The sequence below is a fragment of the Drosophila miranda genome, chromosome 5 (assembly GCF_003369915.1).
Source record: "Drosophila miranda strain MSH22 chromosome 5, D.miranda_PacBio2.1, whole genome shotgun sequence".
NCBI classification, from domain to species: domain Eukaryota; kingdom Metazoa; phylum Arthropoda; class Insecta; order Diptera; family Drosophilidae; genus Drosophila; species Drosophila miranda.
In genome coordinates, this window is record NC_046678.1 from 541,602 (window position 1) to 603,009 (window position 61,408).

General features: G+C 46.1%; 3 protein-coding genes and 1 long non-coding RNA gene across 8 annotated transcripts; 1 reads left to right on the top strand and 3 right to left on the bottom strand.

Annotated features, from left to right (window-relative positions):
- Positions 1–296: 296 nt before the first annotated feature.
- Positions 297–9,484, top strand: LOC117189244. Its single transcript, XM_033394399.1, has 2 exons — positions 297–502; positions 8,565–9,484. The coding sequence occupies exon 2, from the start codon at positions 8,579–8,581 to the stop codon at positions 9,446–9,448; it is 870 nt and encodes a 289-aa protein (XP_033250290.1). The 5' UTR covers positions 297–502; positions 8,565–8,578; the 3' UTR covers positions 9,449–9,484.
- Positions 9,485–20,968: 11,484 nt separating this feature from the next.
- On the bottom strand, positions 20,969–47,408 carry LOC117189229 (cilia- and flagella-associated protein 58). Of its 5 annotated transcripts, XM_033394357.1 has the most exons (8): positions 47,092–47,324; positions 46,686–47,035; positions 35,141–35,764; positions 34,770–35,086; positions 29,047–29,225; positions 28,325–28,968; positions 28,117–28,255; positions 20,969–21,310 (listed from the first exon to the last, which is right to left on the bottom strand). In XM_033394357.1, exons 1-8 carry the CDS (start codon positions 47,245–47,247, stop codon positions 21,062–21,064), a joined length of 2,658 nt encoding a protein of 885 aa, XP_033250248.1. In that variant the 5' UTR covers positions 47,248–47,324; the 3' UTR covers positions 20,969–21,061. The 5 variants fall into 5 exon arrangements, with proteins under 5 accessions (XP_033250248.1, XP_033250249.1, XP_033250250.1 ...); XM_033394358.1 differs by lacking the exon at positions 35,141–35,764 and having other exon boundaries at positions 47,092–47,322; XM_033394359.1 differs by lacking the exons at positions 20,969–21,310; positions 28,117–28,255; positions 28,325–28,968; positions 29,047–29,225 and adding an exon at positions 31,843–31,928 and having other exon boundaries at positions 47,092–47,397.
- On the bottom strand, positions 36,726–41,510 carry LOC117189228. Its single transcript, XM_033394356.1, has 2 exons — positions 39,109–41,510; positions 36,726–39,036 (listed from the first exon to the last, which is right to left on the bottom strand). The coding sequence occupies exons 1-2, from the start codon at positions 39,990–39,992 to the stop codon at positions 37,203–37,205; spliced, it is 2,718 nt and encodes a 905-aa protein (XP_033250247.1). The 5' UTR covers positions 39,993–41,510; the 3' UTR covers positions 36,726–37,202.
- LOC117189230 lies at positions 44,876–45,885 on the bottom strand. Its single transcript, XR_004473306.1, has 2 exons — positions 45,307–45,885; positions 44,876–45,251 (listed from the first exon to the last, which is right to left on the bottom strand). It is a non-coding gene; the product is annotated as an uncharacterized LOC117189230 (long non-coding RNA).
- Positions 47,409–61,408: the final 14,000 nt, after the last annotated feature.

The window sequence follows — 61,408 nt, forward strand, 5'->3', positions numbered from 1 at the left end:
CGAGAAGCGCCGAAAAGATAAGCCGCCAGCGTCGACGCAGCAACGAAGCGCTGGAACAGTAAGCCCACAGCAGCAACGGCAGAAGAGAGACGCGGAAAGCTAAAGCGAAGTAACGACGCGCCAGCAGCGAGACAGAGAGACGAAAGTCACCGGCGCAGCGTAGACGCCGAACGACGGCGCCAGCCCTCTGCCGCCACGGAAGATGACGACGCCAGCCGCCCACGCTGACGCTGGATCGGAGAGCCAGCAGAACGCCGGCTCTGAGCTGGGAAAACGTGGAAGGAAGAAAAGTCGTTTGGAAGCAGTCGTAGGAGTCGGACGTGTTTGCGGATAAAATTCGAGTGGCGTACGAAAAGTAAGACACGTGGCGGACCAGATCCACTCCAACGCGATCAGTGACACAGAGGAGACCCTGCATCGATACTACACTTAGATCCTGCATCTACGCTGCACCCACGGGGAAGAAGAGGCTTTCGACGAGTACAAGCGTGGGAGTTCAGGGGTAAGCTAGTCTCTAGACGTGTATACGGGCTGCTGAGCGGTGCGATAGGTAGGGAACCAAGAAAGAATAAAGTGAAATGTAACAACAATCTATACACTAGGGAACCTGGAGGCCCGGGGCTTCATCTTCTCTGCCTTTCCTCCCGCCTCTTGCCCGAGTCTGTGTGATTCCATCCAGTAGTTCGTAGCCCGACAGGATCCTGAGGCCGCTGTCCGGCGATTGCCTAGGCGTTCTCGGTGATACCTGTCGTTGTTCCCTCCGCATGATTCCCTCCAGTAGTTTGTGACCCCGCAGGGTCCCGAGGCCGCTATCCGACGATCGTCTAAGCGCCCCCCGGTGTCTCCTGTTGGTGTCTCGCCTGATCCCCGTATTTCCCTGGGTCCCGAAGGGGCTGTCCGGCGATTGCCTAAGCCCTCTCGGCGATACCTGCCCTGTATGATAAAGATTTTCGCAGTAATGTTTAGCCCGATAGTGTCCCGTGAGTGCTATCCGGCGATTGCCTAAGCGCTCTCGGCGATACGCGTCGGTATTCTCGTACTCGTAGTAATTCTTAGTTCGGCGGTGTCCCGTAAGTGCTATCCGGCGACTGCCTAGGCACTCTCGGCGATGCTTGCCGGTATCCCCGACCCTCGTAGTAATTCTTAGTTCGACAGCGTCCCGTAAGTGCTATCCGGCGATTGCCTAGGCATTCTCGGCGATGCCTGTCGATATCCCCGACTCCCCTAGTAATTCTTAGTTCGGCGGTGTCCCGTAAGTGCTATCCGGCGATTGCCTAGGCACTCTCGGCGATGCCTGTCGATATCCCTGACCCCCGTAGTAATTCTTAGTTCGACAGTGTCCCGTAAGTGCTATCCGGCGATTGCCTAGGCACTCTCGGTGATGCTCGTCGATATCCCTGACCCTCGTAGTAATTCTTAGGCCGACAGGGTCCCGTAAGTACCGTCCGGCGATAGCCTAGGTACTCTCGGCGATGCTTGTCGGTATTCCCGCATAGCAAAGTTCCCCTTTCCGCGTCGTAGTAATTCTTAGGCCGACAGGGTCCCGTGAGTACCGTCCGGCGATAGCCTAGGTACTCTCGGCGATACTTGCCGGTATTTCCGCATAGCAAAGTCCCCCTTCCGCGTCGTAGTAATTCTTAGGCCGACAGGGTCCCGTAAGTACCGTCCGGCGATAGCCTAGGTACTCTCGGCGATACTTGTCGGTATTCCCGCATAGCATAGTCCACCTTTCCGCTTCGTAGTAACTCTCAGGCCGGCGGGGTCCCGTAAGTACTGTCCGGCGATAGCCTAGGTACTCTCGGCGACACCTGTCGGTATTATCGCATAAAAAAGACCTCCGTATTGATTCTGAGTTCGGTGGGGCCCTGAAGGCGCTATTCGGCGATAACCGGAGTGTTCTCGGTGAAACCAACTGCCCCGTCCCACGCTACGATCGCTCCCGTCCGCGGGACTGCGGCCCCGTCCCCCATCGTCGGTCCGAAATACGGAGTACCGGCAAATTATAAATATTGCTGTAATTTCGGCCCTGGAGTAGACTGAGATATGTACCCCAGCCCAGGATCGCTTCTTTCGGATGGCGCCCGTTATGTTTTGGGGCGCTAAGTGGAACAGTCGATCAGAAAACGTGTAGCAGGGGGAATCGGGACTGTACTATGCGCAAGCACGGCCAGTCGGAATCATTAAGACAAGAATAGCTGTATATCTCTGAAAAACCGCACGTGAGGCCGCCCATCATTCACGTACAGCCGAGGCTGGCTTCCCTAACCTCCCTAGCAATAGCGTCAGCACGTGGCCGCTGCGCCCACATGAGGAGGAGAGCGCCGCGGCAAGGCGGCAGAGAAAGAGAACCGAGCCGAAGCTGGGCAGAAATCGCTAGAGAGAGAGCGACACGTACGCGGCGAGCAGCGAGTCGTGAGCGGTAGAGGCCGGAATCCTCCCGAAGACCAACCAGCCCGGCTATATATTTCGTACTCAGACCCAGAAGAGGATAGTCAACGCCCGGCCCTCAGCGAGAAGAGTCGATGCCCCACCCTCAGCGCGAGCAGTCAACGCCCGGTCTTCAGAGCAGTCATTCAATGCACGGTCTTCAGCGTGATCATTCAAAGCCCAGCCTACAAAACTATAGCCGAAAGTAAACGCCCGGCCTTCGAAGTGATCAGTCAGCGTTCAGCCATCAACACGGGACGAGATCCAACGCTTAAATCAACAAACCCAGCACGACCAGGACCACAAGGACAATCCCCAGGACAACGACAGCAAGGACTATCGACCGGCCTAGCCAGGATCAACAGTCAGGACAGTTCTAAGGACAACGATAGCAAGGACTATAGACCAGGACCCCAAGCAGCAAGGACGCCAAGGACGCCTCCACTGGACAATCGTGTTAACCGTGCATACGCCGCGCTTCCGTGACTAGCCCCAAGGACTCCGGTATTCAGTGCGTTACCTAAGAAAAGATTCTACCGGAGGGTCAATACGTGATACTACCGTCGGAAACGCGAAAGACCTCGAAGTGCCAGTTCGACCACCGTGCTTCGACATCGGGGTACAGTGGATTTCGTATCGGCGCAAGGACGAATTGCAGGCCATCGCCGCCGAATTCGGCCTCGGTGAAACCGGGACAGCGGACGAACTGCGCAGCCGGATCTCGGCCTTTATTTCGCGCGGTGAGCATCCGACTGCCATTGAAAAACGGATCAAAGAGCTCGGAATGGTCTTCGACAGCGCGCCCAGCCCGAGAAGCCCGAGGAACACGTCCCCGTCGCCGGGACCGAGTCAGCGAGAGCGGAAGGAAGGGATCTGTGCGGAGCAGCCTCTATCTATCATAATTCCAGAGTTCCCGCGTGCAGCTCACGGCGACTCTGGCCGGCTTGAAACCACGACTGACCGGCGACATGGTGACAATCACCACCAGCACCGCTTCCCCGAGGAAGCCGGAACTTCGCGACCCGGAAGGGAAGAAATTTCCTTCGCCGCCCTGGCCGATAAACTGCGCAATTGGGGTCTGAAGTTCGACGGACACTCGGATGCGCTGGCTTTCATCGAACGGTTGGAAGAAAGGGTCGACTCATATGGCGGAAGCCCAGCACAACTGCCGCGAGCCATCTCCGGGCTACTAACTGGCAAGGAAGAAGGATGGTTTAGGACGTTCCAGATGCAAGGAAAGCCATGGACCGAGTTCTTGGAGTTCTTCCTACCCCCGCGATCGACCTCCGACTCATGATGCAACGAGCTCAGTATACTCCAGACAGGGAGCTGGACAGGATCTACGAGAACCTTCGGCCGGAATACCAACTGTTCACCCGTAGACATGAGTTCGAGACGTTGCGAGAACTGACCCAATTGATAGTAGCGTACGAGACAACGCGGGACCGCGAACAAACCCACCCAGCTAACGACCGCCCAAATACGAAAGCCAGAACGCCATCATACCAAGGACCCGGTTTATCCACCCACAGCATGCTCCTCCAGACGACACCGGGCCCTCCCGGAGCGCCGAGACGGCAAGCCGCGTAGTGACCCAGGATGGAGACCGGCCGGTGAACACACGCCGGGCCTGCCGTAATTGCGGGGAGGAAGGTCATTTCAGCAGTTCATGGAGGAATCGGCGAGTGCTATTCTGTTGGGAGTGTGGCCGCCGCGGCATCCGGACGATCGACTGCTGTAGGCTATCCGAGTCGGGAAACGGGCCGAGTCTCCGCTCGTCAGGGAACCGATCTGAGACATACCTCCAGGGCCCCCAGGAGTATCTCATCCCTTAAGTTTGGACGGAGGCAGGATCGCCGCGCTAGTAACCATCGAAGGAGTACCGCTCACAGCTACCCTCGACACGGGAGCAACGCGGTCGCTCGTCAGTCAACGCATCGCTCATGAAGTAAGTACCGGAGGGAACGCACGGAATATAAGGACTACCGTCCGCCTGGCGGATGGTACAGCAAAGGAGGTGACGCAAGCAGTTTCGGTCAAGGTGCGTCTGGATCAACAGGAAACGCGGGTGATTCTATTAGTCCTACCCATGGTAGTGGACGACATCATACTGGGGCTCGATTTCCTTTGCGGCGTCCAGGCCATAATACAATGCGGACGAGCGTACTTGCAGTTGACCCAGCGGGCGATCCGGGAAACCAACCCGATCCCCACATCATCATCGAATCGGCCCCGCATGGTTACTTTTAGTGACGAAAGTCCCGCGACTGCATCCGCTGCCCCTACCCGCTCGACCAATCCAACAGCGACCCCCCGGACGAAGCCGACGCACCAGAATCCCGACCACGCCAGACCCAGCAATGTACCAGTGACAACGCACCAGAATCCCAACCACGCCAGACCCATCAACGTAACCATGACAACGCACCAGAATCTCGACCACGCCAGACCCAGCAACGTAACCATGACAACGCCCCAGGATCTCGAACACGCCAGACCCAGCAACGCCACCCGAACCCGACCCACAATTCGATACGACCACGCCAGAACCATCAACGAAGATTCGACGGAGACGACTGCGACACCGCTGGACACACCCAGGGCCAGTCCGTCCGCCTCGAAGAACACCCAGAGCAACGAGGATTCGACGGAGACGACTGCGACACCGCTGGACGCACCCAGGGCCAGTCCGTTTGCCTCGAAAACCACCCAGAGTATCCCTACCAAGACAACGGAGCTAAGCCACGACCACGCCAGAACCAGCAGTAACATCAGGACAACGTTACTAAGTTTCGACCACGCCAGACTCAGCAGTAATATCAGGAAAACGCTTCTAAGCCCCGACCACGCCAGACCCAGCCGCAATACAAGGACAACGCATCGAAGCTTCGACCACGCCAGACCCAGCAGTAATACAAGGACAACGCATCTAAGCCCCGACCGAGCCGGACCCGGCGGCGCTAAGAATACAACACGATTGACGCGAGCCAAATCAGAAGTGCCCAGCAGTGCGGCTCAATCAGGGCGAACGACCCCACGGGAAACCAGCATCGTTCTACACCACGACCCGCTACGCCAGGAAGACCACGGCCCCGAAGGACGGGAGCGGGTCAAGGTAGACCAACTCGCACCTATAACCCCAACGGATTATCAACTCGCCCCTTTAGCCGATGCCGCGGCCGGTCGACAACGCAACCCTTTTCGAAGATCAGACTCGACTGACCCTATCACCGTGAACCTCGCCATCATAACATGTGCCCTGCTCGAAAAAATCTCGCCACAGACAGCCCCCACCACCGAACCACCCCTCCCGCCGTGGGTAGCCGAGTTTTTGAAGCAAGAATTGGCCAAGTTTGAGGGATTGGAGGGCGTGTCTCACATAGCCGAGCATACCATCACTCTGAAGGACGACAAGCCGATAAAGCAGAGGTACTTCCCCAAAAATCCGGCCATGCAGAAAATCATCAATGCTCAGGTCGACGGGTTGCTGCAAGACGGGCGAATCGAAGCTTTAAAAAGCCCACCCAGCGCTCCCATCGTACTGGTGGGAAAGAAGACAGGCGAGATGCGGATGTGCGTAGACTACCGACAACTCAACGCGCAATCAATACCCATCATCGAGAGGCTCCGTAACGCACGTTACATCTCGACTTTGGACCTCAAGAACGGGTATTGGCAGATCCCTATGGCCGAGGGGAGCCGAGAGTGTACCGCCTTCACCGTTCCGGGCAGAGGACTCTTCCATTGGAAGGTGATGCCGTTCGGACTGCACTCAGCATCGGCCACGTTCCAGCGAGCCTTGGACAGGTTCATCGGACCACAGATGGAACCCAACGCATTCGCTTACCTTGATGACATTATTGTCATCGGAGCGGCGTTGGAGGAACACGTCGACCATCTGCGAGAGGTGTTCCGGAGACTACGGGAAGCAAATCTAAGATTGAACCAAAAGAAATGCAGCTTCTTCCAGAAAAGCATCGTATACCTGGGACATGTCATTAGTGAGCAGGGTATACACACCGACCCAGATAAGATCGTCGCCGTCCGGAAGTTGGCCCCACCCAGTTCAATAAAGGAGCTTCGACGCTGCCTAGGAATGGCATCGTGGTACCGGAGGTTTGTCCCAAACTTCGCGATGATTGTACAACCAATGACTAGCCTCCTGAAGAAGGAGAAAAGGTGGATCTGAAGTGACGAACAGCAGGCCGCTTTCGAGGAGTTGAAGGAGAAGTTAACCCAAGCACCCGTCTTAGCCTGCCCGGATTTCGCGGAGAGGTTCGCTCTGACGCAACAGATCAGCGGAGAGGAGAGGGTCATAGCCTACGCCAGTCGAAGGCTCTTAAAAGCAGAAGAGAACTACTCAGCCACGGAAAAGGAGTGCTTAGCCATCGTCTGGGCCATCAGGAAATTACGATGCTACCTGGAGGGCTACCACTTCGACGTCATCACCGACCATCTCGCCTTGAAGTGGTTAAACTCGATCAATAATCCAACCGGTCGCATCGCCCGTTGGGCTCTGGAACTCCAACAGTATCGCTTTGACGTGCTTTACCGACGCGGAAGCCAAAACATCGTAGCAGACGCTCTTTCCCGGCAACCTATCGACACCATACAGCGAACCCTAGAAGACCTGCCCACCTGCCCCTGGATACAGAGGTTGCTCAAACGTATCCAGTCACGACCTGAGGAATGCAGAGAATTTATAATCGAGAACGGACAGATCTATCGGCAGCCTGGACACCGACCAATCGAGGAAGAATCTCACCAGTGGAAGTTATGCGTCACCAGTGGCCATCGTAGACGAGTGTTAGAAGAATGCCACGATCACCCGACCGCCGGACACCTAGGAATACGGAAGACTACCACTCGGGTAACTCAACGATATTACTGGCCAGGACTCTACAGAGACGTGGCCCGATACGTGAAACATTGCGAAAGCTGACAAAAATTTAAGGTGAGCCAGAACAAACCCGCAGGTCACATGTATACGCGACAGGCGAAGGGCCCGTTCGACATCCTTTGCGCGGACTTCGTAGGCCCCCTACCCCGCTCAACGCACGGCAACACGATGCTCCTCGTGTTCTTCGACTCATTCTGCAAATGGGTAGAACTTGTGCCACTCCGGAAAGCCACAACCGCCCACTTGGAGAAGGCGTTCCGAGAGAGGATACTCTGCCGATTCGGGGTCCCGTGGAAGTTTGTGTGCGACAACGGAACACAATTCACCAGTCGGTCCTTCCGGAAATTTTGGCGAGGTGGCGGGAATGGAACTCGAGCACACCGCGCCGCGCCGTATACCCCTCAGCAAAACCCGACGGAGAGGGCAAACCGGACCATCAAGACAATGATTGCACAATACGTCGACGGGGACCAACGGACCTGGGACGATCTCCTCCCCGAGTTAAGCTTGGCCATAAACAGCAGCCCGTCGGACACCACGGGCTTCAGCCCGGCCTTTTTGGTACTCGGACGAGAACCAAGGCTACCAGGAGCCTTGTACGACGAAGTGACCCCAGGATTAGGAAACGAACCAGAGCCTGCCCACGAGAAGGCGACACGACTGCAGGAAATGTTCAAGGTCGTACAGGAGAACACCCAACGGGCATCCCAAGAGCAGAAGAGAACATACGACCTCCGACGGCGCGAGTGGCGACCCGAACTAGGAACCCTAGTCCTCCTTCGGCAGCATCACTTATCCAAAGCCGCCGACGGTTTCGCGGCAAAATTGGCCCCTAAGTACGACGGGCCGTACAAGGTAACCCAATTCTTATCTCCCAACGTAGTTCGACTACAGATTCAACAAGGCAAACGAAGGAAAACAGCGAGTTTAGCTGACTTAAAGGCGTTCCACGGAGTGGACCACCCCGAGGAGAACCCGACGACGCTGGAGAGACCCGAATGACCTGCCGACTTCGCAAGGGCCACTTGCGGTAGCGCGCTACCGTAACGTCCTCGCCCCGTAAGGGGCGCGACCCACGAAACCGTAAGCTACGTATACATCCCCTTATGGGATAAGATAAGTACTACACCCAATGTAAACATCTTCTTACTCGCACCGCTCAAGCACGATAGGGGGAGGGTATTAATACTTCTAGTTAAGACAGGCAGGTTCTAACCGACAGGCATTTTCTCCCTAGAATCGACTGAAGACATGAAGCGTCTAAGAGACGGAAGGCAAGCTCGGCCCCTAGGGGCAAATGGTGATACGACGGGACACCATAGCGGAGACCAGCTGCCTGAAGTCCCGGCACCTGCCAACGAACCAACGACAAGCCGGGCTCGCGGCTGGATCGTCGACCCCAATGGGCCATCCGCCTCCCGTCAAGCCCAGCTGAGGCGGGTCGGAGAGGCGCCACTTCGACAACAGGACAGGATGCCATGGGGACAGCAAGCGGCAGCCATCCAAGGGTGGATCGACCAACAAACCCAGGACCCGGGGACCGACGCCGAAGAGAAAGTAGAGCCCGATGGCCGCTTCGCAACTGCAGGTGTCCGCTCGGCGCCCAATCACGACGTCGCCGCCCTGAATCGCCGTTGGTTCGGGAGTTATGGGGCTGCCATCGAGGACGACAACGCGACAACGGACACCGATGAGCACGAGACGATAATACGCGACGCTCAAAGCCTGGCGTCCACGCTGCAGGACGAAGGGAACAGACACCCACTGGCTCGCGGAAACGAATGGGACTCGCCCCTTTGGGCCGAGTGGAACCTGGCCGATCAAGGTCGGGCAGCCACCCCTCCAGCAGTACACCACGAGGACGAATTCGGGGACGGTGCTGGACCACACTACTCCGACGTGTCCCACGCAAGCGATACAGGGGGGGAAGTAGGACCCCAACGCGACGACGGAGGGTCCGATTCCGGGTCCCTCATGAGCCTGGGCTTCGCGCCCCAGGCGAACCAGCATCATCCGTTTGGAAGCAGTCGTAGGAGTCGGACGTGTTTGCGGATAAAATTCGAGTGGCGTACGAAAAGTAAGATACGTGGCGGACCAGATCCACGCCAACGCGATCAGTGACACAGAGGAGACCCTGCATCGATACTACACTTAGATCCTGCATCTACGCTGCACCCACGGGGAAGAAGAGGCTTTCGACGAGTACAAGCGTGGGAGTTCAGGGGTAAGCTAGTCTCTAGACGTGTATACGGGCTGCTGAGCGGTGCGATAGGTAGGGAACCAAGAAAGAATAAAGTGAAATGTAACGAATATAACAGAAACATAGCACGACCTCCAACAATCTATACACTAGGGAACCTGGAGGCCCGGGGCTTCATCTTCTCTGCCTTTCCTCCCGCCTCTTGCCCGAGTCTGTGTGATTCCATCCAGTAGTTCGTAGCCCGACAGGATCCTGAGGCCGCTGTCCGGCGATTGCCTAGGCGTTCTCGGTGATACCTGTCGTTGTTCCCTCCGCATGATTCCCTCCAGTAGTTTGTGACCCCGCAGGGTCCCGAGGCCGCTATCCGACGATCGTCTAAGCGCCCCCCGGTGACTCCTGTTGGTGTCTCGCCTGATCCCCGTAGTTCCCTGGGTCCCAAAGGGGCTGTCCGGCGATTGCCTAAGCCCTCTCGGCGATACCTGCCCTGTATAATAAAGATTTTCGCAGTAATGTTTAGCCCGATAGTGTCCCGTGAGTGCTATCCGGCGATTTCCTAAGCGCTCTCGGCGATACGCGTCGGTATTCTCGTACTCGTAGTAATTCTTAGTTCGGCGGTGTCCCGTAAGTGCTATCCGGCGACTGCCTAGGCACTCTCGGCGATGCTTGCCGGTATCCCCGACCCTCGTAGTAATTCTTAGGCCGACAGGGTCCCGTAAGTACCGTCCGGCGATAGCCTAGGTACTCTCGGCGATGCTTGTCGGTATTCCCGCATAGCAAAGTTCCCCTTTCCGCGTCGTAGTAATTCTTAGGCCGACAGGGTCCCGTGAGTACCGTCCGGCGATAGCCTAGGTACTCTCGGCGATACTTGCCGGTATTTCCGCATAGCAAAGTCCCCCTTCCGCGTCGTAGTAATTCTTAGGCCGACAGGGTCCCGTAAGTACCGTCCGGCGATAGCCTAGGTACTCTCGGCGATACTTGTCGGTATTCCCGCATAGCATAGTCCACCTTTCCGCTTCGTAGTAACTCTCAGGCCGGCGGGGTCCCGTAAGTACTGTCCGGCGATAGCCTAGGTACTCTCGGCGACACCTGTCGGTATTATAGCATAAAAAAGACCTCCGTATTGATTCTGAGTTCGGTGGGGCCCTGAAGGCGCTATTCGGCGATAACCGGAGTGTTCTCGGTGAAACCAACTGCCCCGTCCCACGCTACGATCGCTCCCGTCCGCGGGACTGCGGCCCCGTCCCCCATCGTCGGTCCGAAATACGGAGTCCCGGCAAATTATAAATATTGCTGTAATTTCGACCCTGGAGTAGACTGAGATATGTACCCCAGCCCAGGATCGCTTCCTTACAGCACATAGTGGATAATGGCTTCTGAGCTAACTCCAAATCTACCAAAATTCCCTGAAAATTCAGAATCGTGGTCGTGAAAAAAAATTTATTACGTAGATCATGTGGAAAACATTTCTTGGAGTAGCCAGGTAGTGAAAGCTACTGGTAAAACATATAGTCTACTAAGACAACTCGCACCAGCACAAAAATTCTTACCAGATATACTCAAACTAATGATAGCTAAGACATATTTGACACCCACCTTATTCTATTGGATTGAGATATTTGGAAATTGTGACGCTCAATCTTAAAAAAAGGTAACATATGTTAAATAACAACATTGCCCGATACATATATAATAAAAGACTAATCGATCATATATCAATCTTAGCAAGACAAATATGGATTTAAGGACATCGATCGGGTACAGAACAATTATTTTTCTACATCGAATAATCTATACCAGACAGCAGAACTACTTATAAGATAAATTATATAATTATATGATATATGAATTATATGATAAATTTACCTTTGCTTCATCGAATAGAACGTTGAATCTTGTTAGCATAAGGTACAAACTTTCCAAGTCAGGAAAATAATTTTAAAAAAATGCTATTCGGGAATGGAACGAGTTACCTTTCAACATTAACAGTATTAGTAGAGCAACGAAATTTAGAGAGAAAGTAGAAAAACACTTGATAAACTCTTAAAAAAATAAAAAATAAAAAAATATTAAAAAAATAATAAAAACTAAAACAATTTCATTTTCTCTCGCTCTGTCTTTCTCTAACATCATCTCATCTCTCTAACATCATCTAACATCTCTCTCTAGATCTCAGAGACTATAAAAGCTAGAGCAACCAAATTTGGTATCCACACTCCTGTGATATCGGACCTTGGCAAGTTAGTTTCAAAATTTCGACACACCCCCTTCCGCCCCCGCAAAGGACGAAAATCTGGGATATCCACAAATCTCAGAGACTATTAACGCTAGAGTAACCAAATTTGGTATCCGTATTCTGTTAGATCTCACTATAAAACGTATACCTCAAAATTTCGCCCCACCTCCTTCCGCCTCCACAAAGGACGAAAATCTGTTGCATCCACAATATTGCAGATTCGAGAAAACTAAAAACGCAGAGTCATAGATAATGGCCATATCTATCCAGTTGCTGAATCTGGATCAGATCGGATAATTTGTATAGCCAAAAGCAAGTGAAAATTACATGTTGACATTAGCATACCGTGAAGGGTGTGTGCCTTACCACCATATTAATCGTTAAATACTTACAAGCAATGTATACATAATGTATATAATGTACTTGAACTAACATAATTTCTTGGCACGTGAACCCCAATCAGTGAATAGCAGTTCAGATGTAAGATTTTAAAAATATCGAACCATTTCTGTATTGAAAATTGTTTGACAGGTCGCGTCTAAGGGTGACCCAACATATCCATATATAAACGTGTATATATGTATGTTATATATAACAAATCATATGATTTGTACCGTTGTTTCATTTTGTTACTAAAAATATAAAATACTAATATGGGTTTTTGAAAAACAAAAGCCAAGTATTAGGTATATTCAAAATTTGATAAAAACATCCTTTCATTAATGAATATAAATAAAAATGCTGCATAGAGACACAGGATAAAATAAGAACATGTGTAAACAAAATATGACTCATGTGCTAATTAGTCCCGGTACTCTTTTTCCGACACTCATGAATATATGTACATATATAATATATAAATTTTTTCTCAAACATCGAGTTGATAAAGCCATACAGCGGATAGAGTCTATCACATATGCATATTAATTTTATATCAAACTAAAAGAGTATGTTGGCCGTCAGCCATCGGGTGCTACAGGGGGACAAACGGATGACGGGTCGGCTCGCACAACTGTGAACTCGGAACTGAGGCGCAGCCGCTCCGGTTAGTAATAGCCGGTGAGGCCTGCGTCCCACACCACCTAGAACACAGAGGGTTGCGAGCGAACCGTCACCCGCCGTAACTGTACACACCGGTGGAAGTGCGACTACACTCTCCCCGTGAGGGCGGTTGGAAACAGGTCCTGGCACGGTCATGTCTCTGCCAGGATGCTGGCGAATGGTAGTCGGGCGGAGAGAAGAAAACTCTCAGTGAAATTACCCCAATCCAAGGTGACACTGTTATATGCATGGCCAGGGGGGTTCCCGGTCACTAATATGCGGACTCTGGATACCTGCCGACCTCCAGTTTAAATTAGGCCTCCCGGGGCAAGCGGGCTATGCCTCGGGTGACCAACCCCTTCCCGCCTACTCGTGGGAACAAAAATGCCAAACATATCAAAAATACCAAATAAAAACACCGCAAAGGAGCTCGGTACTCCTCTTCAAATACCGGAGGGACAAGCCAATCCTTCTGTACCAGCGCCTGGGAAACCAGGTCCAAAGAAGACGGGGGGGATACTGATTCGGTCCACCGTCTTCAGGCAGCGGCCGCAGCGAGGGGGGGCCCGAAAAGCCAATCGGATCCAAGTCGGGTGGCTCCAAGGGCGAATCGGAGACCGGGGTGGCTGCCAAGCAGAGCGTAATCGCGGCTGGTAAGCGCACCGGGACCGAGGAACCCATGGGGGCCCCGGCGAGCAGCGTCTCTGCACCACGGGGAGGAAAGCCGTCGTACCAGGACAGGAGACGAGCGGCTTTCATCCTGTCCAACGAGGACCCGAACTTTAGGGCGTCGGCAGAAGGAAAGGAGCAGAGGCTGTGGGCCTCCTCAATCCTGCCACTCTTCCAGCCAGCCAAAGCCGGAAAGGGCGCAGCCAAGGCCCCCAACAAGCGGCAACGCTCAGCGGAAGACTCCGCTAACCAGCCAGGCCAAGCCCAGCAAGCTGTGCGGCCCTCTACATGAAGGCGGTGGCTGCTCTGAAAGAGGTCTACCCAGGGGTAACAGGCGAAACTGGAGGCCGTGAGATGGGAGGATGTTCCCAGCCGCCCGAGAGCCAGAACATGGGTATCGGCAAAACCTGCAGAACCTGAGAAAATCCTCAGGCCACTGCAGGTCTGCAACCCCCACCTTCCCACAGCCGATTGGAAGGTGGCCAAGGTAGAGGACATCCAGGGGCAGAGGTGCCAGATTATCCTCGTCCTAAATAAGGAGTCGCTAGAGCGCCTCGCCAAAACGGACGGTGTGGTCGACTACGGATACAAAAAGGTCACCATTACCACCTATAAGTCGGATCGCAAGGGCAGGCAAGCGGAGGTCGAGCCAGACCCGGAGCTGCCGAAGATCCCGAAAGAGAGGGCCTCGTGCGAGGAAGACAACCCGGCGTCGGATGCGGCGTCCATGATGTCGGACGACATCCTGGACGACTACGCGTTCGACGAGAGCGACCTAGGCAGAGGTCTCAGCCATATCGCTGTCGGGGAGGAGCCAGATTCCCCCGACAGCGATCTAGAAGCAACAATGGTGGAGGTGAGACTCAGGAATGTCACTGACGATCCTGCAGATAAACCTCCACCATTGTAAGGCAGCATGCGCTGCTCTACTGCTCCACCTGGCCAAGGGTGGAGCCGACATAGTCCTCATTCAGGAGCCCTGGATCCTCGGAAACAGGGTCTCCGGTCTGAGGACTTCTGACTACAAGCTATACGTAGCTGAAACCGCAGGTAAAAGTCGTACCTGCATTCTTGCAAAAAGAGTTTCACTTATTTTTGCTCCCAAATTTTAGCAATGAAGACCACACCGCAGTGAGCCTCGAAGGCCAGGAGCGCTCACTGAGGATCTGCTCCGCATACATGGGGCATGATCAACCAGACCCCCCTCCACACGCGCCTCTTCGGGCTCTAATCGCAGAATGTTCGGCCAAAGACATCGGCCTAATTGTGGGGTGCGACGCCAATGCACATCACTGTCAGTGGGGAACCACTGACACAAACGAAAGGGGTGAGTACCTTTTCAGTTACTTACTGACCACTCAGGTGGTTATTAAACCGGGGTAGTGATCCCACCTTTATTATTAAAAACCGCAAGGAGGTCCTGGACCTCACGCTTGCCTCTCATGAGATACAGAGTAACATTGTATCCTGGAGGGTCCTGGAAGATCACTCCTTCTCGGACCACAGGTACGTGGAAACTGTTTTCTCCTTCTCAGTACCGAAGCCAGTTCGTTTCCGGAACATCAGGCGGACAAACTGGACTCGATACTCTGATCACCTCTGTCGTGTTCTCCCCGAGCCCCCATCTGAGGAGGAGCTCTCCACGGAGGCCACGACCCGTCCTTTTAAGATCTTTACCGACGCCTGCAATAAGGCGCTCGACAAAGCATGCCCCTCTGGCAAGAACAGAGGCCGGAGGAAACCTGAATGGTGGAATCCGAAACTGGATGAACTCCGGAAAGCCTCCCGGAGACTCTTCAATAAAGCTAAGGCTGAGAACGTTGAGCAAAACTGAGCCGAATACAAGGCCAGTCTGTCAATCTACAACAAAGAACTTAGAAGAGCCAAACGCGCCTCCTGGCGTAAGTTCTGCAGTGAAATGGAGAGTAACTCAGAAGCCTCGCGCTTGCGCAGAGTTCTCTCGAAGACAACACCCACCCTGGGCTTCTTGAAGAACACCGACCAGTCGTGGACTACGTCCAGCGATGAATCGCTAAATCTTCTCCTAAATACTCACTTCCCTGGCTGCGATGAAAACAGACCCAACTACTTCGCGCGTCCCTCTGTCGTCTCAAATGCCCTCCTGAGCCTGCTAAGCCGGGATAACATCTCTTGGGCGATCAGAAGTTTTAAACCTTACAAATCCGCGGGCCCAGACGGCATTTTCCCTGCCCAACTGATTCACGCGGGACTTAAAGCCATTAACTGGCTCAAAATAATTTACGAGGGAATTTTTTCCCACGGGTGCATTCCTGACACCTGGCTTCAGACCAAAGTCGTATTCATACCCAAGGCAGGCAAGCCCTCGCACACTGCCCCAAAAGATTTCAGGCCCATTAGTCTATCGTCTTTTCTTCTTTTCTCACAGCGTGTATTCCGTTCAGGCTGATCTCAGACTCCCAGCATGCCTATCGGAAGGGAAGATCCACCGAAACGGCCCTACACTCGATCACATCGATCATCGAAGCGTCCCTTAACTTTAAGGAGTACACCCTCGTAGCCTTCCTCGACATAGAAGGCGCTTTTAACAACATCCTTCCGACCGCCATCACGGGTGCACTGACGGATCTGGGGGTTGACTCCAGGACGGTGAGCCTGATCGATCAGATGCTGCAATGCAGGACGGTTGAGGCATCACTGGGACATCAACATGCACCAGATTTGTCTGCAGAGGCACACCGCAGGGCGGAGTCCTCTCGCCCCTCCTATGGAACGTGGCAGTGAACACACTGCTGCGGGAGATAGAGGGGGGTGGCTGCCGTGTGGTGGCGTATGCGGACGATGTTGCTATAGCACTCTCCGGAAAATTTCCGCAGACGTTGTGTGAGTGCATGACAAGTACTCTCACGAAAATGTCGAAATGGGCAGACAAATGCGGGTTAGGCGTCAACCCGTCTAAAACGGAACTGGTGCTTTTCACTAGGAAGTACAAGGTTCCGGTACTGACTCCCCCTAGACTATGCGGGGAAGCGCTAGTTTTCAGCAGCAACGCCAAGTATCTTGGCCTAATCCTCGACAGAAAGCTCGACTGGAAATTGAGCATTGAGGACAGAGTAAAGAAAGCCACAGGACTAGCAGGAAAGCCATCGGACTAAAATGGGGAATGACCCCCTATATAGTCCGGTGGCTCTACACCGCCATCATACGACCAATCATGCTCTATGGAGTGGTGGTATGGTGGCCAGCCTTAGACAGAAGGACATGCCTCAATAAACTCAGCAGAGTTCAACGCATGGCAGAGCTATGCATCACTGGCGGGCTACGCACTACTCCAGGGGAAGCCCTGGATACTGTGCTGGACCTCCTCCCTGTAGATCTCATAGGAAAGAAGGTGGCAACACTTTCTGCCCTCAGAATGAGAGAAGCCAGACTGTGGAAGGCGTCTGCGGTTGGGCACTCGGGACTCCTGATGAGACTCCCGCAATTACCACCCGGACCACTGTAGTGTGTTCCAAGAGGAGATTGAAGCCATCAAGGAGGCCATTTCTATCGTCTCCAAACTACGTCTAGACACGCAATTAGTGTGCGTCTTCTCGGACAGCCAAGCGGCTATTAAAGCTCTAGGCTCAATATCGTCGAACTCAGCGACTGTAAATGACTGCCGCAGGTCTCTGCACGAGATCGCAGATCAGTTAGACCTTTTCCTTATATGTGTCCCAGGCCACAGGGACATCGAGGGGAACGACGCCGCCGACGAGCTAGCAAGGCAGGGTACTACAATTCCTCCTTATGGAGAGGGAGCAGGTAGCGATGCCTCTGGCTACGTGCAGGCTCCTCACGCACGAATTGTTCGAGCAAAATGCCAATAGGAGATGGCAGCAAACCGTTTCCTGTAAAATCTCAAGATTGATATGGCCATATCGATCGAAGAAGCGCTCAGCAGAGCTGTATAGGCTCAGCAGAGCACAGTGCTCTGCAGTTACTCGAGCCATTACGGGACACTGGCAGATCGGCACTCATGCCTCCAGACTGTCAATCCCTCATAACGACTTCTGCAGGAGTTGTCGCGACGAGGAGGAGGAGGAATCGGTCCCCCACTTCTTCTGCCACTGCCCAGGCCTTGGAAATCGTCGTCTTCGTATTCTCGGGGCCGCTTTCCTCACGGACATTTCGGACCTGTCCGAAATCAAACCAGGGACCTTGTCCAAATACATCCAAGCCACCGATCTTTTAATTCTTTAACTTCAAAATTACGATACAAAATACAGCTTAAACGTATCAATTAGGCATTGATAGCTGCCATCAAAAGGCATACAATTTTGCGAATTGAGAAGAACATGACTAATAGTGCACTTAAACGTTTGATTTTCAGTACAAAAATTTGAAAACTAGCTTGAAAATACGAATTTTTAACCAATTTCGAAGAAATCTGTCACCAAATGTTGAAAAGGATTGAAAGGAAATTTTAGCCTTCGGTCTATCGAAGTTAACCTACATACATATGTTTCTTGTTGTCAATAATGAAAATTTATTCGTTGCAATATTTTTCTTTTGGGAACAATCATCCAAATCATAAAAACCTGCACATGTGTATACCTAATTACTTAAACACACATAATTGGCACATCGTAATTTGATTTGATTATTTCCATTCATGAAACTAATTATACACCGCACCTATCTTATCTGCGTAAAAAAATATTCACGAACTAAATCGAGTGAATGGTGTGATGGAACAAAATTGGCTTTATATATAAACGTATGTATGGTTATGAAATAATATTGCGTGAAAAAACAATCCATGAACATACCATTCCATTGCCAATGTATATTTCAAAAGTGAATGACACAGTCAGTTTGTTAGCTCATTTGGTAAATGTAAATCCAGTTACAAGCAGCACATCTCTGGAAAAATAGAATAATAATACAGCAGTTAAGCTCGTCAGGTCATCTGCATCATCAGCAGAAACAAATAAACAATTCACATAAAAAGTTCACTATTGAAGAGCCATACCTGCACACAAGCTTCTCCGATCAGAAAGGTTTTGCTGCTAGGGGTGTGACTGATGTATCCTATATAACTGGGAATATGACTCAGTCACACCCGTACAGTAACAGCATTACCCGTGTTTGGTCATCAGTGGATGCTCAATTCCAGGAGGTAATACAAAGTAATAATCATTTGTTGCTATCATCATCTAGTGGTGTTTCGCAAGAAACATTAAATCAGAGCATCGGATCGTCGAGGGCCAACTCACTGCCACGACCTGTGTCACCATCACCATCTGTTAACAGCGATAAGCCTAAAACAGGAGACCCACATGTAAGTGTACATTAAAGTACATTTAAGTAAAAGAACTTCCTCTAAAATATTTGTTTGTACACCTGTAAAGATTATTTTAATTTGTATCGCAACAAGAGCTCCATACGCCGCAATCTGAAATTTCATGCATTTTAGACTACTCCAGCGAGGTTTTCCCAAATGTTATCCGATTTCTTTAATTTTTATGTTTTGTTGTCGCTTTATCCATTTCAAAAAAATTTTATACTAATTTGTTTTTACATCATAGTCATATCCTTAGAAACTAATTATTTTTAAAACCACACGCTTATAATGCTTTTTCGGTCAGTTTTACCCAACGGAAACAAAAATTAAATTAAAATAGAAAAACAACTTTTCACATCAAATACTAAATTTTTGCCGATAAGTTAAAGTTATTTTATTTCCATCATTAATTAAGAATTAACAACTTTTTTATTAGGATAAACATGAACGCGAGGAGGAAGAACGCAAACGCCGAATTCAGCTGTACGTATTTATATCACGATGTATTTCGTATCCGTTTAATGCTAAACAGCCTACGGATATGACAAAACGGCAACCAAAAATTACGAAACAACAATTAGAGATAATTACCCTACGATTCCAGGTAATGAATGAATTTGTATATACAATTTAGTTTATGATTCGGTATGATACGTTTTACCTGTAAGTTATGTTTGTAGGGGGCAGATCGATGTTCCCACGACGAAATTGATGGTCCAGTGAAACTCCTAGTAGCCGTCGCAAGAAAAGAAAGGCCGATGGGTTTCGTGGTATATATATATATATATGTAGGTTTGTGTATTTGTATTGGGTCGACCGGTTGAAACGGAGGTGAAAACGTAACTAAACTCTAAGCCTTATGATCTATGCTTTATGCTGCGGTGAGCGCCGTGTGGATCGTGGATTGTGGATCGTGTAGATCTTCCGAGCGCCCCTCCGAGCGCGCGAGAGCGAGTTGGGACCGGAGTGCACGGAGTTGGCACAGTGCGCGGCAATCATTTGCTGCTGGCGTGAACAGTTATCTAGTATATAAAACTCGTGTCACAAATTTTGTTGCTGAACTCCTCCGAAATGGCTCGACCGATTTTCGTAAAATGTTGTGTGCTTATCGGTCAGCGCATCGGCCAACATATATCAGATCAGACCACTCCTTCGGGTAACTCCCAAACACCTATGTTCTCTTTTTGTTTAGAGGTACTCGAAGGAGTGGTCCGATCGGGTCAAGATTTGGTATGCATAATTTTTTTACACGCTCTTATGTTTTGATAAAGTTTGATTCATTGATTGATTAGTTTTAAGCCATCGCTATCTAGAGTTGCAGCACCTGTAAGACCCAGAAAATTGTTACAACGATTACCAAGGTAATCTCGCCAATCTGAGCCAATAGCATTTAATATAAATGTGGCGTCAAAACTCAAAGAAAATGTTATGAAAAATATTAAATTGAATAATGAAATATGACATCATTATTCGTTTCATCTGGGAAGCGAAAACATCTAAAATCTAAAACCTAAAATCTTATAATCGAAAGCACATAAAATTTCAAAGAAATCGGTCGAGCGATTTCGGAGGATTTCAATTACAAACATTGTAACCCGAGAATTTAATATATTTGAGCAATGCCAAAATCAATATTATCAATAAAATCAGTATCAGAAACAGTACCAAAACTGCCTGTCACTCATCTTCCATCGCAATCATCAGAGGCGGTCGCCGTGTCCTCAGACCCTCCTTAGCGCACCGTAAGCTACCCACTCCGCAGTCCAACTTGATCAAGTTCTAGTTGCGACTTCCAAGCTGTAGACGGTTTATTTACCGTATGCAACCCAGCTTTCTACACACACACAAACACACACACATTAACATATCATATCATAATTTTCAGTCCGATCAGAGCTGGGTTCTCTAGATATTAAAAAATCCATTGACATCCGCTTGACATGAGAGACTAATGGACTTGATGCAACACCCACTTTTTCTACTGTGCTCTTGCAATTGCTTTCTGTGTATAAGTTTATAAGCATTTGAATCAGTGATGGAGGCATTCTAAAAGCAGACCACTACTTTCTGAGACAATTCGTTTCCAGAGCGGAGATTCCGCCCTCTTAACTGATCTGGTCAGGACTGAACAGCGCGTGAAAAATATCTGATTAAAATTCAAAATACCATCTTCAAACCCAGTAAATAATAAAATTTGAACTTGTTGGAAGGTTTAATTTGTAGTTGTAACTATTAGTTATTAAGAATAATACTACAGAACCATATAATTTTTCTGAAAACTATCAGTTATTTCTCACATATTAAAGATGTATTTGTGTCAGCATCTGAGAACAGTGCGCAATCCAAATATTTTTGCGGTCCCTCGAATTCACTTGGTTGTGCAATGTTTGTTTCCGGCTTTGGTATTAATGGGAATTTTTCCATTCCATTGAGCTTCCCAGCATAATTGAATTGTCTGGAATTCCATTCTATCATATCTAGTGACCGCTCAGCAGACAACGTTTTGAGTTTCTTTGTCATTTGGCGATTTATTCGCTAGGTAATAAAGATTTTTATTAGTTAATTTTCTAGAAACAAATATTAATAAAATGAGTTAAAATAATAATACTGTATGAAAGCTAAAAAAACGAAGAACAGACACAAACCGCAAATAACTAAATCAGCATATGTAAGTATCAAGTAGCTATTGTAATACCAATATATTAAAATTAAAACAATTATTTAAACGGGGGAACCTTGTAAGTTGCTGCTGCGACAGGGACAGAAAATCAGTCAGAACGTGTCGTCGGGCGCTGCGTAGCTACAGCAAATTTAATTTTTACTTTCGGGTATAATAATAGTCCGATCTAGTGTTGTGCTGCTCATGAGTGGGTTCACAAAAAAGAGTTGTTCATTTAAGTGAGCAACTGAACATGTTCCTTCCAAGCTGTTCTTTTTTGTTCACTTGTTCCATTTTGCTCACTTGTTCTTTGTTGCTCACTTGTTCTTTGTTGTTCACTTGTTAATTTTTGCTCACTTGTTCTCTACTCACTTTTTGCTCAATTTTTCTCCTCAAAGGGCATTTTGCGTTCTGGCAGTTGTTGCTCATATTTGCTTTTATTTCACACTTTTTGTATTACTTTTGAAGTATATTCGATACTTCGAAAGTATAGTGAAATTTAGAACAATTGCAATTTACTTTTTTATTTACTTTTTTTTTTGTTATAAATGTTTGTTTAAAATGTGTCAAAATCTGTGGTGCTTAGTCATATATAATTTATGGGGTCGGAAACGATATCTTCTGGACGTTAACCCTAACCCCTACCTTGAGTATCGGGGATAACTACATTTTTCTAAAATATTGTCAGTCTTAGCTCTCAGTTGTAAACAACGAATTCAGGTCGTCGCACCAGCAACTGAGAAGGATCGCATAGACGTCTTTCGATATGAGCATGATCCTAATGGAATCATGGGAATCCGGAAGAGAGACAAACAAACTAATAGGCTCTGCACACTAGGCACATCCTGGGGGAACGGTGGTTTTTTTTGACAGATGTGAAACCCCGATTCACACTGGCACCTTCCACCATCTACTATCCGTCAAAAAGAAGCTGATGAACATAAAATTAAAAAGTTTTGGTCTGAATTGTGAAAATTTCCCAATATTAATTTACTAAATTGAGTATATTATTGACTATAATAAAACAATCCGTATATGTAAAAATATGCTAAGCCTTACGGACCATCCCCGAAATGGATTGTGGATGGTCGTCAGTAGGATTAGCCTATAAGCATCCAGATGAGTAGCGCGGGACGACCAACTGAAGATGGTGCTCGGAGCGTCGGGAAAAGAAAACCACCAACTGAATATGGCGAGAATTCTTTACGACAGGAGTGAGACAAGCTGAACTTAATATCGTATCGGAGGAAAACGCCGTCAGCCCTACTCTCCACGCTTTGCGCCTGAAAACAGTTTCTGTGCGGTCAAGTCCCTGCCATGGATGCTATCCAATGGTAGTTGGGCGGAAGAAAACTCTCAGTTGTTGGTTTGACGGCCTCTGGATACCGGTCGACCTTCTGTTTTAGAATAGCACGATTTTTTGGTCTTATTAAGGCTATTATAACGTTTATTTATAGCCGACACTTATGTATATAAATATGATTGCTCAGTATCAATAGCCGAGTCGATTAAGCCATGTCGGTTTGTCCGTCCTTATGAAAGCCTAGATCTCAGAGACTCAGAGTTTAGAGCAACCAAATTTTGTATCCACACTCCTGTGTTATCGCACCTGCACAGGTTAGGTTAGGTTAAGCCGGTAGCTGGGAAGGGGAGATAAAAACCGCCGCATGTGCCCTTTCTCGTTGCCTAAACCGTGAGAGCAGATTACTGCAGGTTAAGGGCAGTCCCATCTAGAGGCTTGGATGAATTGGACAAGGTCCTAGGTTTGATTTCAGACATGTCCGAAATTTCCGTGAGGAAAGGGGCCCCAAAAAGCCGAAGACGACGGTTTCCAAGGGCCGGGCAATGGCAGAAAAATTGGGGGAAATCCCTCCTCTTCCTTTGTGAGGGATTGAAAGTCTAGCGGCGTGAGTGCCAATCTGCCAGTGTCCCGTGATGGCTCGAGTATCTGCAGAGCACTGTGCTCTGCTGAGTCAATACAGCTCTGCTAAGCGCTTCTTCGATCGATATGGCCAAATCAATCTTGAGACTTTACAGGAAACGGTTTGCTGCCATCTCCTATTGGCATTGTGCTCGAACAATTCGTGCGTTAGGAGCCTGCACGTAGCCAATGGCATCGCTACTTGCTTCCTCTCTGATAAGAGAGGAATCGTTGTACCCGGCCTGGCTAGCTCGTCGGCGGCGTCGTTCCCCTCAAAGTCCCTGTGGCCAGGAACCCATATAAGGAAATGCTCTGCGATTTCAGACAGAGACCTGCGGCAATCATTTACAGTCGCTGAATTCGACAATATCGATATGAGCCATCAGTGTAAAAGTGTACCGTATTTGCAGGTTCGTCCATCTCCCAGTCCTTCCTAGGTGGGATTAATATCTTGGCGTCGAGAAGTGATCACTGGGGGTACCAACCGCGGACGCTTTCCACAGTTTGGCTCCTCTCATTCTGAAGGCGGAAAGTGTTGCCACCTTCTTTCCCATGAGATCTACAGGGAGGAGGTCCAGAACGGTATCCAGGGCTTCCCCTGGAGTAGTGCGTAGCCCGCCAGTTATGCGTAGCTCTGCCATGCGTTGAACTCTACTGAGTCTATTGAGACAAGTACTTTTGTCTGGCCACCATACCACCACTCCTGATTGGTCGTATGATGGCGGTGTATAGTCTCCGAACCATATATGAGATCATTTCTCATTTTAGTCCGATGGTTTTTCTGCATGTCTAGAGGGGCACTGTGGCCTTCTTTACTCTATCCTTTATGCTTAGTTTCCAATCGAGCTTTCTTTCGAGGATTAGGACAAGATACTTGGTATTGGTGCTAAAGACTAGCGCTTCTCCACAGAGTTTTGGGGCCTCTATCTCTAGCAGTTCGTTCACTGCCACGTTCCATAGGAGGGGCGAGAGAACTCCGCTCTGCGGTGTGACTCTGCTGACAAATCTGGTGGACGTTGACGGGCCCAGTGATGCCTCAACCGTCATGCATCTGATCGATCAGGCTGACCGTCCGGGAGTCAATGCCCAGGTCCGAGGGCTTGTCTGCCTTAAGGATAAACACGACTTAGGTCTGAAGCCAGGTGTCAGGGATGCACCCGTGGGATAAGATTCCCTCGTAAATTATTTTGAGCCAATTAATGGCTTTTTGTCCTGCGTGAATCAGCTGGGCAGGATTAATGCCTTCTGGCTTTTTATCGCCCAGGCAATGTTCTCCTGGTTAACCAAATAGCAACCACGTTAGCATCTAAAACGACAGAGGGAGGGGAGAAGTAGTTTGGTCTGTTTTCATCGCAGCCAGGAAAGTGAGTATTTAGGAGAAGATTTAGCGACTCATCGCTGGACGTAGTCCAAGACTTGTCGGCGTTCTTCAGGTAGCCCAGGGTGGGTGCTGTCTGCGAGAGAACTCTACGCAGGTGCGAGGCTTCTGGCGCGTTTGGCTTTCCTAAGTTCCTTATTGTAGGTTGACAGACTGGCCTTGTAATCGGGCCAGTTTCAGATTCCACCATGCAGGTTTCTGCCGGCCTCTGTTCTTGCCAGAGGGGCACCGTATTGCAGGTGAAAGTTTTAGCCAGACGAGTTCTGGCCTCCCTGGAAAATTCCTCCTCAGGTGGGGACACAGGGAGAACCCTTCAAAGGTAATCAGAGTACTGAGTCCAGTTTGTCCGCCTGAGGAATTGAACTGGTTTCGGTAATGAAAAGGAGAATACAGTTTCCACGAACCTGTGGTCCGAGGAGTGTCCTTCCAGGACCCTCCAGGATACAATGTTCCCCTGTATCTCATGAGAGGCAAGCGTGAGGTGCAGGAACTCCTTGCGGTTTTGAATAATAAAGGTGGGTTCTCTCCCCCGGTTTAATAAGACCGGGAGGGTTGACCATCTAGTGGTCAGTAAGTAACTAAAGAGGTACTTACCCTTTTCGTTTGTGTCAGTGCTTCCCCACTGGCAGTGATGTGCGTTGGCGTCCCACCCCACAATTAGGCCGATGTCCTTGGCCGCACATTCTGCGATTATAGCCCGGAGGGGCGCGTAAGGAGGGGGGTCAGGTTGTTCGTGACCCATGTATGCGGAGCAGATCCTCAGTGAGCGCTCCTGATCTTCGAGGCTCACTGCTGTGTGGTCTTCATTGCTAAAATTTGGGAGCAAAAATAAGTGCAACATTCTTTTTGCGAGTGTTTGCGAGGTACGAATTTGACCTGGGGTCTCAGCTACGTATAACTTATAGTCTGTAGTTCTCAGACCGGAGACCCTGTTTCCGAGGACCCAGGGCTCCTAAATAAGGACTATGTCGGCTCCACCCTTAGCTAGGTGGAGCAGTAGGGCAGCGCATGCTGCCTTACAATGGTGGAGGTTTATCTGCAGGAGAGCCAGTGACATTTCTGAGGCTCACCTCCACCATTGTTGTTTTTCGGTCGCTTTCGGGGGACTCCGGCTCCTCCCCGACAACGATGTGGCTGAGAGCCCTGACAAGGTCGCTCTTCTTCGAACCGTAGTCGTCCAGTATGTCGTCCGACACCATGGACGTCGCATCCGACGCCGGGTTGGCCTCCTCAAACGAGGCCTTCTGCGATCGAACTTGTAGGTAGATATGGTAATCTTCTTGTAGCCATAGTCCACTACCCCGTCCGTCTTTGCGAGGAGCTCTAGGGACTCCTCATTAAGGACGAGGATGATCTGGTTATATTGGTCCTTGGATATCCTCTGCCTTGGCCACCTTCCAATCGGCTGGCTATCGGACGGCTGGGGACATCTTCCCATTTCACGGCCTGCAGTTTCGCCCCTGGATAGACCTCTTTGAGAGGGACCACCGCCTTCATGAAGAGGGCCTTAGAGCGAGCTTCTTGGCAGGCGATGGCTTTCACCTTGCCTTGATGCCACCCTGCGTCCTCACACTTTGGCGGTGGTCCGCCATTCTCCTCCAGTTCTTATAGGAACCGGTCCTGAAGCTCGTTTTCCATCTGATGCCACTTGTCCCGAGCGACAAGGCCGTCCTCGTCCAGGACACCGATTAGGATCTTGCCCCTCACCACCTCAGCAAACGATCGGTTTGTGGGTTTTCACCCACTTGGTTTGTTGGGCTTGGCTTGGCTGACTAGCAGGATCCTCCGCTGCGTGTTGCCGCTTGTTGGGAGCCTTGGCTGCGCCCTTTCCGGCTTTGGCTGGCTGAATATGTGGCAGGATTGAGGCGCCCCACAGTCTCTACTCAATTCCTTCGGCTGACGACCTGTAGTTGGGGTCCTCGTTGGACAAGATGAAAGCCGCTCGTCTCCTGTCCTGGCACGACGGCTTTCGTCCCTGTGGTGCAGAGACGCTACCTGCCGGGGCTCCCATGGGTTTCTTCGGTCCCGGAGCGCTTACCAGCCGCGATTACGCTCTGCCTAGCAGCCACCCCGGTACCCGATTTGCGCTTGGAGCCACCCGACTTGGAAGGACCCGATTGGCTTTTCGAGCCCCCCCTCGCTGCGGCGACTGCTTGAAGACGGTGGACCGACTGAGTCTCCTTTTTCGTCTTCCTTGGACCTGGTTTCCTAGACGTTGGTGTAGAGGGGTGTCCCTGCAGTAGTTTAGAAGGAGTACCGAGCTCCCTTGCGGTTTTATTGTTTTTGATATTTAGAGTAGGGGTCACCCGAGGCATAGCCCGCTTGCCCCGGGAAGCCTAGTTTAAACTGGAGGTCGGCAGGTATTCAGATTCCGCATTTAGCGACCAAGCATTACCTCGGCAATGCATCCCTCGGCACATAACAGTGCCACCTTGGATTGGGGTAATTTCACTGAGAGTTTTCTTCTTTCAGCCCGACTACCATTCGCCAGCATCCTGGCAGAGACATGACCGTACCAGAACCTGTTTGCAGCCGCCCTCACGGGGATATTATAGTCGTACTTCCACCGGTGTATACAGTTACGGCGGGTGACGGTTCACTCGCAACCCTCTGTGTCTTAGGGGTGTGGGAGTGTCTGCGCCTCATTCCGAGTTTACAGTTGTGCAAGCCGACCCGCCATCCGTTTATCCACCTGTAGCACCCGATGGCTGACGGCTGACGCACCTGCACAAGTGTATTTCAAAATTTCGCAACACCCCCTTCTGCAAACGCAAAAAACGAAATTCTGTGGCATCCACAATTTTGAATATACGAGAAAATCAAAAAAGCATAATTGACGAATGAATTTCCTCTATCTTTAAGTGGATCCGATGATCCAACAGACAGTATGTCCGAGTTGTGGTAGAATAACCCCCATCAGTCAATACGGCAGACCAATCGTAACTAATAACCTATAGCAACCCTACTGAATAATAATAATTCTTTATAGCATATTTTTCTTATCCTGTTGGAATCCAACATCGACTGTTTTGCTACTACTATTTCACATGTTTGTTGCATTATTTGTTCATCGGTGCAACTGGGGCTCCTTGCGTCTTGCTGGCAACACACACAAAAATTAGTGAAATTGCTGTTCTTACTGATAAAAGTCATAAGTCAAATCTTGCAGTCACAAAACAAGTAGCACATACGTAACACACACACAAATAGATCAAAGCATACTTGTTTATGTGGAATGTTTTATATGGAATATTTGGGTATAGTTCATAGAAAAATACTAAAATCCCAGCTACAAAATGGTGGGTGGGTGGTGGTAGGAATGTGGAAAACACTTTAAGACGTATTCGCATACCTATTATATATCGTTTATAGTTTTAACGTACCTGTTGCACTACTAATTTATGCTTTATCTCCACGGTAGGCATATGAGACAACATGCGCTTCAGAGTCTCATTAGTTTTTTGGGCTTCGACAAATTTGTTTTTTATATTTGAATTTTCTATTGACTGTTTCAATGCGCGCCTGCCAAAAAAATTACAATAAATTATTTCATCAGTGTGATTAGCTAAGACTAAATTATTGAATACTCACTTTTGTAGTACTTGTAGCTTTTCAAGCAATTGAAATTTTTTTGGATCTTCTCCTTTTAATATTCGCCATCGATGGACACCGGTAGGCGTCTTAGCATCTTCAGTTAAAGCTCGAATACGTATACGCTCTTGGTTAAGAGAACGCTGAAGACGCACTATTTCTTTTCTCATATCAGCAGTACTCTTAATAGCATGTTTCAGGCACACACTCTCCGTGTGTAGATTAGAAATTTCTTTTTTCAATAGTCGTATGTCTTCAACTCGTTGATTATATTGTGTAGTTCCATTATCTAGTGCATTTTGCGCAATCTGAAGTTTTTCCTTAATAACTACAATCTCATCATTGCGGCGCACCATTTGTAAACCTACTAAGTTTCGTTCTTTTCTCATTTCCTCCAGTTCATGTCCCATTTTCATGAACTTCAGTTCATCATTTGATATAGTCTTAGATAACATCTCATTCTTTGCTTTCATTTCTCGCATATCCTTTCTCAAGCCGGTAACCAGATTTTCTTTATTTTTAAGCTCAGATTGTAGTTCTTTAATGTGATTGTTGAGATGTTCGATTTTCAAATTTAATGAGTTTATTTTCACCTCGTTGGCGCTTATTTCAGTGGTGAGCTGCTGAATTTGATGGCCAGATTTCTATAAAATCGAATAATAATTGGAAAGGTTATAAATATTATAAAACTATATAATTTATTGGTATATATTTTTTCTTACGGCTTGAAGAATTCGGAAATTGTCCCTTTCCTGGGTCGTATTCTCTAAATTACGGTGCAGCATCATTTTTTCAGAGTGCACAGATTCTAATTGCTTTTTAAAATTATGAACCTCCCGTTGCTTTTCATGTAACTTTTCAGTAAGATCGTTTACCTGACTGGTCTTCAATGATATTTGATCTGCATAGAAAAATAAATTATTATATTATTATTAAAAGTATTACCTAATCAAAGCTAGTGAAGCTATAATGCAACTCAGTATTCAATAGCCAATACGCATATTCGAAGCTGAAAAAGCCTTTTCAATCGAGTCATTGGGCGCGTTTCTTTTTAAAACCTTCGAAGCTTTGTGACTCGCCCAAAAACAGTTACGTCAAATTGGAATAACTCATAATTATTCATAATATTCATTCATATTAATTCATATTATTATATTATCCAATACTCAAATAAAATTTTAAAGTATTAAAAGGGTGTATTAGTTTTGTGTTTCTTTTTTTTTTGATAAGATAAATATGAATGTAGTTTAGAATAAACTATCACAGACATGAAAAAAAAAATACAATTATGGTGTTGTACTGTTACTTTTGAAGCAATTTTTGTGGTTTTTATTATATAAGGAAAAGAGCGAAAGGGCTTACGAAATAAATAATAAAACAATACTAGCAGCATAGACATTAGTTATAGGGTAGATAAGATAAGAAGGTTGGTTGCCAGGAGCTCCTGCGGAACGACAGTCAGGTATTATGTCGCAGGGCCCGGCCAGGCACTCTATGCCCCTCCTGTTAGCCGTCAACTGTCTCGCTCATCCACTGCGTTCCCTTTTTGGCGTATCCTCCAGCATTACGCTCACTAACTCTTTCGTCGTTTGCTTCAGTCAGCTCTCGTGCCCGTCTGCAAATAGCTCTCGCTGGCACATTCACTTCGCACATAAACAGTTACGGTTCAGCACACATACGTTTTTTCGGCTTCGATTTCGCATTTTTTCGTTGCATTTTTACTACCTGCAATTGCCACCTTTGATTGCAAAAACTTTAATCTGCGCCGTCGGCTCGAAAAACTGAAAGCTGTTTCGTGGAGAGTTTAGCGTAAAATATGCGTAGCGTGATGGTAGCACACGACCGATTGTAGGAGCAGGATTTTCATTGAGGCTTTAGCATTGAGGACTATTTTTCAGCGTGAGTTGTACAAGCATTCTCAGCCGACGCATTTTTTCCCGTTTCGAATATGCCCAAGTGAATCCCAATCCTTTATTTATATGGGCAGTCGATCACGCTTGCCTAAGCTGCAGCATTCCAAGTTTTCGCAGCCTAAACAAACTTCTAGTCCATGTTCACAGCTGTCATTGATAGTTAAACCGAGGTGACTTCTATAGAGAAGTTAATGTGGCTAACTACAATGCAGCATTAGATAGATATTCTCAAGAAAACGATAGATATTTGGGCTGGCGCGTGGGTATTTATCGGCTGGCAAGCTGCGTGCATATGCGGACGCCGCACCAATACGGAAATTGCAGATTGTATAATTGTCCATGCAATCTGGCAGAAACTTCGACTCAATTTAACAGGCAAGCAGCTTCGTTGAAACACGATCTTCCGTGCTGGGAGAAATTGTTTTCCTTTCTATACTGTTTATCTATTTTAAGCTTCACAACCACAACCAAATCATATCTGCATGGTTGGTGTGGAAGGTCTGGAACTTTCATGCGATGTCGTGCACTGTTGGACTCAGGATCGCAATTACATTTTGTATCTACTCGTTAAGCTAATCAGCTTCAACTTTGAAAACCCAAATCGCTTAACGCAGTCTCTGACATATGAGATGATAGCTTCTCAGCAGAAGATATTTCGGTGGATCTCGTTCTGAAACCGCGAATTACAGATTTCAGCACTATCATCTTTGCCGTCGTTGCCCAGCAGATTAGTCCAGCACTTAGTGCAAAATAGTCGGCATTTATAAATTAGTACCTCGATCATATGTCTCTGGTGCTCAAGGAAGATAGGGACAAGTGCAAATATTTCTTGCCACATCATTGCTTCATCAAAGAGGACAGCTCCACAAGAAAGCTAAGGGTCGCATTCGAAGGCTCTGCAGCTACCACATCTGGTCTTTCGTTAAATGATCTGCTTATGTCTGGTCCGAGCATTCAAGCCAAGATATTTCACACACTTATCCGTTTTCGTACATTTCGTAAAATGTATAGGTATGTGCGTGTCTCAATGCGTGACATACAAATCTTCAAATTAAAAACAGTCTTCTACGGGAATAAGCATTCATCGTTTTTAGCTATTCAAGCTATCCATCAACTAGAGATGGATGAGTCGTCTTCATATCCATTGTGGTCGGACACCATTCTATAGGACTTCTACGTAGACGACATGATATCTGGAAGAAATTCGGTCGAGGAAGTGCTGGATATTATGCGTCAATCTACGGATCTTCTTGCTCGATGGAATTTCCATTTGCAAAAATGCTGTTCCAATTCCCCTGATGTGCTTCGTAAAGTCCCAGAGGCCGCAAGGGACATTTTTCTGAAGCTGGATGATGACAGGGATGTAACCAAAGCACTTGGGCTCATTTGGGAGCCCAATAAGGACAACTTTTTATTTATATTTGCTCCTCAAATCGGTGTTGGTAAGCAAACTAAGCATTCGGTGTTGTCATCCACTGCACGGTGATATGATCCTATGGTTTTGATCGGGCCTACATTGACAGGAGCAAAAATATTCATGCACCGCATGTGGACAGATGACTTACATTGGGATAAGTCTTCCTCAGCCTTTGGAATCGGCAAGGACTGTGTTTTGCAAGGATTTCGCTACTGTGTCTGCCTTCGACTGCCTAATCCATTGTTCATCGGAATCAACTGTGGTACTCTTTTGCCTGCGAGACGAATCATCCAAATTTAACGTTTTTATATCGGTTACTTAAAAAGAGTATTGGGGTATATTAGATTTGTGGTGAAAATGGAATCGTTTCCGACCCTATAGAGTATATATATTCTTGATCAGCATCAATAGCCGAGTCGATTGAGCCCTGTCTGTCCGTCTGTGCGTCCGTCCGTCTGTCCGTCCCTATCAGCGCCTAGTGCTCAAAGACTATAAGAGCTAGAGTAGCGACGTTTTATATCCGGACTTCTGTGATATGTCACTGTTACAAAAATATTTCAAAACTTTGTCCCGCCCACTTCCGACCCCACAAAGGACGAAAATCTGTGGCATCCACAATTGAAAAGTCGAGAAAACCAAAAATGCAGAATTGCAGAGACTAACCATATCTTCTAGACTGCAGAATCTGAATTGGATCGTATAATTATTATAGCCAAAATCAAGAAAACAATTTCATTCTTTCTCGCCCTGTCTCTCTCTAACACACACGTATCATAGCCGGCTTTGCTTAGCATAAAACATTAGCGTCTAGATCTCAGAGACTTTAAAAGCTAGAGCAACCAAATTTTTGATCCACACTCCTGTAAAATCGGACCTTGACGAGTTTGTTTCAAAATTTCGCCACACCCCCTTCCGACCCAGCAAACGACAAAAATCTGAGGCATCCACAATATTGAAGATACAAGAAAACTAAAAACGTCATAGAAAATGACCGTTTCTATGAGATTGCCGAATCTGGATCAGATTGGATAATTTTTATAGCCAAAAGCAACAAATTAATTTGCAGTGGCTACGCAGCGCCCGACGACATGTTCAGACACGTTTTCTGTCTCTCCCGCACGCACACATTGTCGCTCAATGTAGCCATACTTACTATTTATCGGGTATAAATGTTGAGTTGCGGTCGCAGCAGCAACTCACAACGTTTCCCTTCGTTTTTCTGCAATACAACAACTTATGAGGAGCACATCCACTCATTCGGAGTCAGAAATCGAATTTGTTGCTACTTTCAGAAGATTATCAGTAGGAAGCGGGGGAAATGGCGGCACAAGCCCTAAAACCAGTGAAAGCGCGATCGTCATCGCCCTCCTGAGTGGCAACGGGGATGGCTAGGTGAGGGGGAAACTCAGTATTGTAAATTCCATGTGTACCCACCACGCGGCTATGTCCCCAAGGAAGAGGGAGAGGAAATTAGTGGGAGGTAAGTCCAAAGCAGAGGCTTTACCAAAAAAAAAAAAACCCGCGGTCTGATCCCCATTAAGAAATCGCAATTTTTCCTACCTACTGCACCTAAACTTGCCCTGGCATTCACCTCAACGTGCCAGACTTCCTTTTCTCCCGTGGGATCCTCCAGAATTTCTCTCTGGGTCCGCTGGCGTGGCTTCCTCCGGTTTTTTCGTTCGGATCCGCGGCTCCTGCACGAGATTCAATTTTCTAGTCTTCTCGCTTTTGCCTCGGGCCCTTGCCTCTGATCACGCTCTGCTGGGGGATCGGATTCCACTCTCTCTCTCTTTGTGTCTTTTGTTCTGGCTTTCCGTCGCTTCGTCTCTCTCGTCTGCGTAATATTTATTGCGGACTATAGTAACAAAAACATGGCCCTCTAGGGCCATACTATGGAAATCATAATGGGAAAATCTAAATTTATATAATGACTGTGTAAAACACACCATGCAAGCCCTCGACAACTATAACAACAAGGGAGAACGTTGTGAGTTGCTGCGGAGACCGCACCTTTACATTTATACCCGATACTTAATCAGTATGGCTACATTAAACGATAAAGAGTGCGTGCGAGAGAGACAGAAAATCAGTCAGAACGTGTCGACGGGCGCTGCATGCCACTGCAAATTGATTTGTTACTTTTGGCTATAATAATAATCCGATCTGATTCGGATTCGGCAAGATTCGGCAATCTGGTAGATACGGTCATTCTCTATGATCATGCGTTTTTGGTTTTCTCGTATCTTCAATATTGTGGATGCCCCCAGATTTTCGTCCTTTGCGGGGGCGGAAGTGGGCGGAGCGAAGTTTTGAAACATTCTTGTAGCAGTGACATATCACAGAAGTCTGAATACAAAACATTGTTGCACTAGCTCTTATAGTCATTCAGCACTAGTCGCTAATAGGGACGGACAGACGGACGGACGGACAGACAGGCAGGTCTCAATCGACTCGGCTATTGATGCTGATCAAGAATATATATACTTTATGGGGTCGAAAACGATTCCTTCTGGACGTTACACACATACACTTTTACCACAAATCTAATGTACCCCAATACTCACTTTAAGTATCGGGTATAATTACTAAATACGGGAAAGTAAGTGAGTATTAGTAATTGAATAAGAGAAAGGGAATTAGTGGTGGATATAATGTAAAGGGAATCAAAGACCGAGCAGGCACAGCGGTATATAGTTTCAAGTTGGTATATAAAATAAGTAAATAGGTTATTTGAAAAACATCGATGTTTTGCTCTAAAAACATCAAAAACATCGATTTCCGCAAACATCGATGTTTCTCCAGCTCTAATGTCTTGTTTGACGGCTGGTTATCAAAGAAAAAAAGTGCTATAGCAAAAAAATTTCAAAATTGTAACACACCCTCTTCCGACTATGCATGTGTATGGTAAGTGCATCTATAGATGCTTGTATTTACTCTTGCACCCGTAAAAAAAATCATAACTATTCGAGATATCGATACATGCCATCGTCTTAAAGTTCTAGTTCCGCAGACTAGCTCGACATGGAACTAGAGATCGGAATTGATTAAAGCTGGAACTTCTACATCAATAAGTTTATACTTTTAAACTTTTCAGAATTACATCAAAACATTTTACCTTGATAATTTTCAATGCGTTCGTGCAGAGTTTCCATTTCTTGTGCCATTTCGTCCCGTTCTTTCTCCGCCTTCGATTTGAGAATATAAGCTTCATCTAATTTAACGTTTAATTTGTTTATATCTAAGTTTAATGAACTAATCATATTGGCTTTCAACATCATATCATGCTTAAAATCTGCCATTGTGTTACTTAGCTTGATGATGTCACTTCTAAGGCTGTCACGTTCGCGCTGTAGTGTCTCCTTAATTCTGCGAATATCGTCTGTTCGGCCATTTGCATTTAGAACATCTTTTTCCAATGAATTAATATTGTTTCTGCAAAAAATTAAATTATTGATAAATAAAAATTGAAGAATAAGAAATAAATACTTGTGCCGCAAAATTTCACTATTGAACATCATAACCTTTCGATTTAATTTATATAATCGTGTTGTTGCGTTATTTTGATCTTCAATTGATTTCTTTAACTTGCTAGTCAGCTGTGTAACAGTATTTGATTTTTCTTTTTCTATTAGCCTTAGTTGCTTAATCATTTCCTCGTTATTTTTTTGGTTTTTTGTCAAATCGGCAATGTCCTCCTCGTATTTGTGCATTGTCTTATTCAATGCGTTAACCTCGCTTCTGTACTTATCCAAACGTACTCTTTGACGCTCATAATCAGAAATCTTTTTACTTAATTTGCGCATGGTCTCAGCTAAGTCCCTATTTGTTATATCTAGTTTTAACATAGTCTTACCATGAGCCTCTTTTTGCTCTTCCATTGTCTTCATTAGAGCTCGCAACTTTGACTCGACATTCAGGCGTTCTCCTTCAGCAAATTTGGCACGGGAAGCCATTTTACTCATAGCATCTTCATTGTTCCGAATGATATACTCCAAATTTTCTGAGTAATAGCGGTTAGTAGCTAAACGCTTTTCAAGATCAATAACTTCTCCCGCCAAACGATCGCGTTCGCGGAGTATTATGTTCTTGTATTTGGCCAGGTGTCCGAATCTTGAATTAATTAGATAATTAATATTAAAAATTATATACAGGCAGGCTCCGATTCTCACTTTCACAAAAGTTTTCTGATTTACTTTTAAAGACATAAATTAACACATAAATTGATGCTCCCGTTTTTCTCATTTTTCTCGCCGAAATAAAAAGTAAACGGCTTTTTATACAACAAAAAGAATCTTTATTGCAAAAGGGGGAACAAAACGCTAATTGATGCATTAACATAAATTTGACACCAAACCACGGCGATTTAGCTTGTCCCTTCTTTATCAATATTATTTTTTTTAATCTAACCTCAAATTTTGCTCCAAAATAATTGGTCTGGATAAAAGCACTTCTTCGTTTTCGTGCTAATAGCTCATTTATTATACCCGATACTCAAAATGAGTATTGGTGTATATTAGATTTGTGGTAAAAGTGGATGTGTGTAACGTCCACAAGGAATCGTTTCCGACCCCATGAAGTATATATATTCTTGATCAGCATCAATAGCCGATTCGATTGAGCCCTGCATGTCTGTCCGTCTGTCCGTCCGTCCGTCTGTCCGTCCCTATCAGCGCATAGTGCTCAAAGACTATAAGAGCTAGAGTAGCGACGTTTTATATCCGGACTTCTGTGATATGTCACTGCTACAAGTATATTTCAAAACTTTGCCCCGCCCACTTCCGCCCCCACAAAGGGGGGAAATCTGTGGCATCCACAAATTCAAAGATACGAGAAAACTAAAAATCGCAGAATCGTAGAGAATGACTATATATATCTTCTAGAGTGCAAAATCTGAACCAGATCGTATAATTATTATAGCCAGAATCAAGAAAACAATTTCATTCTTTCTCGCTCTGTCTCTCTCTAACACACAGGTTTCATGGTCGGTTTGTCAATTGCAAAATATGAATTCAAGGATCTCAGAACCTATGAGAGCCAGAGCAACCAAATTTGGTATCCACACTCCTGGTTATGAATTAGTGGACTGTATAATCGTTTATATCTTGAGCTTATTTATTATTTATTGATTATTTAATATTGGTGGTTATAGTACAATTATATTACAAGAATAGCGGGGGGTTCGATTCTGCGGCGGTACAAACTATGTGTGCGGGCGGCTTCGTCTCGAAGTTTCTACTGCATCAACTCCGCGAAAAGAAGTCGAGCAAAAGGGAATTGAAAGATCACGCGATAAGACTCGACGCGACGGTTTCAATGCAAAACAACGGAACGCATCGCTGTGTGCGTGTGCAGCTGCGGGTCTGGCCATGCGTGTGAGAACATTACAGCTATGTTCTGGACCCGAGTAAACAACAACACAGCTATGCGCGTAAAAATAGTTACTTAGGCGGTGTACTACAATCATGAGCGTGTAAATAGGTCAATCGCAATATACATGTAAAAACTACGAGGCTCATTTCTCACCATACCGGCCCCCCTGAACGACTGTTCAGAACAAGGGAAGCACAGCAAGTTTGGTAATAGGCCTCTTGTACACTCCTCGGGCGGTTTTGACGGTGACCACTCGAACCCTCTCGTCTTGGCCAGGATGAACTTCGGTGATTCGCCCAAGCAGCCACTTGCTAGGCGGTTGATTTGGCTCCTTCAGTACCACAAGAGTGTCCACGGTTATGTCGTTGGACTCCTGCTGCCATTTCGTGCGAGGTTGCAAGGAAGTAAGGTATTCCAGATTCCAACGTTTCCAGAATCCTTGAACCTTGGCTTGCAGTTGTCTCCAACGCTGCAGTCTGTTAATGTTGACGTCTAACAAGGACGGCTCCGGCACCGACATGTGAGGTTGACCTGTAAGAAAATGAGCGGGGGTAAGGGGATCCAAGCTGTGATCGCTGGGCGCGCACAGTGGGCGAGAGTTGAGTAACCCTTCAATCTGAGTTAAAATTGTTGAATATTCCTCGAAGGTTAACGCACTGCTACCAATTACTCGGCGAAGGTGGAGTTTGATAGATCGTACGCCTGTTTCCCAAAGACCTCCAAAGTGCGGGGCAGATGGCGGAATGAAGTGCCAGTTGATGTCCTGACTCGTCAGAAAATTAGCAATTTCCTCGTCTTGACTTTGAGATACAGCTATCCGTTGCATCTCCGTTAGTTCCTTTCTGGCTCCATGGAATGTTGTGCTATTGTCCGAGTACAAGTCGGATATAGGGCCACGTCGAGACCAAAAACGTTTGAAAGCGGCAATAAATGCAGGAGTCGTCAAATCACTGACGAGCTCGATATGAATTGCTTTGGTGGACAGACAAACAAAGATGGCAAACCAAGCTTTGCCAAACTTCGGTGTCCGACCTGCTGATGTCTTGATGGTAACTGGTCCAGCGTAATCCAATCCAGAATGTAGAAAGCAGCGGGTGGGCTGAACGCGAAAGGCGGGAAGATCAGCCATGAGTTGTGTACTCGTTCCTTTGCGCTGGAGGAAGCATATCTTGCAGTTGAATACAATTTTGCGGACTATGTTACGGGCTCCCAGGATCCAATACTTCTGTCTCAACGTGTGAAACATAAATTCGACTCCAGCGTGTAACGATGTGACGTGCTGGTGTCTAGCTATTAAAACAGCGACTGGTGATTCCTTTGGAAGAAGTATGGGATGTTTTGCGTCATAGGTTGTCATCGAGTTTCCAATGCGTCCTCCTACGCGCAGAATTCCTTGGTCGTCAACAAATGGAGTGTAGTGAATCAACTTGGACTTTTGAGAAAGGGCTTGTCCAGTGCTCAGCTGTCTGTACTCCACTTGGAAGAACTCCATCTGGACATGTTTGATTACCCTAGAGCGGGCATATTGAAGCTCCCATGACGATAAAAATGATGACAGGCGGTCCTTGCAACGAAGACGATGTACGAACCGAAAGCAATAGCTAAGTGTCCGCAAGAGATGTGACCAGGAGGAAGCTTTGTTGATCATACAGTTAAGATCATTTCCTTCATTGGAAATGTGTAGACTAACTTGGGGCTTGACCTTTACTTCCATCCGCTCAGCGTCCTCAGTCGACAGTGCGAACTTGGCCTTAACAGGTGGCCAAGTGCGATGTGATTGGGAAAGCCACGGTGGTCCATTCCACCACAGTTGATGTTCTACCAGATCCTTTGGTAAAAGTCCGCGTGATGCACAGTCCGCGGGATTGTCCTCAGTGCGAATGTGTTGCCAGCAGCTACGTGGGCAAGCTTCTAGAATCTCAGCCGTGCGATTACAAACATAAGTGTTCCAAGTCCGTGGGGGTGATGAGAGCCAATGTAGTACAATTTCGGAGTCTGACCAACACGAAGTACTTGAAATAGGAATAGTTAGAGTTTGCTTAACCAGAGACATCAATTTCGACAGAAGATGGGCGGCATTCAACTCGAGCCGTGGGATGGAGATAGGTTTGATGGGTGCCACCCGGGTTTTTGCGGCGATCAGTGTTACAGCGTAGTCATTATTGACTCTCACGCGACTGTAGATGACAGCGGCGTATGCATGAGATGACGCATTGGCGAATCCATGCAGCTCCGTTGCTTGAAGTGGCGAGGATAGATAGCGGGGTATGCGACAGCTTTCCAGTAAATGAACTTCAGCTACAAACTGTTGCCACCGTGCGCATAGCTGCGCGGGTAGTGGTTCGTTCCAGTCGACCGAGCTCAGCCAACTATCTTGAAAGAGAACCTTTAGAAATACAGTTGTGGGGGCAAGCAACCCCAGTGGATCGTAGATCTTGGCAAGCTCGGACAGCAAAATCCGTTTTGTCAGAACCCCTGTGGCGTCGGGAATGGTCAACTTGAAGGAAAGCTCGTCCACAGCCGGGTCCCAGCGTATTCCAAGAACCTTGACATATTGAGTTGGGCTCTTTCCCTCTAGGGCTTCAAGTGGATACTCACAAATGTCCTGTGGCAGCGATTTGAGTAGTGACCAACAGTTTGAACTCCATTTTCGAAGTTTAAATTGAGCTTGGCTCAATAGCAAAATTAATTCATCTTTGAGTGCAATGAGATCGTCGATACTATCGCAACCAGTAGGGATATCATCCACGTACGCGTCTCGTACAAGCACAGCAGCAGCCTTCGGATACAAATCGGCATGATCTTGCGCGATCTGCTTGAGGACTCGAACAGCCAAGAACGGCGAAGACGCTAAACCATACGTCACGGTCAGCAATCGATAATGATCGAGTGTAGCAGTCTCCTCCTTTCGCCAGACAATCCGTTGGTAATGCGTGTGATCTTCTGAAACCAGGATGCCTCTAAACATTTTCTCAATGTCCGTACAAAACACATAGCGATGCTGACGGAAACGTAGACATACTCCAAGTAAATCCCTTTGAATAGGTGGTCCGATGTGTAGTCGTGAATTAAGTGAAGATCCATTGCAGTCCTCTCCAGAGCCATCGAATACAACTCGGCATTTCGTGGTGGTGGTTTAAATACTGCGTGGTGTGCTAAGTAATTGTGATTGGCGGGACCGTTTTCTACGGTACTAGAAGGAATCACCTCCATGTGTCCTCGTTGTATATAATCCTCCATAAACTCGACATACTGTTGTTTGAGCGCAGGAAATTTTCGAAATTTCCGCTCGAGAGAAGAAAAGCGTCGTAGTGCTTGTGGCAGTGTGGACCCCATCGGAGGGGCAGATTCCTTGAACGGGTATTGGACGATGTACACGCCATCGTTTCTGCGGGCGTGCGTATGAACGAAGTGTTGCTCAGCGGGATCACTAGCATCAATGGTAGCGTCACTTGGTTGAACTCGTTCCATGTCCATGAACGATCGAACCAAAGTGTCCAGATCCTCGTGCGCGTGATGTGCTAGTGCGTGGTTGTGAGCATCACTACTGAGATGGTAGCTGCCTGTAATGACCCAACCAAAATTAGTATGAAGTGCAATAGGATATTCAGAACCAAACTCTTTGCGTTGTCCAGTGTACAGGTTCCAAAGCTGATCAGCTCCTAAGATCACGTCGATTTCGTCAGCGGTGTCGACTATCTTACGCAACTCGGCGATGTTTGAACCCTTTGCGGTTGGCAACGAAAGAAAGTTTTGAATGAACGAACGAGCAATCAGTGACTTCTTGTTGTAGCGATTTTCGAGCCTCTCCCATGCGTCCTGGTAATTGGCATCCGATACGGGAATATGTTTTATCAGAGACAACGCTTCACCATCCAGATAGGATTTCAAATAATGAAACTTTTGGCACTTGGACAGACTACTCTTCTTGTCGACTGAGCCTAAGAACAAGTCACTAAACTGACACCAATCCTCGTATCTGCCCGAAAACGTCGGAATGCGTATTTTCTCGAACTGCAGCTCTGTGGTTCCCGATGAGTCCCGAATCCTCTCCAGAAGTTGAGTTTGTCCCTCAAATAAGCGTTCCACAGTGGTCGATAGCAGTAGATTTGAGTTGTCGTGCTCAGTCTCGTGACTGCTCCGGTCACGTATGGCTTCAGTGAAGATACTATGCGCACTAAAGAACCTTTTCTCATATTCGGGGATGTCCAAATCCGGATCCACGTATTCCTCTTCATCATTATATTGGACCAGCTCTTCAGACAGCTCCATAAAGCGGTTGAAAGTTGCAACAAGTCGGTCCAACTTGTGCTCTAATGTTTGCACAGAAGTACATGACTGTACAAACTCTTGAGCCTCCGCAGCCACGCGAGTTAATTGGGATTTGCAGGCCCCACGTTGCTGAATTAGACGATGCACTAGGGCCTTCATGGCAAACAGCGGGTAACGGTATCACTCAATATGTATATGTATAAATAAACTCAAACGCGGGAATCCGGCTCGAAGGACCAATATTTGTTATGGTTATGAATTAGTGGACTGTATAATCGTTTATATCTTGAGCTTATTTATTATTTATTGATTATTTAATATTGGTGGTTATAGTACAATTATATTACAAGAATAGCGGGGGGTTCGATTCTGCGGCGGTACAAACTATGTGTGCGGGCGGCTTCGTCTCGAAGTTTCTACTGCATCAACTCCGCGAAAAGAAGTCGAGCAAAAGGGAATTGAAAGATCACGCGATAAGACTCGACGCGACGGTTTCAATGCAAAACAACGGAACGCATCGCTGTGTGCGTGTGCAGCTGCGGGTCTGGCCATGCGTGTGAGAACATTACAGCTATGTTCTGGACCCGAGTAAACAACAACACAGCTATGCGCGTAAAAATAGTTACTTAGGCGGTGTACTACAATCATGAGCGTGTAAATAGGTCAATCGCAATATACATGTAAAAACTACGAGGCTCATTTCTCACCACTCCTGTGATATCGGACCTTGACCGTTTTGTGTCAAAATTTCGCCACACCCCCTTCCGCCCCCGCAAACGACGAAAATCAGGGGCATCCACAAATCTCAGAGACTATTAAGGCTAGAGTCACCAAATTAGGTATCCACACTCCTTTTAGATCTCACTATAAAACGTATATCTCAAAAATTCGCCCCACCAATTTCGGACGAAAATCTGTTGCATCCACAATATTGCAGATTCGAGAAAACTAAGAACGCAGAATCATAGATAATGACCATATCTATTTGCTGAATCTGGATCAGATCAGATAATTTTTATAGCCAAAAGGAACAAATCAATTTGCAGTCGCTACGCAGCGCCAGACGTCACGTTCTGACTGATTTTCTGTGTTTTTCGCACGCACTTTGTCGTGTCGTTTAATATTAGCCGTATCGGGTATAAATGTAGAGTTGCGGTGTCCGCAGCAACTCACAACGTTCCCCCTCGTTTTTCTATCGAAACGTTGGCGAGTAACATTATAAATTGATATGATATTATAAATACACATGTGTTGCATCTTAAATGTCTTGTGCTTCTTAAATATCATACTTTCTGCCACCGTTTGGCTTGAAAACAAGTAATTGAAAAAACTAAGGCATTTTTATCAAGTTGAATTTTTACGAACCTGCCATAATAAAATGAAACTGGAGCACCTCAAAAGGAAAGCGAAACGTTTTGGCTGAAAACGTAAAACGCAATAGTAAGTGAAAACCGGAGCCTGCTGGTAAATTAGATTTCTGATTAACACCCAAAAGGAAGTGCTTCCAAATCCTAGCTTCCTAGATCGCTTCGTGAAGATGTTGCAAAGACTCAATCCCCAAGATCTACACGTTGGACGCAGCGGCCGAGGGACGTCCTTTTGATAATCGATTTGAGAAGGACGTTACCTGTGAGATCGAAGTACTCGACGACGAGCTGGAGCCGGCTCAAGAAGACAACTCATCAGACTCGACATTAATGCGAGAATTCGAGGCAATGTGTCGTGATGCGGAAAGCTCGGATACAAACTTAAGTGGAAAAAATCCTACAATACATATATAATAAACAACCCACAGGAGTTTATTGACCACCTCACTTTAGTGTCTCCCAAACTGTTAGACATAGTCAAGAATTGGGAAGTCCTATAGGACCACTCCTTCTCGAGGCTCCAAAACCAACTGACTAGGCCAGTATAACCTCAGGAAAGACAGCTGGGAAAATATATTACAGCCATGGAGGAATTACTCCCCTCCCGGACACTCAGGACGACCGAAATCATTTAGTGAATCATGGCCTTCACAGCCCCCATAAACTTATAGGTGAAAAAGGAACCCCACTGGTGGTCAAAATAATTAGATATCCTACATGGACGCTGCAGGACTCTCTTCAACGGAGCCAAGAGCGCTAACGAGGAGAAGCATTGAGGAGACTATAAAATCATTCTGGCACGAAACTAGGAAAGCAAAACGGGCCTCTTGGCAAAAGTTTTTCTCTGAAATCGAGGAACCGTCAGAAGCAGCAAGGCTATGTAATATCCTATCAAAACCCACACCCTCATAAGAACTTACCGTATGTGGACTAACTGAGGGATTCTCACAAATTTTACTCGATACTCATTTCCCTGGATGTGCACTAGAGCCCTGCACGAGTGCACACTAATTCGTGCTAACAGTTCGGAATCACACTGTGCACAGTGTCAAAACATGATTCATTTCTCCTTTGACACTATCTGAGAATTGCACACACACTTGCTTTTTTTGACAGTTCAACTGAATCATGACGCTAGCTCATACATGAGAATGTTGTCAATGTGTTTTTGTAGACAGTGTGAAATATTGATATTGTCCGAGTAGCACACGATTCAGTTAAGCGAGAGGGTAATTTTTTTAATACTGTGCACTCATGCATGACTCTAATGTTCACTCATCGAGCCGGCACAACTCACTAGAAAAAGCTCGGTAATTCGGATGGAGCGCATCCTTAGAAAAACGGCACATTAGCAGGCTAGTTAGCAGTATCGAACGCATCATCCCAAACGATGACCTCTCAGAAAAAGAGGCGAGCAGAAATGGCAGCAATACGTCTGACAAACGTCACTCAGAACCGCTATATATAAGGCCAAGCTGCGATTAAATCGCTAAATTTGATTTCTTCAAACTCGGCCACAGTTGAAAACTGCCACAAATATCTGGCTAGATTCACACAGCGATTCCTAAAGACAAGGAGGATATTTGTCGACCAAGGGACACCTGTAAGCTCAACTTAAAACAGCAGGGATTAGACGGTATTTCTTCTGCTTCTTTTTAGGCCGAGCCAGAAAAAGGCTACAACATTTGTATTTAGCCTTCATAAATGACATGTCAGAAATGTCCACAATATGTCCCAGAGATGTGTGCAACACCCAAAAGGAAGCATTTTCGACCCAATAATATATATATATTCTTGATCAGCATCAATAGCCGAGTCGATATTGGCATGTCTAACTGTCCGTCCCGATGAGCGCCTAGATCTCGAAGACTACATATAAGAGCTGGAGAACCCAAATATCTTGTAGACTAACGATAGTAGGCAAATCTTAATCAAATATATTTATTTAATTAATTAATTATAGAGTCCGGCCATAATTTTTATTGCTGGTTCGGGAGGTCTATTCGCCGGAGTCGTGTGTGGCTAGTGTGCCAAGTTAAAGCTTGACCTGGTACTTTGCTTTCATACCATGCTGACCCAGTGATAGTTATCAGTATCTTCGATTGAGCTCACTGGATTTTGTAAAAGCTTACTAAGAAAACTAAGAATGCATTCAAAATACGAATACAATTACTAATTACTAAAAAGCTATGTGAGTGTATGTCCAAATTGGTTTGGGAGCTGCATTGTCAAAAGTACCAACGCTTATAAGCCAATGTATATTAGTAGCTTAAAATTTCAGTAGATTTCTCTTCGCTTGGATGTGTTTACGCCAAATGTGAGCCCTTAGTCCAAATGGACACCCAGGTATGTTACCTCGGTTGTCTGAGGAATCTTGATGTTCAGAGACACTGGTGCGAAAGTTTGTCTGTTCAGGGTAAAGGTGTTTGTACTTTTGCTCCAGTCTGCTAGTAATTTTTCCAAGGCCACGAGATAAGATGATAAGTGTTCCGTTGCTCTTGTAGGGCCCTTGTAGCGACTTAGGATGGCAGTATCATCAGAGAATGTCGAAGATGTTGTAAGACTGCTGTGGAGACGAGAACGCTTTCCTGTGGTACTCCAGCTTCAATTGGATGATATTTAGAGGAAACCTTTAAATCTTACTGCGAAACTCCAATATTTTATGAATGTGCTATGAAATAATATTTGGATTTTGTGAATGAAGCCAGTAAGATAGTAAAAAATGGTTGTTAGTTGACAAGAAACTCTCTGATAACAGTTAGACAAATACGACTCCACGGAGTCACAAACAGTTGGCTGGCCCAATAAAAAATGACGATCACCAAGCAACCAAGCATCAGCGGAAGTCTTCTCACCACTGATTTCTGCCGTAGCTTTAGAGACGAGGAAGAAGTGGACGCAGTAGAACACTTGCTCCTGTCCAGCTATTAGCAGAAAAAGGCTACAACACTTGGGCTCGCCCTTCATTGCTGAAATCTTAGCAATGTCTACAAAATGTCCCAAAAAGATCCATAATTTTTGAAGGGCATCCGGATGGGTTAACTGCTGAAATTATTTCTCAAGATGTAAAAAAGGGGAGATTCCAAGCGGTACCACAAAACGGGCCGAAATCGGTCTAAGTGGGCTAGGCAGCCCGCTCTATCTAACCAGTGCAAGTGGGAACCTTGCGTCTTTACGTATGTAAAAAATTCACAGTCACAAAACGTAACACGTAACATACAGACAAATACATCAAAACTAACTTGATTACGTTTTGTATGGAATATATACAACAAAATTTAATTGTACCATACACACACACCATGATACTAGATTCATAGATAAAGATGATATATTTCCAACTTTCTATTCGTAATCATCATTGGAGCACTCTTACGACTACGACTTTATCCACCCTACGCAAACACTGGTCGTGAACCTTGCCTCGAGAAATAGAAACATCGGAATGAACATACACGCTTTGTTTGAAAAAAGTTGGAGGAAAGACAACTGTATAACTGCAACTGTATAGTCATCAGGCTAACTGTTACTTTCTTTTAGGTTCTGCCAATTTTAGCCGAATCCCACATCTACAAGAGGAGAAGTTGCAACCAACTCGAGACGATTGTCGTAGCAGCAGAAGTGAAGGGAATCAATCGGTGGCAAAGGACGCCAAATTCTCTAAGGAATCTCATTGCCGCAAGTCATTTGATAGCCAAATGCCCACAATGGAATTTCATTCAGGATGAAAATTACATTGTCTCATAGGCTCGGTCAGCACCCAGTGACTGCCATCTCTAACCTAGGATCACCGTATCATCATTGCCCTTCTGGGTGTATGTAAGAGTGGCTCACAACTTATGTGCGGGTCCTGACTTTTCTGCCTGAAAGCAGCACAATCATGTTGGAAATGATCGGGGAATGAGATCACTTATTCACATGTAGTGTCTGGCTTATATTCCTTGCATCCCACAAAATTAACAGCTGATCTACCTTTTTAGTAATTAAACTGATTTTGTTGAATTAAGATTACTATAACTTACTCTGCCGCGTCATCTGTTAGTCCACTATTTATATCTCCAAGACCATCACACTTTATTAGGACTTCTTGCAATTTCTCTTGGACCAACTGCTCGCGGAGAGCGGATGAATCAGATTCTTTCCATGCATCACCCAAAGCCTCTTTAAGTTTTTGCACAGCCTCTTCTGAAGTTAAGGTTAGTTCAAGAGCAAGTCGTAATTTGTTTTCAGAAGATACAATTCGTGGGCGTAAAAAATCATTATCAATGACTTCATCGACGTAGAGTCGGTGCAAATTAAAAATAATGTCAGTATATCTTTTAATTCTTGATGCCTCGAAATTGCGTTTAGCTTCCATGAGGACTTGGACCACCTTATAATATATTTTACAGTTTTTGAATCTGAACATCTTTAAAATTTAATACGTACCCGGTTAGCTTCATTAAAAAAAGCTTCATTAATATCAGTAAACAAATTTAGTTCAAGAACATCCGCTTCATCCATGATTTCTTTAAAAATTAAAGGTTCTTCTATATCTGTTTCCTTAGGCTTATTTATTTTCTTCTTATCCTTTTTAGGTATCATTATGGAAAATATATTTTAGTCCGTAAATGTTGCTTTTATATTGAATAGTCGGTAGACAAAATATTGACTGATTTGGCATGGCCAACATGCTCAGACATTTTTTGTATGTCCGTAAAACACTTAAAGTATTTGAAATTTTTTCTTATATATCAATGGTCACGGTCATCTTCATGTATTTATGCTCCCAGTGCATACTCGCTCATAGTATGTACCCTTCTAGCGCAACTTGCGTTGCTTCACCTTTTGGGGAGTCAAAGTTGCCAAAAAATTTCGGAGCTCAAAATATTTTGAGCTAAAAGTATATACAAAATGTTGTCTAACAGTTTGAAAAATATATGTATATGGTGGCAGTTCTAACGTGGCACAGTGGAGATTCGGTAATTTCAGCTTGCTAAATTAATGAGTTCTGAAAATCTTCCAAGCTTCTGCATGAGTGCTAAAATTACTTGGAGCTCATCAATAAAGTGTCAAAGCTGAAATTTGTTATCGATGCATATTTTCCTATGTATGTAAAATGTGGAATTTTTGTTTATTTTTTGGATCAATAGAAAATGTCAGCTATAGATAATAACTTTATAATTCATTTGAACCTAATTTGATTTTTCAAATATATAAAAACAAAGTTTGTCTTGTATTTGTATTTTTTGTAAAAGTTTGACTGCTCATTTGAATTCTGCGTTCTTCGTATCCATTATTGCATTTTTTCTAAAAGTTTGACTATTCTTTGGTATTCTGTGTTCTTCTTATCCCTACGGCAGCTTTTTTGCTATTGTTTTTTTCAAGGCTGCGACACAAAACGCAAAGCTGCGCAGATAGGGACAAGGCAAGTAAAGATTGATGTAAATGGTCACATTTCCAGAACAACAGCTACGTACTTACCAGCTCATCACCGTGACAAAATGGCGTTCAAGTCATTCCATTCATTCTCGACAAAAAACACTTCAACCCATGCGAAAATTTTGTTCGCATGGAGTCCATTGGAATCAGCATACCAATATGGTACTCTTCTTCAAGAAAAAACCATTAGTCGTCACCAAAAGAGCAATCCTATCAGTTACATCGACTCTATTCGACCTGTTATGACTACTGTCGCCACTTCTCATTGTTGTAAATATACCTCTGCAAAAACTGTGATTAATGCAGTGCTTCAATGGGATGAATCCGTACCACAACGCATGCTTAGACTCTCTCAGAGCCATTTCAGCGTTGACGATATCTCGTTACTGCTTTCAGTAAACTGCTAATCGATCCGCGGATCGGACTGCACGGATTTTGTAATGCCTCTTTTCGAGCGTACGGCTGCTGCATTTACTTTCGAACGGATAGTACTGGTGACTACATTGCTGTCAGACTCCTAACGACCGAGTCAAAATTGTCGCGAATCAAAAAAAGTCGTTGCCTCAATTAAAATTTTGTGAAGCACACTCACTTGTGGTCAGTCTCACAAATCATTCAACACTGGTTGAAAAAACATTAACCTAACCTTATCTGCGTTCGTCGTGAAACGAGTTTTCGATATCCAGGACAGCGTCAACAGAGGAGCCACAACGCACGAGCTTGAAACATCAATGTGGTTCACCGATAAACCTTTCCTAAAGAGGTTGAAATTTTAAAATAGTTTTTCTAAATGAAAGAGACCGAAAACTTGGGTGACTGCAAATTATTGTATTTTACGACGAAAAAAAGGAGTGCGTGCGTTCGTTTCAATAGATTTTTCTCGACTTCCCCAATGTATTCAAAAACAATTTCTTCTTAGCCTATCTTACCTACGGTGGCAAAGCGGGGCGAATTCGCCAAGAGCGAGAGAGCGAGCTTTTATTGCGCTCCCGCTTTGCCCTAGCCTAACTTACACTAGAGTTCATAAAATTCGATCCTAATAATCATTATAATACAGATTATACGCCAAATGGCGCTACAGAGGTGATCAACATTGACCAGCGGAAAAGCACTTTCAGCGCCGTCATAAGCTCCAACTATTTACTCGAGAAGCTGACCAACATCTGCTCCTACACTCGTTGCCTCTATCTATATTGTCGCTTGCATGTTTCGTTTCTACAACTGAACAAGAAAAATAAAATTCAAACGTCGCTGTTTAGCTCTGGAGAGCTGCGCCATGCATCCAACTGCATAATCTGGAATATTCAGCAGCGAGCCTTCTTTGACGACCTTTAGCTGCTCAACAAAACACTGAAAAGTCAGCTTGTACTTCGTCGCTAATCCATAGACCTTGTCTTCTATTATCCAATGCTCCTGGACTAGGACTACGTCGAACCCGCTCGCCGACTTGTAAACCTTGATGGTGACTGAGCTGAAGCCGAAATTCAGTTCGCTTTTGGCTGCATCTATCGGGGCCATCGACTCCTTGTTGAGTACGAGCACAGCCTGGTTCATCGGATGTCGATAGAATGCCCAATGACTGAAGATGACTGAGCACAACAAATTTCGCCCGCGGTCTACACTACAGCTGCTATGTATACTTTCATAGGAAAGCTCGAAGCAGCGGTCGGCCAATGCGACTTCCAGCTACTTCCATTGGCTCCTGTGCATCCACCCTTTTAAGCTGCCTTGTCGAGGACGCCGCTCCACTGAAATTTAGGAACACAGGCGAGGCCCACTCCACATTCTTCAGCCAATCGGCAGATGGGCTGACTTCCGTGCTCCATGTTGACGACGGAGTATAAGCCCTGCACTTCTGCTTCGATGGTAAATCATCTTCCGCTTCGCGAGAAGGTCGGGCAGACGCAATATTGCTTAGCTGCTTCTCCAAGGTGTCAGTTTTTGCTTTGAGCCGCTGACTTTCGCAGTTTGGGACTGCTCCCTGTTGGCAACTTGGGAGTGACAGGCTCATTTGTTTTTGTTTTAATTCTTCCGTTCTGATCACATAATTTTTAGAGAAGGGTAAGGTCTGTCAGGGCAGAGATCCGATAAACCAAGACCCCCGACAGGCTGCCCTCGGCACAGGTCGAATAACACACATAGTCCCACCTGGTTTGAGTTGAATGTGGGGGTTGGTATGTGGGTACGTAGATTCTGTGTGTATGTGAGGCGGCATTACACGCGCACCGTCAGTGTTGCACCTTCACAAACTGCCACTGGCTTTCCGGGACTGCTTATTATTGGTAGTCTCCCTCAGAGACAACTGAGTTAAGTTTCCTTGGGATGCCCGCTTTTTCGCATCTGACCTACCTACCGACGTAGGTTGTTCGCTCGATCGATAATCGATTTTGTTTCGCAACCAATAAATGTCATTATTTTTCAGCTTCAGGGTACAAAAACTAGAGATAACACCATTGTTCAGTTGAAGGATGAGTTAGAAAATTAACCAGTAAAATATTAAAATTATAATTATGTAATAATAAGTCGTCATTGGCCGTCAGCCATCGGGTGCTTCAGGGGGATAACAGGATGTCACAACTGTACGCTCAGAATAAGGAAAAGGTGCTTCGGATTTATGGTTTGCCCTGAATCCGAGGCGGTTGTGCGTCGCTAATATGCCAACTCTGGATACCTGCCGACCTCCAGTTTAAATTAGGCTTCCCGCGGCAAGCGGGCTATGCTTCGGGTGACTAACACCATTCAGTCCCAACATGCCAAATTAGTAAATATACAAAAATAGCTCAAAGGAGCTCGGAAGTCCTCTTAAAGTTCTCGAGGTAAAAATAACAAACCTCTAAATCCACACCTGGGCAACCAATGCCTAAGCCGACTGGGAAGGAGCGGTGCGAGGAGGGGTCCATTTGACCACTCAAATGGTCTTATAAAACCGGGGAAGTGCTCCCAGCTTTATTATTACAAGCCGCCTCTTATGAGATAAAAAGGGAACATTGTATCCTGGAGGGTCCTGCAAGAACACTTTTTCTAGGACCACAGGTATGTGGAAAATGTATGCTCTTTTTCACTACCAAAACCAGTTCAATCCCAGTCCCGAAGCAGAGGGCCGAATACAAGGTCAGTCTATCAACATACAATAAATAACTTAGGAAGGCCAAACGCGCCTCCTGCCGTAAGTTCTGTAGCGAAATCGAGAACAACTCAGAAGCTTCGCCTGCGCAGAGTTCTATCGAAGACAACATCCACCCCGGGCTACCTGAAGAACGCCGACCAGTCTGCTTAATACACACCTCCCTGGCTGCCATTAAAACAAACCCAGCTACCTCGCGCCTTCTTCTGTCGCCTCAAATGCTATCCTGAACGTGCTAAGCCAGTAGAACATTTCCTGGGGGATAAAAAGCTTTAAGCCATACAAGTCTACGGGGCCAGACGGCATTATCCCTGCTTAATTGATTCACGCGGAACAAAAAGACATTAATTGGCTTAAAATAATTAACGAGGGAGTCGTCTCCCACGGGTGCATCCCTGACACCCGGCTTCAGATCAAAGTCGTTTTTATTCCCAAGGCAGGCAAGTCTTTGCACACTGCCCCAAAATATTTCAGACCCATTAGTCTATCGTATTTCCTTCTGAAGATGGAACGGCTCCTGGGGCTGCATCTCACGGCGAGTATTCCGCCCAGTCTGATCTCATGCCTATCGGAAGGGAAGATCCACCGAAACGGGCCATCGCCATCACGAGTGAACTGACGGACCAGGAGGTTGTTTCCCGGACGGTGAGCCTGATCGATCAGATGCTACAAAGCAGGTCGGTTGAGGCAGCAGTGCTCTCGCCCCTCCTATGGAACGTGACAGTGAACGAACTGCTACGCGAGATATAGGGGATGGTAGCCGCGTGGCATATGCGGAAGATGTTGCCATAGCATTCTCCGATAAATTTCCGCAGACGTAGTGTAAGTACATGACGAGTACTCTCATGAAGATATCAAAATAGGAAGACAAATGCGGTCGGTGTTAACCCGTCTAAAACGGAACTTGTACTTTTCACTAGGAAGAATAAAATTCCGCCAATGACTCCCCCAAAACTCTATGGAGAAGCGCTAGCCTTTAGCAACAATGCCAAGTATCTTTGCCTAATCCTCGACAGAAAACTTGATTTGAAACTGTTCATAGAGGATAGAGTAAAGAAGGCCATGGTGCCCCTTTATACATGCATAAAAACCATCGGACTAAAATGGGAAATGATCCCGTGCATAGTTCGAAAACTATACACCGCCATCATACGAGCAATCTGGAGTGGTGATATGGTGGCCAGCCCTAGACAAAAGAACTTGTCTCAAAAAACTCAGATCAGTTAAATGGATGGCAGAGCTGTGCAGGTCAGGTGGATACCGTGATGGACTTCCCGTAGATCTCATGGGAGAGAAGGATGAAACACTTTCCACCCTCAGAATGACCGAATCCGGATGGACACTCGGGAATCCTGACGAGACTCCCGCAACTACCATAGAGGACAGATTACTGTATCCCTAGTGATCACCTATAGACGCCTTTCCAGGTATCAATCCCACCCAGCGAGGGCTGGGAGATGGCCGAACCAGGAGCTACAAATGCAGCTTGTACACTGATGACTCAAAGCTAGACGTCCTCGTGGGACTTGGAGTCTACTTTAACGAGGACAACACCAGTTACTGCTTCAGGCTCCCGGAGCACTGTAGTGTGTTCCAAGCGTAGGTTGAAGCAATCAAGGAGGCCATTTGTACTGTCTCCAAACTTTCCTTGGACAGGTAGTTATTGTGCATCTTCTCGGACACCCAAGCACACACCCGGCAGCCATCAATTTGGGAACTTAGATAATTTCTGTATTGAAGCCAATCTGAAGTTGAATTGACGAGTGATCCGATGGTAGATCTGCTAAATGCACACACAAATCTGTTACTGCGGCAATCATCTTAGAAATCAATGATTTCGGGTTGCTTTTTTGCATCTGTGTGCTAAATGTAGGCCTACCCGGAAAAATAAAGTCAAAACTTTTTCTTATAGGTGTCTTGTTGTAATCACCAGCTGCTATAAAACGGCAACCTAATAGGTCGAAGAAATTTAAAAAGTCATGGGAAAAAGAGAATTGCGGTGGGCAGGTTTAAGTAACCGGCTAGGTTTACGTAACCGATTTGAGTTTCAATATGAATTGAGGTTGCCTGTAGATAAGCAAATGATGGCAACGGATAATGCGTGATGCGACGCTTGATTTGAAATCCTGTACTTCATCCAGCCTTACCGTCGGGATGCTTTGTCGCACAGAAGTTGTAGGCATTGAAATGAAAATAGTTTTTGTATGTTAGATAGATATTTTTAGAGAAACCATTTAAGCAGATTTCTGTTTGATTAGGAGCTCTAAGGGCAATCCCTTCATCGTATTTTGTTTTGCTATTATTGGATTTAATAGCATAGACAGTAATTTCTGGCCACTGCTACAATATTCTTGCAGCGGTTTGTGAAAATTTTGGCTTTGGTTGTTCGTGTAATTTAACGCCTTTACAAAAGAAAATCCTGGTGTAGTAGTTGATGGTATACACGGCAAGTTTTGTTGGATTAGGTGATTATTTATTTTTTTATAGACAGGGCAACCTCTATAGTAGGTATTGTGGCTTCCCCCAAACTTTTGGCAGATGTTTCCTCTTTATTTACGGGGAAAGGCTCAGTGAGATGTATATCTCCGCAATAAGTGCAATAAGTGTGTCGTATTCGTTGGTGTGTATCCTTAATGGTGATTCTACGGTGAAGTTAATATTGGAGCTTGTAGATTGGGTGAACTTAATTTGTACCTATTTGGAATTGAGAAGCCGGCACCAGCACGTGCTTCGTGTCGGATACAGTCCCCACCAGCTCGTTTTGTATAGGTAACATACTACAGGAAGTCGACGTCAAAAGAATTCTGTTTTTCCTTATTCTTCGTATTCTATATTTTGAAGTGTTTTAAGGTATAATTTTAGTGGACTATTTATTTTGTTCGGTTCGGTTCGATATCTATTTGGTACTGAAAATGACGTCGCAGCGGCGAAAAAGAATATGTTTGTATACAGATTTTGCGTCTCTTCCATTCTCTTCTTGCTCCCTTTTTTACGTTGACATGCAATGACTGCATCTTACAAGAGGCGATGCAATTACTGCACCGTCACGTGGCCCGTGTGACACCAGCAGATGGCTGTTACGCGAGGATCCCAGGCAAAACGCAGCCCTCCCGCCCAACCGACCGAGGGGCGCTGCCACATGACGAGCGGCTCGTAGCCGAACCGAACACGAACATGCAGAAAAGATAGTTCTTAGACTATTAGTAGTAACTTAATTAGAGGAAGAGAATTAGTGGTGGATATAATATGGTAGAGGGAATTATAATCCAAGCATAAGACCTAAACGGTTCATACAAGGAATAATTCTGCATGAAGGTGGAATGAAAGTGGAAAGGAACAACGTTATACAATTTCTAGTTAGTCACCCCTGATCACGTTGTGCACTAAAATCACACAAAGCCGTTTCTCCGGTTAACTAAGGATGGGAGGTTTACTAATAGCAGTATACTAGAGTAAGATGGGAGTCTAACACCCACATCCCAGTTAAGGCGCCGCAGAGCAAAGAGTAAAAAGTTTTTCTGTACTGATTCTATACGGTCCTGGTGTACTGTGTAAGCTCAGCATTCTTTTCCGGGATAGTGTTGTCTTTGCTTCCCACGTTATTGTGTTTACTGAAACCTGGTTAAAGCCGGACATTCTTAGTTCCGAGGTTTTGGCAGGTCGGTACACAACTTTTAGAAAGGACCGTTCGTCTCGAAATGCAGGAGGGGTTCTGATTGCAGTGGACTCTAACTTCAAGTCGGAACACTTCACAGTCCAGGTTCAACACGAACTGGAATTCCTGTGTGTAAAACTGATTCTTCCCCGCTATCAGATAAAGATCGTATAAAAGTCCTTGGTGACTTCAACTTGCCAGGAACTGTTTGGTCTCAATAGGGATTTTGATTGGTCCGCTTTGTACTTGTGCACTGATGTCATAGAAGGCACAAACATTTTTATACCCGATACTCAAAATGAGTATTGGGGTATATTAGATTTGTGGTAAAAGTGGATGTGTGTAACGTCCAGAAGGAATCGTTTCCGACCCCATACAGTATATATATTCCTGATCAGCATCAATAGCCGAGTCGACTGAGCCCTGTCTGTCTGTCCGTCTGTCCGTCCGTCCGTCCGTCTGTCCGTCCGTCCGTCCGTCCGTCCCCTTCAGCGCCTAGTGCTCAAAGACTATAAGAGCTAGAGCAACGATGTTTTGGATCCAGACTTCTGTGATATGTCACTGCTACAAAAATATTTCAAAACTTCGCCCCGCCCACTTCCGCCCCCACAAAGGACGAAAATCTGTGGCATCCAGATTTTTAAAGATTCGATAAAACCAAAAACGCAGAATCGTAGAGGATGACTATATGTTCTAGAATGTAAAATCTCAACCAGATCGTATAATTATTATAGCCAGAATCAAGAAAACAATTTCATTCTTTCTCGCTCTGTCTCTCTCTAACACACAGGTTTTGCACTGTTTACATGTGTATTTTGATTTACACTTGCTGCTCAAATGACCAGGCTTCAAACAGTTATAGCATAGATATTTATCTTTTACAAAATATCGCCTTTGCAAACCTGTCATATCCAAAAATTGTGGACAGCCATACAGAATGTGTTCTGTCGAATGGCAAATGGTGCAGTTGCTGCCTTCAACTACCACCATCGAATGTGTGAACCTTTTTGATTTGTCCCCTTGAGTTTTCCGTGCAGACGTAGGCTCCCAATTGCTTAATTCCAATTCCTCGCAACGATCATCCAAGAACTTGAAGAAGTTGTCGAGAGTAGGTGAGTCTTTTTCCATACTGCGTTCAATGCGCCTCGTGTCGGCATCAAGTTTTTGAGCAAGTGGGCGATCTCATAAATTGTTCCAAAAACGTATTCACGATATGCCCCGGCCGATTGTACTTTTCCTTGAGACTTTCCCATGCAGTTTTGTAGGCAGTGTCAGTGATCGCCACTGATTGATTGATTGACTGATTGATTTACAGCATCCAGATCACGTACAACTTCATTTGCACCGTCGGACACTTTACGCAAAATCGCCGCATCAATTTTAGTAGTTGTGGGCAATCTCATAAATTGTTCCAAAAACGTATTTACGATATGCCCCGGCCGATTTTACCTTTCCTTGAGACGTTCCCATGTAGTTTTGTAAGCAGTGTCAGTGATCGCCAAATGTCGTACCAAGTTAGCAGCCTCATCGATAAGTAGTGTTTTCAAATCATGAAACTTCTGTGTGTTCGTCAAATGCTGCTTGCTATGAAGATATCCTTTTCATAGATATCCTGAAAAGCTGGCCACTCTGTGTAGTTGCCAGCGAACCGTTCGAAATGGCAATTCGCTTTGTATTGGTGTGACCGCACCAACTCTTTTCAAGCCGATTGGAGCAAGTAATTTATTTCAACCAGTAGGCAAATCAATGAGAGAAAAAAAAATTAATTAATCACTAAAGAATAGAGAGAAAAGTTATAGATACATGAATATATAAACGATAGGGTATACAAATATGACAAAAGTTATTAGAAATAAGTCAATTAATATATATATAAAGAAAAAACAAATTTTAAAAAAAAATATCAAAAGCATCGCACGTCAGACCAGCTAACCGCAATAAACATCCAAAATTAAATAATCCGAAATTAAATTAAAGAAAATTGTAATTTTTAACTTTTTTGTTGTTAATGTGCCAATGAGGACAAGTCGGTTCGATAGGTGAGATTTGTATTTTTTGTTTTGTTCAATCCGTCCCCTGGTCTATTGGGTCGGAAACAACCCTGAAATCCCCGTGAGTTAGCTGGGAACGATAGACCAAGGTGGCAAAGGGACAGATCATAACAAACCTTCAAGGAAGGGCGACCGCGCGGTCAGCTACCGTCTTTTTATTCCTCGACGCTGACATTTCGAATTGTGTCATGAAAACGCCAAATGGAATGCAGCAGGGTATTCCTATGTCGCACGTTTCTATGTGATATTTAGCCGATTGTTTTCGAATTCCACCCTAATAGGCTCTGAACACTGAGCACATCCCCGATTCACACAGTGCACCATCCACCATCTACCATCTGTCAAAAAATTAGCTGATGGCAACAACGATAATAAAGTTGTTGTCTTTATTATGATATTTCACAAAATAAAATCAATAAAATGGCAATTTTATTGGCTATAAAACTAACTAAACTAAAACTAAACTCTTTGGAATTCCTTAAAAATTGAAGGAGTTTTGTTTGGAAGTGGTTGCTTTTCTGGTGCTCTCCTGTAATTTCTGCTTCACCTTCTGGACTTCCAGCATTCACCTATCAATCTCCAGAAGGTTGTCCAGTTTTTTTGCTTTGTGGGGCGCCATGGCCGCAGAAAGAATGCTGGATATGTCCTAGTAGACATCAACGGAACGGCAGTCCCCTGACAGCGACCTGCAGACAACCATGGTGGACGGGAGTCTCGGGAATGTCACTGTCGCTCCTGCAGATAAACGTCCACCATTGTAAGGCAGCATGCGCTGCTCTACTGCTCCACCTAGCTAAGGGTGGAGCCGACATAGTCCTTATTTAGGAGCCCTGGATCCTCGGAAACAGGGTCTCCGGTCTGAGAACTACAGACTATAAGTTATACGTAGCTGAGACCCCAGGTCAAATTCGTACCTCGCAAACACTCGCAAAAAGAATGTTGCACTTATTTTTGCTCCCAAATTTTAGCAATGAAGACCACACAGCAGTGAGCCTCGAAGGTCAGGAGCGCTCACTGAGGATCTGCTCCGCATACATGGGTCACGAACAACCTGACCCCCCTCCTTACGCGCCCCTCCGGGCTATAATCGCAGAATGTGCGGCCAAGGACATCGGCCTAATTGTGGGGTGGGACGCCAACGCACATCACTGCCAGTGGGGAAGCACTGACACAAACGAAAAGGGTAAGTACCTCTTTAGTTACTTACTGACCACTAGATGGTCAACCCTCCCGGTCTTATTAAACCGGGGGAGAGAACCCACCTTTATTATTCAAAACCGCAAGGAGTTCCTGCACCTCACGCTTGCCTCTCATGAGATACAGGGGAACATTCTATCCTGGAGGGTCCTGGAAGGACACTCCTCGGACCACAGGTTCGTGGAAACTGTATTCTCCTTTTCATTACCGAAACCAGTTCAATTCCTCAGGCGGACAAACTGGACTCAGTACTCTGATTACCTTTGAAGGGTTCTCCCTGTGTCCCCACCTGAGGAGGAATTTTCCAGGGAGGCCAGAACTCGTCTGGCTAAAACTTTCACCTGCAATAAGGTGCCCCTCTGGCAAGAACAGAGGCCGGCAGAAACCTGCATGGTGGAATCTGAAACTGGCCCGATTACAAGGCCAGTCTGTCAACCTACAATAAGGAACTTAGGAAAGCCAAACGCGCCAGAAGCCTCGCACCTGCGTAGAGTTCTCTCGCAGACAGCACCCACCCTGGGCTACCTGAAGAACGCCGACAAGTCTTGGACTACGTCCAGCGATGAGTCGCTAAATCTTCTCCTAAATACTCACTTTCCTGGCTGCGATGAAAACAGACCAAACTACTTCTCCCCTCCCTCTGTCGTTTTAGATGCTAACGTGGTTGCTATTTGGTTAACCAGGAGAACATTGCCTGGGCGATAAAAAGCCAGAAGGCATTAATCCTGCCCAGCTGATTCACGCAGGACAAAAAGCCATTAATTGGCTCAAAATAATTTACGAGGGAATCTTATCCCACGGGTGCATCCCTGACACCTGGCTTCAGACCTAAGTCGTGTTTATCCTCAAGGCAGACAAGCCCTCGGACCTGGGCATTGACTCCCGGACGGTCAGCCTGATCGATCAGATGCATGACGGTTGAGGCATCACTGGGCCCGTCAACGTCCACCAGATTTGTCAGCAGAGTCACACCGCAGAGCGGAGTTCTCTCGCCCCTCCTATGGAACGTGGCAGTGAACGAACTGCTAGAGATAGAGGCCCCAAAACTCTGTGGAGAAGCGCTAGTCTTTAGCACCAATACCAAGTATCTTGTCCTAATCCTCGAAAGAAAGCTCGATTGGAAACTAAGCATAAAGGATAGAGTAAAGAAGGCCACAGTGCCCCTCTAGACATGCAGAAAAACCATCGGACTAAAATGAGAAATGATCTCATATATGGTTCAGAGACTATACACCGCCATCATACGACCAATCAGGAGTGGTGGTATGGTGGCCAGACAAAAGTACTTGTCTCAATAGACTCAGTAGAGTTCAACGCATGGCAGAGCTACGCATAACTGGCGGGCTACGCACTACTCCAGGGGAAGCCCTGGATACCGTTCTGGACCTCCTCCCTGTAGATCTCATGGGAAAGAAGGTGGCAACACTTTCCGCCTTCAGAATGAGAGGAGCCAAACTGTGGAAAGCGTCCGCGGTTGGTACCCCCAGTGATCACTTCTCGACGCCAAGATATTAATCCCACCTAGGAAGGACTGGGAGATGGACGAACCTGCAAATACGGTACACTTTTACACTGATGGCTCATATCGATATTGTCGAATTCAGCGACTGTAAATGATTGCCGCAGGTCTCTGTCTGAAATCGCAGAGCAGTTCCTTATATGTGTCCCAGGCCACAGGGACATCGAGGGGAACGACGCCGCCGACGAGCTAGCAAGGCAGGGTACTACAATTCCTCCTTATGGAGAGGGAGCAGGTAGCGATGCCTCTGGCTACGTGCAGGCTTCTCACGCACGATTTGTTCGAGAAAAGTGCTAATAGGAGATGGCAGCAAACCGTTTCCCGTAAAGTCTCGAGATCGATATGGCCGTATCGATCGAAAAAGCGCTCGGCGGAGCTATAAAGACTCAGAAGGGCACAATTCTCTGCAGTTACCCGGACACTGGTAAATTAGCACTAACGCCGCTTTCATCCCCCACTCCCCGGTTATCGCCTTAACCTAACCTAACCATACATACAAATATTAATTTAACTCTCCACCAACAGTTCCTATTCTCTATATTTTGTATTGTTTCTGGTGTACTTTTGTCTTTTTCTGGTCTTCAACGATTTGAAATTTTAACGAGGGGGAACGTTGTGAGTTGCAGCGGACACCGCAACTCTACAGTTATACCCGATACTAAGTCAGTATGGCTCTCCTCCGGCAGACGCCGCTAATATTAAACGACACGACAAAGAGTGCGTGCGAGAGAGGCAGAAAATCAGTCTGAGCGTGACGTCGGGCGCTGCGTAGCCACTGCAAATTGATTTGTTCCTTTTGGCTATAAAAATGATCTGATCTGATCCAGATTCAGCAATCTGATAGATATGGTCATTATCTATGATTCTGCGTTTTTAGTTTTCTCGAATCTGCAATATTGTGGATGCAACAGATTATCGTCCTTTGTGGGGGCGGAAGAGCGTGGGTCGAAATTTTGAGATATACGTTTTATAGTGACATCTTAAAGGAGTGTGTGTACCAAATTTGGTAACTCTAGCCTTAATAGTCTCTGAGATTTAAGGATGCCTCAGATTTTCGTCCTTTGCGGGGGCGGAAGGGGGTGTGGCGAAATTTTGACACAAAATGGTCAAGGTCCGATATCAGAGGAATGTGGATACCAAATTTGGTTGCTCTGGCTCTTATAGGTTCTGAGATCCTTGAACTCATATTTTGCAATTGGCAAAACCGACCATGAAACCTGTGTGTTAGAAAGAGACAGAGCAAGAAAGAATGAAATTGTTTTCTTGATTCTGGCTATAATAATTATACGATCTGATTGAGATTTTACGATCTAGAACATATAGTCATCTTCTACGATTCTGCGTTTTTAGTTTTCTCGTATCGTCGAAATTGTGGATGCCACAGATTTTCGCCCTTTGTGGGGGCGGAAGTGGGCGGGGCAAAGTTTTGAAATATTCTTGTAGCAGTGACATATCACAGAAGTCTGGATCCAAAACATCGTTGCTCTAGCTCTTATAGTCTTTGAGCACTAGGCGCTGAAGGGGACGGACAGACGGACGGACGGACGGACAGACGGACAGACGGACGGACGGACAGACGGACAGACAGACATGGCTCAATCGACTCGGCTATTGATGCTGATCAAGAATATATATACTTTATGGGGTCGGAAACGATTCCTTCTGGACGTTACACACATCCACTTTTACCACAAATCTAATATACCCCAATACTCATTTTGAGTATCGGGTATAAAAAGGATTGGAAATATGTGGAAATTTTTTTTATGATTATTCAT

Bases quoted from the DNA above. Each gene is read 5' to 3' on its own strand.
- LOC117189244 (XM_033394399.1), top strand. From the start codon at position 8,579: ATGAAGCGTCTAAGAGACGGAAGGCAAGCTCGGCCCCTAGGGGCAAAT.
- LOC117189228 (XM_033394356.1), bottom strand. From the start codon at position 39,992: ATGTTTAGAGGCATCCTGGTTTCAGAAGATCACACGCATTACCAACGG. The intron at 39,037-39,108 runs GTTGAATGCCGC...TCCTATTTCAAG, and splicing joins ATCTCCATCCCACGGCTCGA to TACTTCGTGTTGGTCAGACT.
- LOC117189229 (XM_033394357.1), bottom strand. From the start codon at position 47,247: ATGATACCTAAAAAGGATAAGAAGAAAATAAATAAGCCTAAGGAAACA. The intron at 35,765-46,685 runs GTAAGTTATAGT...AATTAATTCAAG, and splicing joins CTAACAGATGACGCGGCAGA to ATTCGGACACCTGGCCAAAT. The intron at 35,087-35,140 runs GTATTTATTTCT...AATTTTTTGCAG, and splicing joins AGTGAAATTTTGCGGCACAA to AAACAATATTAATTCATTGG.